General features: G+C 37.1%; 6 protein-coding genes and 2 long non-coding RNA genes across 15 annotated transcripts; 5 read left to right on the forward strand and 3 right to left on the reverse strand.

Moving 5' to 3' along the window:
• Window positions 1-5,145: 5,145 nt before the first annotated feature.
• LOC133745136 (transcription factor TCP18) lies at window positions 5,146-7,688 on the forward strand. Of its 3 annotated transcripts, none has more exons than XM_062173132.1 (3): window positions 5,146-5,553; window positions 5,684-7,302; window positions 7,455-7,688. In XM_062173132.1, exons 2-3 carry the CDS (start codon window positions 5,992-5,994, stop codon window positions 7,530-7,532), a joined length of 1,389 nt encoding a protein of 462 aa, XP_062029116.1. In that variant the 5' UTR covers window positions 5,146-5,553; window positions 5,684-5,991; the 3' UTR covers window positions 7,533-7,688. The 3 variants fall into 3 exon arrangements, with proteins under 3 accessions (XP_062029116.1, XP_062029115.1, XP_062029114.1); XM_062173131.1 differs by having other exon boundaries at window positions 5,146-5,547; XM_062173130.1 differs by having other exon boundaries at window positions 5,146-5,541.
• A 187-nt stretch (window positions 7,689-7,875) lies between these two features.
• On the reverse strand, window positions 7,876-15,885 carry LOC133745137 (uncharacterized). The gene is made up of 3 exons (XR_009863484.1): window positions 15,710-15,885; window positions 15,002-15,065; window positions 7,876-8,009 (listed from the first exon to the last, which is right to left on the reverse strand). It is a non-coding gene; the product is annotated as an uncharacterized LOC133745137 (long non-coding RNA).
• Window positions 15,886-19,918: 4,033 nt separating this feature from the next.
• Window positions 19,919-30,583, reverse strand: LOC133742950 (transcription initiation factor TFIID subunit 2). Of its 2 annotated transcripts, XM_062170675.1 has the most exons (25): window positions 30,328-30,583; window positions 29,881-30,226; window positions 29,447-29,592; window positions 29,288-29,354; window positions 27,318-27,517; window positions 27,063-27,216; window positions 26,778-26,862; window positions 26,562-26,653; window positions 26,018-26,143; window positions 25,866-25,919; window positions 25,591-25,659; window positions 25,387-25,484; window positions 24,937-25,284; window positions 24,776-24,863; window positions 24,497-24,622; window positions 24,354-24,410; window positions 24,124-24,203; window positions 23,983-24,025; window positions 23,384-23,470; window positions 22,963-23,052; window positions 22,545-22,603; window positions 22,381-22,471; window positions 22,129-22,294; window positions 21,825-22,008; window positions 19,919-21,644 (listed from the first exon to the last, which is right to left on the reverse strand). In XM_062170675.1, exons 1-25 carry the CDS (start codon window positions 30,441-30,443, stop codon window positions 20,195-20,197), a joined length of 4,422 nt encoding a protein of 1,473 aa, XP_062026659.1. In that variant the 5' UTR covers window positions 30,444-30,583; the 3' UTR covers window positions 19,919-20,194. The 2 variants fall into 2 exon arrangements, with proteins under 2 accessions (XP_062026659.1, XP_062026660.1); XM_062170676.1 differs by lacking the exon at window positions 30,328-30,583 and having other exon boundaries at window positions 29,447-29,608; window positions 29,881-30,017.
• Window positions 30,584-33,841: 3,258 nt separating this feature from the next.
• On the forward strand, window positions 33,842-37,610 carry LOC133742952 (uncharacterized). The gene is made up of 9 exons (XM_062170679.1): window positions 33,842-33,988; window positions 34,074-34,199; window positions 34,603-34,723; window positions 35,239-35,367; window positions 35,579-35,688; window positions 35,779-35,932; window positions 36,481-36,684; window positions 36,975-37,238; window positions 37,340-37,610. Exons 1-8 carry the CDS (start codon window positions 33,966-33,968, stop codon window positions 37,221-37,223), a joined length of 1,116 nt encoding a protein of 371 aa, XP_062026663.1. The 5' UTR covers window positions 33,842-33,965; the 3' UTR covers window positions 37,224-37,238; window positions 37,340-37,610.
• Window positions 37,611-37,862: 252 nt separating this feature from the next.
• Window positions 37,863-42,575, forward strand: LOC133742951 (uncharacterized). The gene is made up of 10 exons (XM_062170678.1): window positions 37,863-38,083; window positions 38,198-38,320; window positions 38,638-38,758; window positions 38,965-39,093; window positions 39,329-39,438; window positions 39,526-39,709; window positions 40,654-40,857; window positions 41,185-41,412; window positions 41,561-41,714; window positions 42,149-42,575. Exons 1-10 carry the CDS (start codon window positions 38,061-38,063, stop codon window positions 42,241-42,243), a joined length of 1,371 nt encoding a protein of 456 aa, XP_062026662.1. The 5' UTR covers window positions 37,863-38,060; the 3' UTR covers window positions 42,244-42,575.
• A 6,163-nt stretch (window positions 42,576-48,738) lies between these two features.
• LOC133745492 (uncharacterized) lies at window positions 48,739-52,373 on the forward strand. 5 transcript variants are annotated; one of them, XR_009863646.1, is made up of 9 exons: window positions 48,759-48,944; window positions 49,046-49,187; window positions 49,294-49,352; window positions 49,486-49,685; window positions 49,764-49,822; window positions 50,626-50,724; window positions 51,165-51,227; window positions 51,547-51,621; window positions 52,137-52,373. XR_009863646.1 is itself a non-coding variant. In XM_062173574.1 (3 exons), the coding sequence occupies exons 1-3, from the start codon at window positions 48,762-48,764 to the stop codon at window positions 49,323-49,325; spliced, it is 357 nt and encodes a 118-aa protein (XP_062029558.1). In that variant the 5' UTR covers window positions 48,739-48,761; the 3' UTR covers window positions 49,326-49,757. The 5 variants fall into 5 exon arrangements, 1 of the variants encoding a protein (XP_062029558.1); XR_009863648.1 differs by having other exon boundaries at window positions 48,790-48,944; window positions 49,644-49,685; XR_009863645.1 differs by having other exon boundaries at window positions 48,771-48,944; window positions 49,294-49,685.
• A 3,772-nt stretch (window positions 52,374-56,145) lies between these two features.
• Window positions 56,146-56,964, forward strand: LOC133745250 (uncharacterized). The gene has a single exon (XM_062173307.1). The coding sequence runs from the start codon at window positions 56,262-56,264 to the stop codon at window positions 56,721-56,723; it is 462 nt and encodes a 153-aa protein (XP_062029291.1). The 5' UTR covers window positions 56,146-56,261; the 3' UTR covers window positions 56,724-56,964.
• A 1,363-nt stretch (window positions 56,965-58,327) lies between these two features.
• Window positions 58,328-60,899, reverse strand: LOC133745251 (uncharacterized). Its single transcript, XR_009863529.1, has 3 exons — window positions 60,329-60,899; window positions 59,992-60,151; window positions 58,328-58,871 (listed from the first exon to the last, which is right to left on the reverse strand). It is a non-coding gene; the product is annotated as an uncharacterized LOC133745251 (long non-coding RNA).
• Between the last annotated feature and the right edge of the window lie 3,898 nt (window positions 60,900-64,797).

Here is a 64,797-nt window from a genome sequence, read left to right on the forward strand (position 1 = left end):
TAACATACACCAAAACCTGTTAATTACGTTCATCTAAAAAAAAAACCTATTAACTAGGAATAAAAAATAAAAAATATTTTTGTTAAAAATTACTAAAGATGCCACAAACCCCAAAAATACCTATTGAAGCTTCATGTTCCATATGTATGTATCGTTTGGTTAATTCCTGATTAAGAGGTATTTGTGTTTTGTTTCATGTTCAATAGGTATGTGTCGTTTGGTTAGTTCCTCTTCAAGAGGTATTTTGTGTTTTGGTTCTTGTTTAATAGGTATGTATAGTATGCGTTTGGTTAATTCATCCTCAAGCGGTATTTATGTTTTCTTTTTTAGGGTTTATGTTGTTGAACAAGTATAATTTTTCTTTTTTTCTTTTTTCTCAATAGATTCTACAAGTTCTCGATGGCTAAAAAGTACTCCCACCTAGATTTAAGGAAGATTTTTTTTCCCTCATAATTCAAATTTAAAAATGCTACATTTAATGAAGATTTTCTTTAATTAACATCCTATTTAATTACAATGGCAAAATAGTCAATAAAAAATCGTGAATTGATATACACCATATTTTTTTTTTTGAAGAATATCATGTTGATATATTAATAAACTCAGGCCAGAAAGGACCATTACATATCCTCCCTCTACCATCTCAGGGTAGATAAAGAGTTTGTGGTATATCACAGCGATACATAGATTAGATCCGATCATTTGACGGTACCCATGCTCACTTATTCAAGAAAGCCTATAAACTATGTTACCAAAGACAAGTAAATAGTCTAAGTACATAAAAATTTAAATGAGACCCGACCCTAGAAGGCTGACCCACTTCTCATGAGGCCCAAGACAAGGCCCAAAGACCTCATCCCAGCCCCAAAAGGAGTAAGCAAGCCCAAAAGGCCCAGCTAATCTCGGCGTCGTGCAGTCATGACCCAGCAGCCCCATGCCACGGACTGCCCCGCCACCGGCCGCTGCGATGACCACCATATCGAAAAGCTTCAAGTGCAACCACAGGGTCAGTTGCACCATTAGGACTCCCCAGCCCATGTCATGGAACGTTGAAACTGGTCGGAACCAGATCAACGAAAAGGTTGGAGGAGGAATCTGATCCGCCAAAACAGCAAACTCTGGCGCCGATAGCGTGACCCCTGCCGCCGCCGTATTCCTCCAGCTATGAGCACAGCCGCTCGTCACCAGAGCTACAGATCGCAGGCTGGCCTCTTCTTGCTTCACCGCCGGCAGCGCCCAAGCAAAGTCTCTCATCTGCACAGCCTCCATGGAGCCCAAATCTTTGGTCGACAGCGACGATTGCAAGCGGGCTCTATTTGGGTAAGAACATCTACCTCTCCTTGACGCCTCAGTCCACCACGACAAGGATCGATCCATAGTCCCCAGTGAAACACTTGGGGCTCCATAAGCAGATTGAGAGTGAAAGAACAAGGAGATAGGTGAAAAGCCTATCCTTGGCCTTGGTCTCTTGGAGGAGATAGCAGCAGGCACGCGCAATAGGTCCGATGAAAAGGAGATCGGAATAGATCTCCATCTGTGATGGAGGAGAGGCCAAGGGCGGCTGGAGCGCAACCCTAGCAGAGCCATTTTTACTCATCATTGATATACACCATATAAAGAAGGTTCAATTATGTGAATTGGGTGTGAATAAAAAAAAAAGTATGGATGAGTTTTTACTAATATAGACTTGATTTTTTCGGTTTATATCGAATTTTCTCTTGATAAAACTACAATTACAATCATTCGTGCACTCTTTGCTAATTGATGCTTGTTAATTAGAATACATAGATTTTGTGGAGAGTCCTGATATTATTTCAGGATGGTCTCTTTATGCTTATTGTAATATGGGGTTCAGGTTCTATGTCCTCCCCTTGTATTCTGCAATTTCATTAATCAAGGCTTGAGGGCAGCCGCACAAGTCAATTTAAAAAAAAAAAAAAAAAAAAAAAAAAACTACAATTACAATCATGATAGTCACTATCAAACGGCTCATCTCACCTAATTGTTTGAGGAATGAGGGAAATTATAACATGGTCCCGGACCATAGTATACATGGTGGTCCGGGTTAATGTTATTGGGCCATATGACTTGCAATTATTTCTTACTGGTCTGTTAATTTAATTTTTTTTTACCCCCGCATGATTTTCACTAAATTCGAGTGATATGATTGGCTTAGACTACCACATGGCAGTGCCACGTGGTACTCCGGGACCACATAATAATTCCTCGAGGAATGATTCTTCATATGATGGACTAGCTAGAAAGAATGGTTTCATAAGTGAAATATGTGCTGAAAATGGGAGATCCGGAAAAAAATCTCTTTGTTGATGTTCTCTTTAAATCCGGCATATATATAGAATACATGTTCGGTTCAAAATCATGTAGGAAAAAGAAACGTGGACTTTGAAATGCTTGCAACTTAATTTTCAATCCAAAGAACAAACTTCCAAAAAATGGAGAGCTAACAAACAAACTTAAATGGGGTGGGATACTTAGCAATACAAAATTGCCAAATAAAGCACTACATACGAATTCGTCCTTTACAAGTCGCCCAAAGTCCTTTGCTATTACAGGAAATTGGTTCATCCCCTAAAAAACCCATATCCAAATGAATCTGGGAAAAGGGTGATGAACAAAGAAATTAAACAGTGAACTCATGCATAGATGTGTGTGATGAAAGTTAACTATGTAGCTTGTGTTTTCAACCACAGAATTGAAGATGGTACAGACACACAGCTGCAGAGAACTCAGCCAAGGATATGAAAGCACTTAGACTGAGCACTTTTTAGGGTTTATTGTACACTTCACTATCACCCACTCTAAAAATGGTACACTCATCACTCTTTTTCTTTCATAGTTATCTCCTGCTTGAAAGCAACCCCAGAACAACCCATGCCATGAAATATTACAGTGCGATAATATACGCGCACACACACAGATACACACACACACACACACACACATAATGCATGTATCTGCACACACATACATATATCATGTGGTCCTTGTAATTATGCCAGTCTAAAGAGGTCAGGCTAAGCTCTAGAAAGAGAAAGAGAGAGAGGGACAGATGGTGGCATGTATGGTTTATCTAAGTGGGAGGGAAGAAGAACGGCGTGTATAAATGGAAAGAAGAACTTGAGGAAGAAAGAAAGCAGAAATGGAATAAAATCAAAGAGGGCTTTCAATTGGTAATAGACCAGAACTATTGCCATTTTCATGTGAGATGAGATAGGGTTTTGTTAGTGGCAAGTACAAGGATAAGCAACTATTAGTTAGAGGGAGAGAGAATGCTCTCAGTTTTTTTTTTTTTTTGAAGCAAATAAGAGGCATGCCCCTTACTTGAATTTAATAAAAGAGTAAGAAGAAAAGAAGGAACATAGGAGGGGGACCAAACCAAACCTCCCTACAAAAGCAACGAAAAGAAATAAACTATCGTAACCGAAATTTGGGAAAACCCAATTGGTCACTCTGACAATGCGATAAAAGAAAAGATGGTGGAGCATCCCACCACACCATATTAGGAGCAGTCGTACCATAATTCGCCAAAGCATCAGCTACCTTATTACCTTCACGAAAAATATGTGATACACGAAAAGTCATTTGAGAAATCTTGTACATGGGGGGAAAAAAAAGAATAACGCATGGGGGGGAAGTACATTCTTGCCTGAACTATTTTCTGCTCTTTTTTTTAATTTTTTTTTAAATATTTTTTAGTGGAGACACTCATTTACATAGTAGGAGAGATGAGTTTTCAACCTTTTTGGTGACAGTGACATAATTTAGATGCCCTCCCCAGTCAAAGGGCATTGCCCTATGACAGAGCAGTCCTCACAATTTTGCCTCTTCGTGTGAAATAATTGTCCTTCCCTCCTAGGGTTAGAGACTTAGAGTGATAGACACAGCCACGTGGAGGCATTGGTTATCATAACTTGGAGGAAAAACACAATAACTTGATGGATATTTTTTTAGGACAATTCGAAGTTTCAAACTCAAAATGGGGAATGCGACATAATAAATGCTAATATAATTTGTGAGCTAGTTGAGAAAACAATTGAATGAATTGATCATTTATACACACATTGTTATTTTAAAACCCTGAAGTAGTATATTATACATTAATTAATACTATATTGAAGAGAAGAAATTAATACTATATTGAAGAGAAGAAAAGAGGGCTTGCTCACCATAACTGAAATTTTTTACTTTTATATCCTTAAAATATTAAATAACTTTATATATATTTCTAATTGTCAAAAATAAAATATTCAAAACTCAAATAAACAATTAATTAAGAAAATATATTATCTTCGATCATAAACTAACTACCCACTTCTAGATGGGAAACCACCCACTTCTCCTACATCCATAGGATGTTTATAGTATATATTGATGAAACTGAAGCATTTTTTTAGACTCTAAGTCGGTTGTCTCTTCGAGTGCAACACTAAATGACTCTAAACAAATGTTTCAGTTTCATCAATATATAGCTAGACCTTAAAAATATATAGCTAGACTCTAAAGATAGCTATATATGAACAACTGAACCTTTATACACACATTGTCATTTTAAAGCCCTAAAGTAATATAGGAACCATACATTAATTAATACTATATTTAAGAGAAGAAGACTTGCTCACTATAACTGAATTTTTTTACTTTTATACCCTTAAAATATTAAATAACTTTATATATCTTTTTAATTGTCAGAAATAAAAAAGTCAAAACTCAAATAAACAATAAATATTAAATAAGAAAATATATTATTTTCGATCATAAACTAACTACTCACTTCTCCTACACCCATAGGGTGTGAATAGTTTCTAGTACATATTGATGAAACTGAAACATTTTTTTTTAGAGTCTAGCTATCTTTAGTGTTGCTGAAACTGAAACTGAAACTGAAACTGAAACATCTTTTCTTCCTCTCAAGACCGGCCGTGTGCAACACTATACGTACAAGCAATATAGTCGGAAGAAAGCAATGCGATCCGGCTGGAAACCTATTTTGAATCTTTTTAATATTTTTGAAGCATATTATTTATCAAGTATAAATAAAAAACAAGACAAAGCATGGAACCTACTTTTGAATATTTCAGAAACAAAATCATATACTGAAGTACTTTCACCAAGAGTAAACACAAATTAAGCCCCCCTCTTTGTGGAGTCCATGCAATTCAAGGTCGACTTCGTTGAGGGAGAGGGTGATTGCGAAAACCATCGATTTGGGAATATTTTAATTTAAAACTCTCTCCCACCGGGTAACCACGTGAAGTGGTACAATGCAAATACTAGGTGTTTTTTCCTATCCACCCACTTCCTACAATATCTCGTTATAAAGAGAAAACACCAACTTTATGAAGAAAAGATGAGGAAAAGGAAAGCTCCTGGTCTGCAATCAATGCCTCCTTAGTCCTTACTCACTGCTTCCTTCTTTACTCCTTCCTCCTCCTCCTTCCTCTATCTCTCTCTTCTCTCTCATTATATGCGCTGCATTCAACCCCCAATAACATGTCTCTCTCAGTCCTTCTGGTCTTCACGGTAAATGTACATGTACTCTCTCTCTCCTCTCTCTCTCTCTAGCTAACTCTCTGACGCACGCTTACACTCAATAAGACACGAAGTGTATACACACAGAAATTAGCTGCAGTAGTATTGACTGTCGTGTTATATATATGTGCAGGAGGAGGCAGCTGTCTTTCTCAAGCTAGCAGCAAGCTTTCTCTGCTGGTAAAAACAGCATTTGTTACAAAACACACATGGCTGTCTTTCTCAAAGCTAGTCCTTCTCGGGTCTTCACTGTTGAAGATAGCTAGTAAAATCCTCCCATACAATGGTGCACTTGTCCTTCTCAATTAGATCCATCAATTTCAAGCCAACCGAGTCGACCTAGCTCACTAGTTGGTACCAGTACTAGCAGCCAGCAGCTAACTAGGGTTGAGCTTCAACTTGAAAACCACAACCAGATATTAGCTATATACGTACATCACAATGTTTTCGTATAGCTCAAACGCTATTAGCACCGGTACTACTGGCAATTACTACGAACCTGCCGTGCCTTTTCCTCATGACCAATCCTTTTTGATCCACAGTAGGCCTTTTCTTAATTCTACTACCAATCCAAATTGCAATTCCGCTTCAGTTATTTCCAATTCCAAACAAGATCAAGATCTACAAGAAGACCCTCATCATCATATTCATCCTCCTTTGTCTTTCTTCTACTTCCCCTCTCCCTTTGAAGACGACGATGTTTTACTCCACCAACACCACCACCACCACCACCATGACCTGTCGTCGCTTCATGAAAATACCTTATTTGCCCATCATCATCATCATCAGACCGGTACTCCTCTCACTGCTACAATGGTGGAGGGGGATTCTAACAAAGATGATCAGGTGGTGATCGGTAAGGAAGGTGAGCAACAACAACAACAACAGAAACAGATCCCGATGACGAGAAGATCTTGCAAGAAGGACCGGCACAGCAAGATTAGCACCGCCCGAGGACTGAGGGACCGGAGAATGAGATTGTCCCTCGATGTTGCCAGAAAGTTCTTTGGTTTGCAAGACGTGCTCGGCTTTGACAAGGCCAGCAAGACGGTGGAGTGGTTGCTCAATCAGGCAGGAGCTGAAATCAAGAAAGTAACAAGAGAAATGAACGGTCAGAACGAAAACCAAAGCTCTAGCACTACTACCGCCGCAGGAGCAGGTGCCAGAGCCAGAACCACATCTTCCATATCCGAGTGTGAAGTTGTGTCCGGTACAGATGAGGTCGCGACTGATGATATTATTGATAAGGTAAGCCGGACATCCTCTTCTTCTTGTGCCAAAAATCGGATCAGAAGGACTGTCAGGCAACCAAAGAAGAGTGCATTGTTTAACCCTCTTGCAAAGGCGTCGAGGGAAATGGCAAGAGCTAGAGCAAGAGAAAGAACTAGAGAAAAGATGGGGAGACAGTCAAAGCCATGTGGTGATGTTGATCAGGCAAAGAAGATGAAGCCGGACCTGAGCCAATTAAGTTCATGGAGTACATTTGAAACCGGAGAAGAATCTGGAGCTACTCAAAGCCACAACAACAACATCAACAATCATTCTCCATTGGAAGCACTTGCTGAGGTTGAAGAGCCAATAAGCAGCTTCCAAGCAGCTGCGACTACGGTAGTAGTTCATCGTCATATTCATCAAGACTTGATTGAAATTGATGGTCATGATGCTGCAGCTAACTTGGTGACAATGGGAAAGTGGAGCCCCTCTTCCACTTTCAATTCTCTTCAAAATACTTCTGGATCAATTTCACAAGAGGTATGTAGTACTACTACTCAATTAATCTTTTGTGCTGTATAACAAACATGCATATATAATCAAACCTGTAATACTGGCATCCAACATAAGGTACAATTATATATTACATAATGCTGGTACTGATCGGTTCTGACAAACACCATAATTTGCAGCAACATCAGTTTGCAGACTTTCAATTCTACGGAAAACCATGGGAGGTCTACAACAGTAGTACTCATAACCTTTTTTAACACCGCGATGAATATCGATCAGAGAGTATATATGTACGTGTGTACTAATTGCCTTCTTCTTTCTGTTTGGAATAATGTAAGATATGTGGAAATTAATTAAGTAGCTTCTTAATGATTATTGTGGAGTTCCCTCTAAACTACCATGATGTATTATATAAAAATATTATGCTTCCCTTAATTTCTACCTAATTTCCACCTTTCTCATTACTTTTTCAAAGGCATACTTATTTCTGATAAAGAGTTAGGGTCACTTCTCTCATATCAATCATATAAACAGTATATATTCATGTTTGTGTGTTTACTTAACTGATGATCATCACCATCGATCAGGTTATCTCTTTAGATGTGACTGAGTAGACATGACTTGATCATCCACTTTTTAGCTTCATGTCATGCTGCTTCCAGAGAAGTGATCCATGCATCCACATACACAAATGATCCCCAACTTCACTTCCATGATGACATATATATTGCATTCTGATTATGTGAGAGAAATGAATCAGCTTAGTTTCATATGCATATATATGAGTTCGATAAGGAAAATAGGGACTCAGAATGTTTAATCCCCTCCTTAATTGTTAAATGTATAATTGTATTCCCAGCAATTATTATATATATATATATATATATATATATCTATATATATATATAATGGAAATAGGGCTGCACTTAGATTTTCTTGAAAGCATCAAAACACCTCTGGACTCTTATAGAACAGGACTTAAGAATCTTAGTTATAGATAGGACTATCTGATTTTATTACAGGACATTTAGGAAGAAGTTTGGTTCAAATTGATGGGAGCTCAGATCTCTAACCTGTGTTTGCTATATGTTTTTATGTATATTAATCGTTGTATAAAACTTCCATCATTGCTTTGAACTTCACCTATTAAGATCTTCTTTCTTTTCTATCTTCTTATTTTATGTGAAGGCTGTAGCTGTGCTGATGTATCATGATAATCATAAGCAACGATGAATTAGGGGGAGACTGTAAAATGAATTTAAGTTTAAAAGCAAATAATAGCTTTATAACAGTAGGGGAGACTGTATGAGACTGTATGTTTTCATAACATTTGAAAGTTATGATCAATATTATTTCGAGAGAGATTCTACTTAAGAGGGAAATAAGTTAATATTATCATGACCAAGAGGGGATAGAGAACCTTAATATGTCTGCATGGAGCTAATATGCAAACATATTCATTCACTTAGTTATAAACCTACCATCGTTTCAAGCATCCAGGCATATAAAAGTCTTTAGGGATAACTTGAGGAAAGAGTTAGGATTATGCTATATCAGATATTCAATTATAATTGTCGGTGAGCCGTGACCTGTTGGTTAGCTAGTCTGACTAACACCGTGGAGGTCACGGGTTCAAATATCATTGACATCAAAGATGGAGTTGGGTGAGGAGTTACATTGTCGTCCAGAATAAAAAATATATATTCAATTATAATTTCTATTATAACTAAAAAAATCCTAAAGTATGAAAACAAACACATACAAATACTGTTAAGTATAAACATAGCTACTATATAATGGTTTACATAGGGCTAATTAATTGCCTTGTCAAAAGCTATAGATTGGAAAGCAGAAAAGAATGTCTTCTTGGTTCACAGTGATTAATATAGTTTATTTGGATGGATAGTAATTTCCTGTGTTAACAAAAATATTGGTCAATCGAAGTAGCATGTGTATAAATAGTACTGTCTAAGTAGCTAGAAAGAATATATGAAACTCAGCTTTCGAATTATAAGACAGTAGAAAAGTTGCGGCTTGAATTATGTAGGTATCAATGATGGATATATATGATGGCAACATTTGAAACTTTTGGCCAGCTGTGGTTGAGCTGCCATATGCCATATATGTTATATCCAGTTCTAAAGTCTTTGCTAGCTTGATCGACCGAGGTGCATGTGGTGTTAAACAGTAGAGGGTGGCGACTGACTGCAATATGGATCAAATAATGGACAAATATATGGAGGTGATGTAGAGAATAAAATTAAATCCATTTGATACGGACCAAGTTAGACTTGCTACCAAGCTTAATCGGTTAATATATGTGTGTGTATTATGTATATATTATCGTGAGGCTTTGTCCTTTACTCTTTCTAGCTTTTGATCATTTGCTACATATATGTGTTAATTGGTCCATATCATCCATTCAAAGCTGGATAATTTCTGCCAAGCTAATACTAAATGAAACTATACAAAGAACGAGTCCAAAGCTCGATAGAAATTTATATATACCAGGAAAAAAAAGAGGATGGAATCAAGCACAACTAGTGTATTATGGTTCATTTCCAGATGGTTATATATATATATATATATATATATATATAGAGAGAGAGAGAGAGAGAGTACTAAAGGAAAATGTTGGTAGTAAAATGGAAAAGCTATATAGATTTTCTTAAGAAAATTACAGGTGAGATGAGCTCAAGAGAGGTGCAAATAGAGTTAATAGCAAAAGACAGATCCGATGTTGAACTCAGCAACAAAAGTATTAGAAAAGAGAATATACAAGAAAATTAAAGAAACCAATGAAATATATCTGTACTGTAATGGATAAAGGACTACAGATGCATTGCACAGACATGTAATTGATTGGATTGGAAAGAACAGCAGACCCATTTGGATTTTAACGCACGTCACCTATAGAATTTCATGAAAATATGAATGAGTGCATAATTGGTTGATAATAGTCAGTGGTTAATAACATATGGCTGGTACAGACTACAGACAGATTTAAGAGGAAAGCCTTCATTTTATTGTATTTTAGAGTACGTGATGTTTCGAATTTTTCCCGTCAAATCAATAAAAAAAGTGTAATAGTTAAAAAATTCAGAGCATCGCAAGTTTCCGAAACATTTTTTTTTATTGTTCAATCACACGGTGTCCTCCAAGGCTAGCCTAGAGACTAATCCGTGCTCGGGGGATCTTGTCAGAACGCTTCCTCCCCCCTGACAACCAAGAATATATTGGGATTTAACTCCAATAAGCGTAGGCGGGATTCGAACCCGGGTATGGGGGTATGGAGCCTCTTACCAACTCGACCACCTGTGGTGGTTACAAGTTTCCGAAACATAGTAAAATGTTCACCTTGTCGTATCCAGTTCTGCCATGAATATTGTTTCTTGAGGAGTAGACGGCATAAAGAAAAGCGCGGCCATTAAGTTGGTTCTGAGATGGCTATAAGAACCTTTTAAAAAATAATTTATTTTACAGTGTGTTTTGATGAGAAAATTATTAAATTCGTAGAAATTTATAAATGATGGAATCTACAACTTCATCAATTAAAATTAAAATTATATTGTTTGGTTATATCTATCTAAATGTGTAATAAATAAAGAAAGTTTAAAACAAATAAAAAAAATAAATGCAAAAAAATGTTGTTTTGGAAACAAATAAAGAACTAAAAATTGAATACCATGAAGAAATTCAAAATTACACCTATTTTGGTAGAAGTTGAAGTGAGGATTCAGACAATGAATTCATTCTTTTTTCTTCCACAAAGAATTTTAAAATTTTCAATCCAAGAATGTCAAACGAGGGAATTGACTTGTAAAAATTATGAAATCCTCATTTTCAATTAAATAATATCATCTTTTCCATCACCCAAACACACTTTTAATGCAAATATTATACATTAGATCACAATAATGTAATATCTGAAATCATGTTTCAGTTGAATTAGAAAAATAGGTGATTTTATAGTCGTTTTATAATGAATATTTTAGTCCATTCCTATTTAATAGTGCAAATGAATTTAAAAAGTATAAAAATATTTTTATATGTAAAATATAAATATTTCTCCATTTTTGATGATGTGTCTCTATTTCACAAAGAAAACAAAGATGATCTAGAAAACTATCAAGTCCTAAGAAGGCCTGGGTTTAAAGGTGAGGATGGAGATGGTGCTGGTAGACCCATCTTTGACCAACGATGACATGTTCTCTAATTCAAATGCATCGAAACGTGTGTTTTGGACGCTTTAACCCTGTTGTTTCTCTTGTTTTTGGTCTGAATTAAGTCTATTTCTTTTCAACCTACCACGGCATTTTGTCTTCCCTAATTCTAGTCATTTGGTCTGTCATATATACTTCAGTACCTCTTCATCTCAGCTTATGAAATTCCACAAATTTTACTGCGTTTCACAGAACACTTGAGCCTGTAAATCCCGTAAAGCTCTTCATAATTAGTGTAAAGTTTTGGCCTTACAACAATTAGCCATGGTTTGAAATTTGAATTCTCTAATGGCATAAGCCCAACCCAGAAAATACTGTCAGAACTAAGATTATTGCATCCCAAGGGTTCACTTTGCTCAAATCAAATGCCCTTTACTTTTTCGTTTTGCTGCAGCCAAAGAACATATCAACATTCGCCAAAAAAAAAAAAAAAAAAGAACATATCAACACTTAAGAAAAAAAATAATAAAATAATACCTATTGGCTTTTTTTAATTAATTAATTAATTAATTTTTATTTTTTAAGTAAAACTCCTATTGATCAGTTATTTGAATCCTTCTTTTACTTTTCTAATTTCTAGGTAGTCCTTGTTAGCTTTCTGGAAAAAAGTTACCCAACCTGGAAACCTTGAGAGCAGATCTCAATGACTACCAGCTTTTCACCAAACAAAACATGATAAGGATAGATCAAACCCACAGATCCAGATCTTTGCAGTGAGAGATAAAAGGAGACAAATAAAATTAATGTGTACCCTAACTAATTAAAGCTGTTGATTGCAATTCTATAATAATAATCATCACCATCATCATCTCCATGGAAAAAAGAAGAAGAAGAAGCAAATCAAACCCTAAGATTCATCATCTTTGCAATTTAAAACATACGGAATGTAAAAAAAAAAAAACTAATTATACAAGAAAACTAATAGGAAGCAGAGAAACGTAAACATGAACTATTTCTCTTGATTTTTTTGCACCAACTCTTACCTTCTGGGTTTTCTGTTGATGTTGATGCAGAGCAAGATCGAAGAGAATAAAATCTTAGAAAATTCAGATCCTATGAAGAAAAGCTAAGATCTAAAACCTTTAAAAAAGTACAATATGATTGTATTAGAAATTAATTCCTTTTCCAATATCTGCAGAGAGATCCAAGGGCAAGAAAAAGTTCATCCAACCCAGTAAGTGACAAACCCTAATAATCAAGCTGAGAAACCCTAAGAGAGATAAAGCTGAAAAAAAACCTAGTGGTGATGATGGGAATTGATCAATCACAGCTTTGTTTTTGAGTGGTTGGAAAAATCGTAGAAGTGGGAAGCACCCAGCCAATGAGGTTTTCTGAAGAAGGGCACTTGTGAACTGAGAAGTGACCACTACTTTTGGGGCGGTCTAATATTCTACTCTAACGCATTAATTATTTAGTGCAAGAAATAATTGCTACGGCTCTTTTCCTTTTCTTCTTTGTCTTTATCTCAAACCGCATGAGCCAGGCCTTGAACTCGCTTCAGTCAACAAATATCTAATTTTTTTCACCCAAATTTTTGGTTGATGAAACAAGTTTTAGAGGCAGAGGAATATAAAGCCACAACTCTTCCTTTAGAAAGTAGATACCTAGCGCACAAGTAAAAGATTTGTTGACTATAGGACCGCTAAAGCCTGAGAAGTTACAGTGGGAAAATTGGACAAGCTTTTTCATATTGGGGTCTTGTACACTAGAATGTCGGAACGGACTAAATGAACATTACTGTTACGAGCAAGTTAGATCCCTTGGAAAAAACAGCTGGGGACTAGGGAGAGAAGGTTCAAAAGTGACCAATTTGTTATTTGAGATGCTCAAAATAAGCTGGCAAGCGGTATAGGCGTGCCAAATAGCTACAGAATATTACGAAAAGAGGGTGGAATTTCCGGACTCTAAGGAGAGCAAGAATATAAGTAATCAAGCTGCGGAAATCTGTATATGCTTTGGAAATATTGATTAGTGGTCACTTGTCAGCTAGAAAAAAAAAAATTCTTATGAATTTCTTGCTTCTGTCTGAGAATAACAAACTATATTAGTAAAGTACCTAATCCTTGTTTCAAATTTAAACCAAGTATAAAAGAAAGAAGGATGTCACTCTTATAGTAGTTGGGTAAAACATTATATCCAGGCATGTCTAAAACTGAAACTAAACTAGCAAAATTTACACTAAACACCCAAAGTATACCCTAATTAATCAGTATAATATACACTGAAAAACAGATTTAGTTCATTTGTAGGGTATGAAAATCTCAAATTGCAATTTAAGTCTTGCCAATATAATTTGGTATACTCAACATACTAATTGACATGGCTAAGCAAGCAACTGATTAATCACATGGCATGCCCAATTTGGCCATATACGTTGCCTAGCTAGTATTATAACATGTTTGATTCAACTTTGTCACAACTCACAAGTGACCAATGAGATTAAGAATAAGAAGAAATTCACACATCATCGGTTATCTTGCGTTAGATAGTACTTCTACATTGACAACATAAAAATTTCATTTATTCAAACTCTCTACATTGTCTAACATCATTACTTCTCGAGTGCAACCACAAGATAGATGGTGTTGAGAATATAAAATCTCACATTGTCATCGTGGATGAACCAAGCTTAGCTTGAAATCTTTAACTTGAGTATTAGTTAAAACTAACTTTCTAGTAACAAAAACCATGTCAATAAATTTTAAAGGGTTCAAAATATAAAAGTCCCTGATAAGTTTTCAAAATTAGTGTGGCCATGTTCCGTTTGTTGGCTCTATCTGAATCTCATTTGCCTCATTTGTCAAATGTCAAAAGCTATTAATAGTTTAGAAGATCATGGTAGTTCCATACATTTAGCTCAAATCAACAAACTAACTAAGCTAATAATATATGTACTTGTAAAGAAGTTATTGTCTCTCCTGTATCAAGTTTTCAATATATAGTATGTATTCTAGTATTCTACTGAAAAACTATATATCAGCCTTCATCTCAACAAGAATGTACTGAGTGCCTAATTAGTAAAAACCAAAACAAGCAGGTTACATTTAGTATGCCTAGAAGTTTATCAGAAGCTAGGCTAAGGTATCGTATATGTTGTTCTGTTATGTTTTGGTGAAATGAATAGATACACCTCAGTTAGCCAGTTGTAAAATGAGAAGCTAAGTTAAGCTAACCAAGTCTAAAACTCTTGTACTGTCTTACCTGTAATTAAGTTTTATCCAGCAATAATCATCATTTAACTTAGGTACACTAGTACTGGTTCTGAGGCTGAATGGTTATAACTAACAAAACAAATGCAGGTGGTGTTTCTAAAGCATCATAACCTAAGAAATTCTGTTTGCTCAAGCACTAAGAATAAGATATCATAACAATTGAAAAGGAACGATCACCACCGTAACCATGATTAGGAGATGAATTTCTTATAATCAGGAGTCAAATCCTTGCAATTAATTAATAAAATGAAACTAGAAGTGAAGGAAACAAATGAAAAGGAAGGTGAGTACCTTCAAGGCTCAAAGTAGCTCGGAGTAATCTTCATGAATCACATTAACCAATTCTGGAGATCAACTGAGAAAATCATGGCTTGATCAGTAAACATTATTAGTAGTTGTAGCCAGAACTTCTTAAAATCCTTTACATATCTTCTGTCCATAATCAGCATATACTTTTTTTCTACATTCATGTTTTCAAACATTTGTAGGACACGCTGTTCAACTTCAAGAACAAACATGACTGCATGAGTATGATCATTCTAATTGAAATGCCATTTCCTGCTCATACACTAAACTTTTATACCCTCAGAACTGAAAATTTTCTTTTGAAACTGTAAGTGCAATTTTTTTTTTGGTCTGATAAAAAAATGTAATTGCATGTACAGAGCCACAGAGATGTTCAGAGAAACTATACACAGAGATATCAGTACCCAATATGTTAATCTCTAACTAATTACTTGAATTTCAAAAATTAAATCCATGTCATCAGCCATTAAATTCAATGTGAGGAATAGAGAATGAGACTGCAAACTAGCAATTGTAGATGAAACTTAAAACTCATCGAATTTGTAAATGTTAAAGCTTAGAGTTTATCTAGCTTTGGTCCTAGCATATGCATAGAGATAGACGCAGTCTGATACAGGAGATTAATGCGTGTTTAAGTTGGATTATTGCATTAATCACACAGCAATAAATACGTTAAATATATGTACTACGTACGTAAGTACCCTCTTCCATCAGTAAACAATGTCGTCTGAACTCTTTGATTCTTTTCCAATAGAAGCGAGCTGCATGATGCACAATACTGTCGACGCCTCAACCACGGAGGTACAATTCCTCTGCTTCCCTGAACTAACAAACCTGCGCTTCATCTCCTCCACGATCGTTTTTCAAAGGTTTTGAAATCGTTCTTTTAGGTTTCTGCATTGTCTGCTGGTCTAGATTCTGTTCTTTGGGCCTGGCCTTGTTCTTTTTGTTTACCCATTTTGGGCTTTCTTTGGTAACAGAAAAGAGTTAAAACCCAAGCCCAGAAATTCAAATAATACGATCGAGGCTTTTTTTACTTAGCGGACCATTTTAGGTTTTTCTTCTTGAAAATGTTAGTATTAGTGCAATGGCTTTATGAACTTATTTAATGTGGTATAGAAAATTTGCCAGTGTTGCCTTTCTGCTATCTTAATAAATGGGAAAACGGCCGTTGACCAAATGGAAATGCCCTCCACAGGGTAGGTTGAAAATAAATGTAGATGGAGCTTTCAAAGTTGACAGTGGTGTTGGGGGTATTGGGGTGGTGATCAGAGATGATTTGGACACGGGTATTGCCGCTATTGCTAGGCCCTTAATATGGAGGCTAGCTGAGGCGTTCAGAGCTGGTCTTCTACTTGGTCTTCACCAAGGCTGGACGGAAATAGTTATTGAGAGCGACTCTGCCATGTTGATTGCCGCACTCAAGAGTGAGGAGGAAAATTTCTCGGAGGTAAGTCGGGTTTTTAATGATTGTAAGGATTATATGACTGCTTTTCAATCAGTAGAAATTCGACATGCTTAATGGTGTTGCGCATAGGCTTGCACACCTTGCTAGTTTTGATTGGCTTGATGATGTTTGGTTAGATGAGACTCCTGCTATTATTCAGGATGTGCTCTACGAAGATTATTGTAATTATTCTATTGTAGCACGGGATTCAGGTTTTATGTCCCCCCGTTGCAAAATTCTACTATTAATATAATAAATGAAACCGAGCGTGGGGCTGAACCTCCCAGCTAAGCTGGGTTCCAAATTCCTTGCAAAAAAATAAATAATAAAATAAATAAGTGTTAAAATTGGTGAACTATTTCAGAAATTAATTCTATTGTAATTTGTTTAGATACGAATCTTGTTGCAACTTGTGTGTTAGAAGCTTAGATACCTAAATAACGATGCACAATACATCAATGGTGTCCCTTCCACCGCGAATGTTGCATATCATGACTTCATTCTTAATTTTTAGTTCAGAGTTAGTAAATGTATGATAACTTTTGTGTGGAGTTGCTCAGTACTCAATAGACCACCAAATGTTCTCGGGGTTATGAAGTGAATAAGGGCATATAATCAGCAGCAAGGGTATCAAGAGAGGAAAGTGGAGAGAGTTTTAAAGCTTTTCTTTACAATGAAAGGCAGAACTAAAGCAATGAGGGCGTTATATAGTCCTCTACTCTGATAATTATAACACAATTATCACACCAAATCCAAAAACATACATAGGTTGCTTGAGCTGTACCTGGCATGAAAAAAAGCTTCGAAGTTCGAACGACAACCTTCTTGAGTTGAGTTTTAAATTGATCGATGAACAAGATATTTCTGGTAATGAAGCAAATGATCGAATACGTAATGATATATATATATATATATATCAAATTAATTAATATCAGTTGGCAGAAACTCACCTTATAGAATTGCAAGTAATGGTTGGCGCTGCCGCCTTAACTGAAGAGCTAGCTTGATTTTGTGAGACTCGATCGAGGAAAGGGAAAATGCCAACTTCAAAGCAGACTCATATATGTCCTGGATATATAGACAGAAAGAGATAGAAAGAGAGCGCGAAGAGAGACCCTGATATACACGCTAACGGCTAGCTACTGTAATCTAGCTAGTTTGCAACTTTGCAACCGGCTCGATTGTTTTGAAAGTTCCATCTAGCTTCATAACCACAACCTAGCTCGATCATTTCAGAGTTTTTTTCCTTCTTTTTTTTTTTTTTTTGGGTAAAAAGTAAACGTGCTTTTTCTGCTCATAACAAGAAAAAGTATAATTATTAAAAATTTACTAAATCATCTGCAAGAGCTGGAGCAAAACTGCATGTATGTACTCGATTTTATTTATTTATTAATTTTTATCTTCGAGGTGATAACAGTACAGTAATCATTTGTAGCAGGTTGCACTACTGTTTGAAAACAGAAACGACAAGATCGCAAGGGAAACCGAAAGCTACAAATCTGTAAAAGGAGTATGCAGCAATAAATGCAGTAGCTAACTTGGATTTCCATCCACAAACAGAACCACATGGATACATGTGTATGGACGTACGTGTCTATATATGTATTATAAATCAATACACACACACACATATATAGAGAGATAAGAGAGAGAGGCTATAGCTAAGCTGCAATTCTGAACTGGCCGGTGCCTGTAAAGAAAAGGAAGGCGTACGTACAATGTTTAGCTGGGAACGTAAAGGACTAAAGGTAGTGCGCAGAATAGTATCACTGACAGAGCTAGTCATGACTTTGCTTTAGCTTCAGCTTCAGCTTCAGCTTCGAATATAAACCTGCAATTCATTGATTGACGACGATGCGTGGTTGTTAATTACTCTCTACAGTAGTCTATTATTACGGCTACTCATATATTGCAGAGCCTGCAGGCTAAGGTTGGGTACAAGCTAGCTAGGTTATATATGAAGGCCAGTCTGGACAGAGCTGTCTGACACGCTCAGCAGTCTCATTCCTCTTACACGGTAAGTTTAATTATATGAGGTCGTTCAGTTCTTAAGCCGAAAGATCAACAAGAATAATAGGCGTTGCAAACTTGCACTTCCACCCTATATATACATACACTGCAACTAACAAAAAGGTGAAAAAGTTGGAGCAAATAATAAGGGCGTATATATGATATCACAAATTAAAAACTTTAGTAACTAGGTAAAGAAATAATGAAATATGCCAACAATATATATCAAACCTCAATCGATAAGATTACCACAAGTGCTCCAAACACGTTCAAATCTCTAGTGGTTCCTAGGTCATTCAAGTAATTCAGTTTTATGTGTAATCTACATATAAGGAGGGTTTTGTCACCACCAATACCTTACTAGATAGTTAGGTAAACAACTCCATCAAGTGGTTGACTAGTTTCATACAATGATGCAATAACAATAATAGCTAGCCAGATCAAGCACTACATGAAGTTCTCATCGGTCTACCACTACAGCAAAAGGGTTTGAAGTTTGAACTTTATGTTTATTGATAATTAGGTTAAATTGACTATACATAGGCTGATGCCATGGACCATTGCTGCATGCAATGAAGGCTTTTATTTATGGTAGCAGGTCTAGTGACTTAAAGTCTATGTTTGAGACATGCAGAGTCCTTTGTTATTAATTGCAAGCAACAGACCCTCTTTCCAAACCAGATCCTAATTTTCAGTATAAAAGCAGCAGCTGAGAATTAAGCCACGGTAGGGCAGCACCTGCTACTAGCGTCGTGAACCAAACAGTAGTTTCCGTACAATTGGGGAGTGCTTCTATAATCTCGTGAAATCCAATAAAAAAATCTTGTGCAGAATCCAGTTGAAGTTGAAAGAAAATCTTCTAGGCCTAATACGGAAAAACTTGGGTCAGAATCAGAGTCCCCTTACGTGGCAGTTCGATTGGAATTCAGATGGTGAAGCTTCCGTTCCGTGGTTATTCTGCCCAGAAAATAAAAGCACAGTAAAGAGACAGTTCCTCGTGTCCCTGTTTGTGCTGCTCTAGTCATAGCTAGCTACACTCATGGTCTGTCCAATCCTCTCATAGTGACGTGGAATTCTCCTTTTTTTTTTTTTTTTTTTTTTTGGGAACAAATATCAGAATGAGCAAATTGCAGTCACCTTTTTTTTTTTGGTGCAAAATTGCAGTCACCTTTTGGCAGAATAGAGTTTAGGGTTGGCAGTCGCCAGGTCGTTTTCGGTCATTTCATTTGCTTGGTTCCTCCGAATTCTAAAGTTGATGATATCCACAAGGACAACTTAATCTAATCTTTTATACCGAAGGCATAGGAATTCTAAAATTGATGAGATCCACAGAATCTAAATCTTTCAGCCTTAATCTATTGCGATTCTTGGAACCACCTATACTAGCCATTTTTTTTAGAATCTGTCATATTTGTTTACAACCTTATGTATCCATGTCAAACAAGTTAAAATGCAGTACACCAATATGCATTGCACACTTTCAAGTAATATTTCTATGCAAACTGACTGGGGTGATAACTCTATGCCGGGAAAATTTTTCAAAGGTTACAAAAGAACCGATATGGTTGCCAATGGCGTTTACAATTGAGAGCAGTTATCTCGAACAATTGTCCCCAGGCTATAGCGACAATTCATTTGGTGGTAGCTATTGGCAATCATGAATCACGTAACCACAAAACTCTAACCCTCCCCCCAGCAAATGCATCATTACATCCATGAGCCTATGATTTGTCCAGAGTTCGAAATTTGGTTTTAATACGAATCTTGGGGGTGATGGTTTTAGTTCCTGATGCTCCTGATGCCTCGGGCCTGGTCGCTTCAACAGTTGTGAGGACTAATTTGTTTGATCTACTGGGCTCAACTGGTTTCAGTTGCAAAGTTGCAGACTTCATTCCAAGTACATCCTTACTTGGTACGTCCAGGGAAGGTACTTTGGCACTGTCACTCAACAACTTCGACAGCTCCTTCTCTTTCTGCCTTTTCTCCTTCTTTAATCGTTTTCGCTCAATATACTCGGGATCATCTCGATGGCCTTTATCCCGCTTCCTTTTCTTGTCCTTGTCTTTCTTTTTCTCCTTTTCCTTCCCGCGAGGCAGTATATCCACTGTGCCAAAAGAACCACCATTAAGATCATTCCTCGGAGCTGAAAGAGCCTGAAGGCTTGCGTACTTCTGCACATCTGCATCTTGGTTATCTTGCATGAAGCTAGGTGATGAAATATCGGGTCGAGGCTGTACAGAAACTTTGCTTGAATCAGCAGTGCACTGCAATTCCCTTCCTATATTATCATCAGCATCACTTGCAAATTTTGCACTACCGATGCTAGCAGTCATCCGGGATCCACGATCATGACAAGAGTTAACTTCCTCAAAGTTTTGGTTGCTAAGGCTCACAACTTCTCGGAAATTTCTGTTAGGTGCATCCACAGAAACTGAACTGCTAGCATGCCCACCTTGAGATCTCTCAACAGTTTGATTATCGCCTTCTTCTGCTCTGCTATTAGTAGCAGATTTTTTTACCCTGATCTTAACAACTGGCAACTTCCGTCTGTGACTGTTGGAAATGGTATCTGCTTCCTTGGAAGGTTCACGAACTGCCAAGTTATCCATGGAACGATCAGGAACTATCAAGATATCCTTGGAAGGTTCAGGAACTATCAAGATATCCTTGGGAGGTTCCGGAACTGCTGCCATGACATCCTTGGAAGTTTCCACAGCACCCAAACCACCAGTGGAAGGATCTACCACTGTAACCAAATCATCACTGAAAGGTTCTAAAGGACCCAAACCAATGAAAGCATCATTGGGAGGTTCCGAAGCACCAAAATCTTCCTTGGAAGCTTCTGGAAAGGCCAACCCATCTCTAAGAGCTTCTGGAGATGGAACTGACAACCCATCCATGGATGCTTCTGGAGCTGCAATGGACAATCCATCTCTAAAAGCTCCTGGGGCTGGAGCGGACAACCCATCCATGGTAGCTTCTGGGGCACCCAAAACATCTCTGGAAGTTTCGGGAACAGACACACCATCATGTGCATGGTCAGAAGGAGGTTCCTGAGATTTACTTTCTGGAATGAAAGCAGCAAAAATGTTCTTCTGCACGTGTAAGCCTTCTGCATCACCTAGAAGCAATGGTCGATGATCTCTTGGCACTCCATATAAGGTTGGGGGCCTGAAAATGGAACTCAGTGTAAATTAACTACAAAATAAATGGACAAGATTGGTTTTTATTGAGAACAAATGTACTCCTGATAGCATGAACAAGACAGAATGTCTTTCATCTTTAAGTGTCAGCAGTGTAGTGTTACTTCTTTAATATGTAAAAATATACATACAAAAAGAGTGTTCCAACCTTCCTGCAAGGATTTGTAGGATGCAGAATACGTGGTGACGAAGAAAGATATTATTAAATGCCATCTGGCCTTCAAGTAGGCGAAGTAAAGCCACAAGAGTCTGGCTCTGAACTTCATCCTCACAATCAGATCCACCCCTTACCTTGCATAACCTCATAGCATGCACAGCCAACTTCACCTGACCTGTAATCAAGGAATATATACAATAATGAATATACACATAGAAAGTTAAACAAAGGGATTCTAATATTCACGTGGTGTAAAAATCCAGAAAGTTTTTCCACTGAAGATAGTGACAAGCACCTCTGAAGGATGGCTCTTCATCTAAATATCTCATAAATAATGCCAAAGCTGCATCAATGCCTTTGCAGTGGAATTCAAGATCAAGGAGTGCTCTGCTTGCTTCAACCCTAACTTGCCATATGGCCTTGATATCGCGAAAAGGTTTTACAAGTTCAAACACACGATCCTGCCGCAAGTCACAATCATAAGAACACTACATTCAAGTACAAGAACTTTGAAATAGCAATCTCACTAGGTGATATAATTACTCACAAGAGGAACAAATCCCATAAGTTTCAAGGCAATATGTGTCAGGGACCTGATACAGCTGACTGACAAGACACCATTGTAGCTAGGCATCAACCTGGTACATTCATTTCCAAAGAAAACATAAATTAAAGGAATTACTCGATGCAGTACGAAATAAGTAAACATACCTGTCAAATTGCAAAAGCCGATCAATACGCTTAAGAAGAGATGATAAAAGGACAATACTCTGCATGGAGTGAAGAAACAACCAGAACACTGTAAGCGGTCAAACAAATATAGCATAGAAGCAAAATGAGCCTTTTAGTTTTCATGTTGACGAAGTAGACACTGGATTGAAAGTAATATCAACTGCTATCCAGGGTGAAATCAGTGTTCATTTAAATAAATTTAATATAAATTACAGAAACACACACACACACACACATCCAGTGTTCATTTAAATGAATTTAATATAAATTATAGAAAAACGCGCGCGCGCGCACACATATATGTGTGCCTGTGTAGAGCAACATAATGTTCATACAGAACTGCAAGACGAGGTATGGCAGCCACAATAGAATCAACGATATTTTGTATAAAACAAACCTGTTGCCCAAATTCAAGTTCTCCGACAGACTGAATTAATGAAGAAAGCCAGAACACATCAGAATAAGAGTTCCCATTGTTGTCATTGTACTGTCATACAAAACAAAAACAGAGTTAGAAACAGACTAAACCTTTAGAAATTAATGGCGGAGGAAATGAAATAATATATAGAAGCAAGACAAGGAAATGAAATAATATAATGAAGTGAGTGTTTCACTGTCAAAGAAAGGCCGTGCATAGTACAGAAGCAAGACAAGGAATAAGTTCACAAAATTTTACTTGGTTATTAAGTTTGGAAAGAACTTTTCTGAGACCAATTATAGGCTTGTATGACCATATAGGCCAAGTGAAGGTTCTGTTTTTGGTAACCATATATATCCCTGGCTCATGCAGGTATGATAACTACCCAAAACGTAATTACCTTCAACAGTTGTAGGACAAACTCAACAGCCTCTCTTGGGCTTTTCTGGTCAGCAGCTCTAACCATAGCTACAGCATGTGGAATTGCCTGCAAGTTATAAAAACAACTATTATATCTAGAGGGTCCTTGACAGCTTCACATGCATAATTTAACATTTCTTAGATATGATGATAGCGATGTATATCCCACAAGTCGAACCGTCATATAGACGAGTAAGACACATTTTTGAAATGAATCTTCAGCGCACTTAATCCATATTTTTAGGGTTGTGGACTTGTGTTAGGTCCATATCAGTTGAGAACTGAGCACGAGTAATGAAATGCTACGGTATTTCTAATAACAGAAGAATGTCCAAGTATTTTACGGCAAACTGTTCAAACAGGTGCTATACAAGTACAAATGGTATGGTCCTGCTTGCTCTTTGTTTCTCTGATATAGACTCTAGTTCACTTCTTGCATCATACTTTTTGAGTTTTTGATGAATATAAGTTGTATGACATGAGACATTTCAATATTTCATATACACTGCAAATCATACAAACCAGCCAACCATGGCACATGACGAACAACTTATTACATATCCTACCTCATTGCATTACCTCAAGAACTAAGTATTCGGGAATATCATGGAAGTCATTTGGCCTGGCAACATTAACAAGAAACAAAATTGTTAATTGTTATTTTCTGGAGTAAGATCACCACAATTTGCAGTTCAAATAACACATGAGTAAAGAACATACTTGGGGAGTCCAATGTTTGCATCAAACCTTCGACTTTTATAGAATGTCACCAAATGGAGTAGACCAGCCCAATCGGTATCCTGAAGAAAATAGCACAGTGCACAGGTCAATGTAAAAGTTGATCTGTGACAGGTACAGTAAGTAAACAACAACAAAAACTAATATCAGAACTCAAGTGAATCAAGGATTTTAAGTATCTAACAGTCCGAGGCAATTAACAATAGTAGTACCTCAGATGCTGTATTAGCCAATGCAAAGGCGGCCTCAATTCGAACTCTCCAGAAGGCCTTGGGATCAAAGAACAAAACTTCATAAAATTACTCTCCTGGTGATACATGATTCCACAGCAGTATAACTATGAATTTGAAAATACCTTGGAGTCAATGAGGAAGTTATTAAGAGCATTAACAACAGAAAATGGAAGCTGAGGTAAGGATTCAAGCATTGCAATTGCTTGTGCCTGAGCAACAACATCTTTGTCCTTCTCCAACTGATTAATCTGATATGGCAACCACCATAAAAATAGTCAATGACCAATAGACTTATCTAACATGGGAGAGAAATAATTGATTGAGCATAAGCAACACATTGATTAACCCACATGTTTATAACTCCATAAAAGCATGTAGAATCACCACAATCTCATACGTACCCACATCTGTACAGGTTGATTAAAATGAATTTCAGCAAGGTATTCCATTTCTGGGTCTGCCCTCATCCACAGCAACGGAGATTCCATACTGCCAAAAGAAAATTTTCAACATGCTGAATATTTTATTCAATAACTGCTAAAGCATTAAGTTTATAATATACCTGGAGCGTATATCTAGGGCAGGAGTTGCATCTCCATTATCATCTGCTCCATCAAGCTTTGAACCCTTTTTAGGCTTCTGAAAGCGTCTAGCAGCAAGTTTTGAATGACATTGTATTTCCAGCAGCTGGACTGTTTCTCCAGCCATTGGCAGAACCGGATGGTCAAACGTACCATCAAGTTCATGAACTCTGATGCTCATCATTCCAGGCCATCCACTATCACTGTCACGCTTTTCAGATTCTGAATTAGCATTAACAGTTGAAGCACTTGAATCCGACATTTCTGTGCACCCACGTAAAACTGCAACTTCAACCATATTCTTTCGTTTGTTGTAGGAGAAGCCCATCCTTCAAATTTTAGTACCAGTGAACAAAAGCATATAAGTAAATGAATCTGGAAAAGAGATCCAGGCATGAAAGAAAAGAGCATATGTAGCACATGTATGATACCTCAGCACTGGACAACCACACAGTTCTACCCAGCGAGGAAAGAATTCTTTGAGAAAAGGACGCTCAAGATTACCAACTTTATTAGCAAAATGCCTAAACTGCAAAACACAATTTATGGCATAAAAAAATTTGAGGACAAAACTATAACTGTAACTGCTAAAACATCATATTAAACGATATTTCAAAAAGTGATGTTGATGTTACCTCCTTAGTACTGAGAGATCTCAGAGAACGCGTCTTATCTTGAGCCCTCGAAACTATTGTTTGCAAAATCTGTACATGAAAGAATGCCATATAGTGGAGAGTCAGGATGGACCAAAATAATAAGAAAAAAATAATGTAAGAAGTATACAAGTGACTGCATTGCAAAATCCTTATGTGAGAGTGTGATGAAACAGAAGAAACCACTAAAAGCAACAAACTAACTCAGATGAGCCAGGGCAATTCATAAAAGAGCAAAAAGTTTCAAGGATTCTTACTTTACGGAAAGACTCGGGTCCCATCTGCTTTTCCAACATTTGAAGTATAGCCACCTTTTTAAGAGGTTCAATTAGTTAATTGGTAAAGGTGGAAAAAAGTTAGAGCATATTAAGGTAATAAAATAATGAAAAAATAATCCTCATGAACTCACAGATTTCCATGATCTAATCTTGCTGTATATTCCAATGCACTGAGTGCCAAACAAATCCTTACAAGAAGCAGTGGAGCTTAGAGCAGTTGCACCACTATCATCTGCTCTACAAACGGCACAATTTGCCTGCAGATACAGAAGCAAAACATTAGCGGCATGAATTAGAGTTTAAAAAAGAAGAAAAATGAACAGTATAAACAACTCTCATGCTAGAGCTCTCTCTTTCTTTCTTTCAAGTGGACAAAGACACAGCAAATTGAAGGGAAGTAGGAAAGTGCAAAATCGGTGTTAAAGAAACGAGAAATCTAGGAGAGAAGAGATGTGACTTATTTACATAGCATGAGATAATTAGAATGGGGCATGCTATAGCTTTTTCTTTCTTCCTTCCAGGTGGACAAAGACACAAACTGAAGGGAAGTAGGAAGTGCAGAATCGGTGTTAAAGAAACAAGAAATACTTTCTAGGAGAGATGAAATGTGACTTATTTACAAAGCATAAGATTATTAGAATGTGGTAAATGCAAGTTTATGAGAAGAAAGCAAACCTTGTATCTCCGATAGCGGGCTTCATTATTTCCTAAATACTTTTTTATAAATAAATCTGTCAAAAACCCAGCTAGACCATCCAGCAGCCACTCTGACAATACGAGTTAAGCAATGATGTTAAAGCCAGAATTCTCAAAACATTTAAAGACTCAAGTGATTACCAATTACTTAAGTACCAACTAAACAGTACATACACTCAGATACTACTAGCTTACCATCATTCGGTGCATCAGGAGTGATATAAACACCAAACCATTGTCTTGCAAGGGCAAATGCAAGTTTAATCCTCGTGTCAATAGTCTGCGTGAAACATTTTATACCCATCAGCTCGATAGGACGCATGCTATGAGGGACATAGTTTCCACATGGTGACCCGAAGGAAGTGAATAGAGTAGGTATTTTGTCAATATATGCCAAAAACAAGACCTACACTATTGTGCTGACAGTGCTGTTATTTGAAAACTTCAATAAAAGAATCTTATCCTTCATCAGTAACATACCTGATCAATAATCTTCTCATCAAATAAAACTTGAGAACTGATAATGCTCATGGATGCCCCTGAACTCAAGGAGGATACCGCCATCTCAGGCTCTATAAAAACTTGTTTGTATGACCCAAAAGGAAAGTTTACCGCTAGATAATCCTTGTAACAGCTGTGAAAATAAGAATATAACATTAATGGAATGACGTAAAATGAAAGAAAAAAAAACATTTTAAATTTAAACGGACAGAGTCATAGACTTGGAAGACGAACCTAAATGCACCGTGGAAAAATTCTACAGTGTTGCGAAGCTTTGACAGATTTGCTGGCAAGCACATGTGAGATATTAGACCAGATTGGTGGTCCGGAAGGATTTCAAAGGGTGCAACCACCAAAGATATCCACCGAGCACTAACTGGAACATCTAGTCTATAGACATATGTTTTGCGAGGCGGATCATCCTTGCTCAGAACCTGCATAGAAAAGTTGTCATACATATTTACAAAATTAACAAATTAAACACAAATCTGATACAATTAACAACAAACTGCACAGAGAATCTTTGTGAGCTACTTAAATATCAAGACAGGATTGAAAATCTAAGTGTCAATAATCGACATTCTATGTGCAACTATCTGTTGGTATTGCAACCCTTATCCCACCTATGACACATCTCACTAAGAGTTTAATAATACAGTCTCCAAGAGATACTCAAGATGATAACACTATGCTTCCTTTTATAATTAACAGTTTTGTTCCCTACAAATAGAAATAGAAAAGCAGGATTCTGAAACAAGAAACTCAAACTCAAAAGTACAAAAATAAGCAATAGAAAACATAAAATAAACAAATGCCACAGGTGTTCAAAAAGGCTGCAGAGGTGGACTTTACAATAGAAACTTAACCAAATCCAAGATCTTAAAATCATTGGGTATCAAGGAGCACGATGAAACTTCCTTTAGGTGCTTGTCATGGTACCATTTATGTCCGCGGGAACTTTACAGAGTAAAATGACTATTACAACTAGCCCAGGTGTTCAAATGCCACAGGTGTTCAAAAAGGCTGCAGAGGTGGACTTTACAATAGAAACTTAACCAAATCCAAGATCTTAAAATCATTGGGCATCAAGGAGCACGATGAAACTTCCTTTAGGTGCTTGTCATGGTACCATATATGTCCCGGAACTTTACAGAGAGTAAAATGACTATCACAACTAGCCCAAGGGCAGGGGTTTTTGAAGAGTGATATCTAGTAGAAATACAATTACTGAAGTTATTACTGAGGGCCTTATGGTCATGTAAATAACAATTGAAAAAGGACTAAAATTGTGGATTTCAACTAGTATTTAAATGATCAAGATTAAAGGTGAAGGAACACAAGAGTAGAGGTTTATCTTCCCTTTTATGAGGAAGGCAGCAATTCCAATTGCCTCTATGCTGCATTTTTTTATGGGAACAATTCCTGGTATCCAGGAACAAGGTTCTAACCTACGCTTTCTGTTTGGCAACAAGCTACTAGCTGAGGCTATATCAACCTAGAAATGTGGCCCATCTTCCATGGTTGCATTTAACTAAGAATTTGCAGTAATGGATAAAATAGTATCCAGATGATGGTGAATGTTGTGTGTTCACTCAAAAGCAAGATGTACTTTGCACCTGAAAGTAATTGACCCAAAAGAATATTGTTTGTTCAACCACCCAATTGAAACTTCCACTCAACAGAGGGTCAATCCAGTAGATGCCTGCGGTGAGCGTGGATCGAACACGCGACCTCAGATTCAGTCTGAGGCTCTCCCGACTGAGCTATCCCCGCAAATAATGCACCAACAAGGAATGGAATCCCAGTTATATTGTGGCAAGGCATTGTCTACAAATTGGTAAGAACTAGCTTTGGTACTCTCCTTTCAATTTTCCTTTTTTGGTTATATATTGTACGGAAAATTAACTGTTCCTCACAATCTTTTTCTATTTTATCCTAATCAATATTTTGAAGGGACTGTCAACAAGAAAATGATTAGAACACACAAATTTGTACTCCAACAAAATACCAAGTACTCAACCAACAAACAACAAAACCTGACCAAATTTTTTGGATTTATTCTGTTATTTCTTCCTCTCTTGTGTAATTACATTTTGCACACTGGTTACTGTATTCATTGGAAAGTATGTGCATTTCTTTGAAGGAAAATACAAAATATGCTGGCATTAAACTTGCAAGTGTCAGGTGTTCTATGTTCAACTCACCTGGTAGAGTAAGCTTCCATTGCTAACAGCCACAAGATTCCGTGCCACAGTAAACTCCAGATCATAGCTGAACATGCAACATTTAACCACCATGAATATACCAATGATTGTTAATTATACCAAATTACTATAATAAGGGCTGTGTTACACAATTATTACCAGCAGCTCTGTGAACAGTCATCCATACAAGGGAACCAGCACCTTGCACGCCGCATTTGGTTATCGGTGTGTAGCACATTATTACAGAAGTAAATCCCTGTCTCCGCTTTCTCTACCCAATAATCAATCCGAACCAACCTCAAATTCTGCACCAACATCAACCTACATAAGAACCACAGAAAAAGATAAACCCAATCTCAACACACTGTGCTAATTGAACCCTCAAGAAGATGTCCCATTTCTTGTACATGTCATTCCTGGAAGCTAGTGGGATTAAAGCAACATTTCCCCTGAACCCTCATTTTGAAAACTCGAAACAAGAGTATGGCAGCAAACCCTCAATCACATGCAACTATAGATAATGCACAACTATCCAAGCCGAAATTACAATCTTTCATATCTCAAAACCACAACTACAAAAATTAAACCATAACCTGCTTGGCTTCTTCAGACGACTGTTGCGCCGCCTCGTTCTCCACCACCACCTGCTCCTGTACTTCACTTCCAGCCTTGAAAGCCTTACAGCAATTAATCAGTAAATTCGGCACCAATTCTCTCTCAAGAGCCGACAAATAACTCGAACCGGCCGCGTCAGCAGCAGAGCTCGGTGACGTCACCGAGCTCCAGTCCCTCTCGCTCTCCGAATCCCTATGGTTACTGTGAGGATAGTACTCAAACTCCGTCGGCTCGCCGTCGACGGAAACACTCTCAATCCCCAAATTCTCCGCGTGTAACCCTACAATCCCTATCTCCGGCACCGTAATCTTCAGCTCAGTGTACCTAAAATCGCAACAGCAAGCTAAGCTAAATTGGAACCAGAAATTTCGAAAACCTAAATCCGAATCAGCTTAGGGTTTAGATAGTGAGGAGGTGAGACGAACCCGTAAATGCGACGGTTGGCGAGGTCGATGGAGAGGCAGAGCTTCTGGTGGCGGACGACGGGTCCGGAATTGTCGGGCTTGGCGTCGTCGTTCCTGGGCTTGCGAGGCTTCGCCATGGTTGGAAGGAGAGGGAGGCGAGATCGAGCTCGCTCTCAGTAGGTGTGTGTGTGTGTATCTATTTTTCGCTGGGAGATGAAATGAGACAGAAATATAAAGATTATGAACGAAATCAGGGTTTTATTTATAGACGCACTCCATGGGCTCCCTCTGGTTTTGTTTATAACCCGACGGTGACGTTATCCTTCTCATCACGGCCGTCGGCTTATCTTTTTCGGTAAATAAATTACAATGGACTACAAAATAGTATTTTGGGTTTTTTTATTTTTTATTTTTTTTTATTTTGTTTCATAAAACATTTGGGTAAAGTTTACAAATAGTACACCAAAAATGGTTTACAAGATTTAAAAAATAATTAAAAAAATATTAAGTCAAGATTTTTAAGTTCCGTCAATTTTAAAATTACTTAAAAGTCATAATTTAGAGGTATGATAGTTATAGTGAGAAATTAAGAATATGTAATTTTGGCTAAAAAATTATGTGCTGTAAATCCACAATTTTTTGTGGAAAATCATGATTTCGACCAATTTTTTTTTTTTTTAAGTTTGGTTTGTTGGTTCTCATATGATTGAAAAAGTATACAACATCTTTCAATGTGCTTGACCTTGCTCGGGGAGGCACCGTTAGCCTCACTTGCATGGCCAAATGACTTTACAATTCTATAGTCCACAATTTTGAGGACTATTTGGCTCTTCAATGGTATGATATTGTTATCAATGTGCCGATCAATAATCTTTATATGTGGTTTGTTACTATGTCTTAGTGTAAAGAAAAAATACAGTCTTCATCATCGTTAATTATGATAATCTAATGAGATTCTCAAAATTATCTATTTTCACGGTACAATCTAATATAATTTGATCTTTCAATGTGCTTAATCTCGATCGATGAGGCACCATTAGTCTCACTTGCATGGCCAAATGACCTTAGAGTTCTATAATCCACAATTTTGAGAATTATCTGGCTCTTCAATAGTATGTTGTATGCTATTGTTAGACCTGTAAATGGATCGGATCGACCTAAATCCAAATCCGTTTACTTAAAAAAAAATTCGATCCAAACCCACTCCGTTAACCCGGTGGATCATTGATAGCTCGATCCAAATCCGTATCCGCCGGATTAACGGATACCCGATCCGCTAATCCGACCCGTTTATAATTTTAAATATTTTAAAATTTTAAATAGTAATATTAAATTTATATTATGATACCTCATAAGATATTAATAAAATATTAAAACAACATGAAAAGTATCACCAAAAGTAGAATTACATTATCAAAATTCTTAATGTTTCTTGGAATGTTGGGTGATGGACTATTCCTTATATTTCTGCAAAAAATTTGTATTAGAAATATAAAATGTTTTATATTATATATATATTTTTTAAAATAATATATTAATAAAAAATAATATTTTATTATTACGAAAACGAGCCGGATCATTAACGGATCGGATCGACCTAAATTCGTATTTGATCCGTTAAATAAACGGGTTAACGGATTCGGATCATTAATGGATCAACGGATCAAAATTTTTGATCCAAACCCGTCTAATAGCCACGGATCTGGAGCGGGTCCGGATCAAAATCAGGTTCATTTACAGATCTAGCTATTGTTGTCAATGTGCCGATAAAGAATCTTTACATGTGGTTTCATACCATGTCTTAGTGCCAAGAAACAATAGTTTTTGTTATGATGATCTAACGAAACTCTCTAAATATCTGTCTCATAATACGATTTAATATAATTACCACCTCAAACTAGGCTTGGGCACGGGCCGAGCCCGTTTCGTATTTCACTGGGCCCGGGACCGAGCCCGAATAGTTCGGGCCGGGCCCATATTAAGTTTTCAACATCCTGGGACCTGGAAGGCCCGGACCGTTAACAAACGGGCCGGTCCTTCAGGTTTTTCGGGCCCAACTATGAAATTCTGGAAAAACTATGAGTTTCTGGAAAAAAAAAGCCTGAAACTATGAATTTCTGGAATGGAGAACTTGTTAAGATGTTAAATCAAATCACAAAGCAGTAAAAACTTCCAGAAAAAGCCATAAATAATCAAATATAAGCCATCATAAGACATCACCATCACAATCACATTCAACTTAACAAATCACACTGCCCAAGTGCCCATTCAAACATTCAACTTAACAAATCACACTGCCCATTCAACTTAAACTCAACTTAACAAATCACACCGCCACCAGTCGCCGCACCGCCCTCAGTGGATGGATTCGCCGGCACCAACTGATTCCCAGAAGTAGCCATTTCGAACAAGAACGAACCTTGAGAACTCAACACATAACGAAGCAACCTTGTCCTATTATTGATCACCTCCACTGAGCTTAGCTTCCCCGGACCTCAGACGATGCTACAAGATGTCGGATAACCAACCCAATGAGCTGAGCTTCCCCGGACCTCAGACGATGCTCCAAGATGTCGGATAAGAGCCCAGAAGCATAGAACGACCAGCTGAGCTTCCCCGGACCTCAAACGATGCTCCAAGATGTCGGATAAGAGCCCAGAAGCATAGAACGACCAGAAGCTTCAGTAGGATTGGAAATCTGAAATTGAAATTGGGATTGGAAATCTGAAATTAGGGTTCTAAGAAAAGAGAGGCAGAGAGTGAGAGAGATGAGGGTTCTTCCAAGAAAAGAATTTCCAGAGAGTGAGAGAGATGAGGCGTTTAGCTAAGTGGGGGGTTTTTCTCGTTTTAGGGTTCGAAGAAAATAGAGGCAGAGAGTGAGAAAGATGAGGGTTCGAGGCGGAGAGTGCGAGAGATGAGGAGTGAGGGTTGTGATCACCTGTGGTCAATTTCACGGTATACTCAAATAAATGACCTATCACAGAGGGACATATGGCAGTAATGGGACTAGGGGCTTATACGGGCTGTAATCCGGGCTTTTACGCATTAGAGATACCAGGCCCGGGACCGGCCCGTTTTATTCATAAACGGTCCGGGCCTCAAATTTTCATCTTTTTTTTTTTCTCAAAGCCCGGCCCGAACCCGGCGGTCCGGACCGGTTCGATCCGGTTTTTCGGGTCAAAACGCCCAGCCCTACCTCAAACTATATCGGTAACTTTTTACTCTTTTTTGGCCAATATCAGTGATATGGTAACTTTTACTTTTTTTTTTTTTTGAGAAAATATAATAATAAGCCAAAATTATAAAAAAAAAAAATTCGTGTTTTTTATTTTTTTATTGTTTAATCACACGGTATCCGCTTTTTAGGTCCAGGTCCAGAGACTAATCCGTGAATATATTAGGATTTAACTCCAATAAGTGTCGGCGGGATTCAAACCCGGATATGGGGGTTCCACATCTGGAGGCTCTCACCACGTGTGTTGGTTAAAATTCCTTGAGCATATGATAAAATTCTCGTTAAAATTTCACCGGCAAAACCCGGAGCGTATAAAAGGCTGGCAGTTTCATAAACATAACAGAATCCCCCACCTCTCTCTCTGGCCGGAACGGAAGTAAACACGAAAGTGACCGACTACGTAAAACCATTGAAGAGCAAAACAATGAGCATCGAGGTTTTCAACAGGTACCCCCTTCTTCAATTCCAAGGGTTTCTCCACCGGTTTTGTTTTCTGCTTCTACATTTGTTGCGTTTTTAATCGGTTCTTCAGGTTTGTGAGGCTTGCGGCCAGAGCGTTCTACGATGACGTCACGCCGGAAAGTGATAATAAGCAGCCCAAGACTGGCCGGAGCGACAATAAGGGAATCGCCGTCGTGGTGCTCGACGCGCTATCGAGGTTTGGGAAGTTAAATTCTATTGCTTTGGAATATTGGAACCGTTTTGTGTTTTTGTAAATGGATTTGGTTTCTAAAACCCTGGAAGTTGAAGTTGAAGACAGTTATTAGTCATGGAGAATGATGTGAATTAGGTCTGTTCAATTTGGCATATGAGTGTGGGTTTATGAGCAACTGCTTTGGTTAAGAATTTGTTTTTCGTTTCATTAACTTAATCCGATTACTGTATTATGTAGCTAAATGATCCATCCATATATTTATGTACAGATATTTCTGGTTGTGTTTTTCACTATATGTGTTTCGTGGGGAATTCCGTGTTTGTGTTTGCGGGAGAACGCGTGCAAGCTCGTTTGCTTCCATCATTTGCTACTGCTTTTAAGTGATATATGGATATTTTGATGCCAGGCGACAATGGGTGAGAGAAGAAGATCTGGCGAAGGACTTGAAACTGCACCCCAAGCAACTTCGTCGTGTTTTGCAAATGTTGATGGAGGAAAAGTTGGTGATCAGAGAACATAGGAAAGAGGTTATTTTGTTGATTTTAGTTCTGTTGTTTTCTAGCTCTTCTTTATATCCTTCTGATGGATTTGTTTGTTGTTAATAATGTCCAGTTAGGCATTTCAAGTTTTCAAAAAGTAACACACCTAAAGTGTTAAAGACTGGGAAGAATATATACAAAAATCAGAATTGATAAATCCTAGGTATATGTATTGATTGCAGTGCTCAATATCCCTAAGAATGGAATAAACCATGTTTGGCTAAAGTGATGCTGGAGGTTCGAGGCCACTCAGCTCTCGTTGCACTATGAGTTGATAGGTCTAAGTTTTAATAAAATAGATTGCTACTACCTATTGTAAACTGTACGGTCTTAGGTTCACCACCAAACAATATGATAATGTAAAGCATGAACTCTAGTAATTTGTTCAAACTAAAACCTGCTCCTCTGCTTATTTTAGATAGGCATTAACAAGCTGCATGATTGGATGATCTGAATCCTTCATGTATATCTATTCCTTACATCACTTGATCTTTTTTTTGCAGACAGCTAAGGGTGTGAAGATTTTCAGTGCTGCGGTTGCTGCCACAGCCAATGGGCAACAACACAGAAAAGAAGGCGAAGAGAAAATTAAGCTGCAGACTCACTCTTACTGCTGTCTGGACTATGCTCAGGTTGATATGCAATATTTGCATTTTTATAATTTAGGCCTGAATTTAGCTTCCTAATTTATGTAGCATGATACTGGGTTAAGTTGCTCTTGTTTATTTCATTACAGGAAAGGCAAAACAACTCGTTGTTATTTTCCTTGTGTAACTTGATTTTTCTATTCTCATATGCTGATCAAGGATTGGCTAGAAGGCCTAAAACATTCTTGTTTTTCAGATATATGATGTAGTAAGGTACAGACTGCACCTTTTGAAGAAAGAACTGAAAGATGAACTGGAGGGGAAGCACGCAGTGGAGGAATATGTATGCCATAACTGCAGGAAAAGGTTTTTTAACAGTTTCTGTTTCTTCTGTGTGTTTATGTCTATGTTCCACGTTTTGATACTGGAATTATGAATACAAGCACAAATCTTTAGATACAACGCATTGGATGCACTGCAACTGGTTTCTATGGAGGATGAGCACTTCCACTGCGAAAGTTGCAATGGGATACTTGTGGCCGAGAGTGACAAGCTAGATTCTCAAAACACAGCAGGCCGAGACTGCAAAGCAATGCTTCAAAATATGGAGGTTTGTTGGTTTCTGCTTTTCACCTTATTTTTCTTGTCCCTGTTTTTCATAATAAGTATCTTATAAGCTTATCCTACACATTCGTTTTCTTGATTGTAATGTGAATCTGCTATCACCTACTTTTTGGATATGAGAATGCAAGGGAATACCTAACCGGGTTAATGTTCTGAATACTTCATGGCCAAGGGTATTCTGCATGGTTTTGTTTACAGTATCTTCGTTGGGTCTTTTAATCAACTTGTTGATGATCCTTTTAATGGCAAGCGATACCCATGCTCATGGTAGTGCTTCTAAAGCAGTCCTCCAATACCTTATTGTCATCTCTTATAAAGTAGGGTGTCATTGCTTACAGTGTGTAAGAAATGATGATTTCGCTGGGGTTAAACTCGGCAATGATTATTACTGCTAATAGTTTACTTAGCATTATCATCACTTTTTTTTTTGTCCTTTTAGTTGCTGCATGCTGTTGTCATTTAAGCTGATGTCTCACATGAACTATATTCCACTGCTATCATTCTTTTAAAGTTGATAAAATGAATTGGATGCAGGTACAGCTGAAGCCTTTAATGGAACAAATTAATAGAGTTAAAGATTTACCTTTTCCTGAATTTGGAAGTCTCCAAGCTTGGGAAGCCAGAGCAAGTGCTCCACGACTTGCAGAGAATAGTGAATCTAGTGCCATTGATCCCTCCATATCTTCTCATGGGCTGGGTTATGGTGGGACGCCCATGCCTTACGTTGGAGATACAAAGGTGATTCTTTTCCCCCTCCCTCCGGACTCTCAGTTTTATGTATCACCCTTCCGGTGAGATTAGGATTCTAACTACAGTTTTTTTGGTGTTGATATAGTGCAAGTACTTAAATATCATTTGGTGGGTATCTTGGGTTTTTATGGTCTTGGTTTCATGCTTTGCCTTTCTACATATAGTACTTTATGCATTTTCAGCTTTCTAAACGACGCTTTGCAGTTTTGACTTGATGAGGACAAGTCAAAACCGAAATAAACTTTGACTGTTGTTATAAACGTACTGGATCTTGGCAGGTTGAAGTTGTGTTTTCTAAGAATGTGGACAAGGGTAAGGATATAAAATCTCAAGCTGATAATACAGACCTAAAAGTTGTACCACCTTGGATGATCAAGCAAGAGATGACTCTTACAAGGGAACAGTGTGGAGAGGTCAGGCAAATGGAATCCTCACAAATGCACGTCTCTAGTCATCAGGTTCGTTGTGTTGGCATGAAGTCAGAACGGGATGAGGATGAAGGAGATGATAATGTTGACTGGGAATAAGTGGCATCAGTGCAGGTAAACATCACTGTGCACAATCAGTGTTCTATTCCTGATTTATCAACCTCTTTCATTGAGATCTTGATACGATGTTCATTAACTCTGTCTTCTTGGCACAGGTAATGCAAATGAAAATTACAAGGTCAATGACTTGAATGGCGAAGCAGATGCTACCGCAGAGGATAAGGGATGATCTAGACTGAAAGGAAGGTTGAAGAGCAAAGCTTTTTTGTCCTCTGATGTTTCTAAACTTCGCATTTATGGTCGATGATGACGTTGATATGTAGAAAGTTTAGCAAGTTATAATGTGAGGGCTGAAGGCTTTGTGAATGATATACATGGAAATGGTAAAAAAATCTAATTTTATTTTTTAGGATCATTTTCGCTACATCTCTCAGTGTTTGAACTCTAACTAGGGGTTCAAGTGTTCAACATTATTATATTTTGTTACCTTTAATAATCGGTAACTGATGGCTGACGCCGTAACGTAAAGTATGGCTGGTTAAGTAGGTAGAAAAATAAAGGGTTTGGGGACTAAACCCAACAACAGAAGGGCCGGCCATTCAGACCCAAAAGACCATAGCAAAAGGCCCAAAGAAACCAGAAAAGCAAAACAGTAGCCAAAAAATGTACGACCTTCCACTTGTAGCAAAATTCCAGTGCCATAATAATAGCTGAAAGCTCCCCTGGCAAATGCCGTAGGGCCTTAAACCTAACAGAGAGACTCCGATCTCGTCTCTCTCCTAGCCTGAGAAAATCCCCGAACCTAAAAACCCGAGTGCGAAGAACAGCGCTATCCAAAAAAACCGAAAGCAATTTCACAATTGAAATCCCTAGACCATGAGTATCGAGCCTTTCAATAGGTACCGATGGTTTTTCTAAATTCCTTTCATCAATTTCCCTCCAAATTCAACACCGAACGATTATGAATTTGATTTCTGGTTTCTCTGCTTGTTTGTGTTTTCAATTCGCTTCAGGTTGGTGAAGCTCGCGGCGAGGGCGTTCTACGATGACATAACCACGAAAGGGGATAATCAGCCCAAGACTGGCCGGAGCGACAATCGGGGAATTGCCGTGGTTGTGCTCGACGCGCTCTCAAGGTAGGTTCGTCAAGTTCATTTTGATTGGTTTGGAATTGTGGAGTTTCGAAAATTGTTTCGAGTTGAAACTAGGAAAACACACTGAATGCTAGCCTTGATCACTAAAAGATTTAAATTAGGGTCGATCGTCTGGAGCTATGAGCTTAGAGAAGGATGTTTAACTATCCGTAGGCATTGCAAATGAGTTGTTTGTGCATCTGTTTTATGTGAGGTGACTGTGTTTGTGCTTGAGAAATTGAGGAAGAATTTGCGAGCTGTTTGTTCCGTAACTTGCTTTGGTTGCAATTGTGAGTAATGCCTTGATGTTTTGGTGCTAGGCGACAATGGGTGAGAGAAGAGGATTTGGCAAAGGACTTGAAACTGCACTCGAAGCAACTTCGTCGTACTTTGCGATTTTTTGAGGAGGAGAAACTGGTCACTCGAGACCATAGGAAGGAGGTGATTTTGATAGAACTTCGTTATTTTCTTTGGTGCTTTTTTGTTTCTGATTGGTTCAATGCATCTGCGATTGCTGTTTATATAATTCTGATTCAATTTGTTGTTATTAGTATACATAATGCGATCAGCATGCTTGAAGTGTTAAAGACCGGGCAGCATATTAAGTAGTAACAGCATCTGTAACTATATATTATCGATTTTTGCAGACAGCTAAGGGTGCAAAGATATTTAGTGCTGCAGTTGCGGCAACAGCTGACGGTCAACAACATACAAAAGAAGGGGAAGAGAAAATTAAGTTGCACACTCACTCTTACTGCTGTCTGGACTATGCTCAGGTTAATTTCCTATGTTTGCATGTTTATATTTATGTTGTAGTTTAGTTTGACAACTGTTAACATATAAAGCATTTGCCTGATAACTGGATGATAATTGAATTGGTTAGTGTAGGCAAGATTTTTTAATATTTTTCCTTCTTTACCAGAAATGCAAGTTAACTTAATTATTTAATTTATCTGATCTTTATCAAGATTTGCCGTCTTTGGAAAAGGCCTTACACAAAATTTGTTTCAGATATATGATGTAGTAAGGTACAGACTGCACCGTATGAGGAAAAAACTGAAAGATGAATTGGAGGACAAGAACACAGTTCAGGAATATGTATGCCCTAACTGTGGGAAAAGGTTTCAGCTGTCTTTTTTGTTTATTTATTTTCGTAGTGTGTTTCTCTTTTTCATGCTGGAATTATAAATGCAAGCCCATATCTATAGATACAACGCTTTGGATGCACTGCAACTCATTTCTTTGGAGGATGAGTACTTCCACTGCGAGAGTTGCAATGGGGAGCTTGTGGCTGAGAGTGACAAGCTAGCTTCTCAAGATGTAGGAGATGGAGATAGCAATGCAAGGAGGCAAAGGCGTGAAAAACTGAAAGACATGCTTCAAAATATGGAGGTTTGTTTGGGTTTCGTTTTTTTACCTTTTGTTCATGTTTTTTTTTTATAATTATGATCTTATAAGTTTTCTGTTGACATTTTGTTTTCTTAATTTGCTAAAACATACCTCTGTGGGTATCAAGATGCAAGGGAACACTTAAAAGGGTTTAACAATCTGAATGTTTCCATGTGAAAATAACTTCATTTTATTAAATTTTTATGGATTGAACTAACCACAAGAATCATAATATTACATCCATTTTGGAAGGCGGAGAGGTTTTGAATTTTGACCATGTACAATGAGAGAATACAAGTTTTAAGAGTATCATGTAGGACTCGACCATCAAGTGAAAAAGTGAGTGGCTATCAATCTTGTGCAAGATCCATGTGGTCCTAGTAAATGACTAGGTTCACTATTACAACACGATCATTGAGCAAAGCCCCATCACACGGGGTACAAACATCATTATGACTACTGATTGGGTTGAAGTTTAGAATTGATCTCCTGGAAGTTGTGCAAGGTTTCCTGAAATAACCTGAGCATTTCATACGGGATCATGTATTTTGCATCTTGCTCCCCTAAATAGATCTGTTAAGATGGCCCTGTTGAGCACAATAGTACATAAGGTGTTTTCCATTACACTTGCAATGGATTATGCTGGTTCTCAGGAGTCATGTTTTGATTTAAGTTTGAAATTGATTTCCTGGAACGTGTATTATACGGTCTTTATGATCCATCTTAGAATTTGTAAGACCATCTCTTGACAGTCGAGGGTGTTGTCCATTACAAACAGTACTGGATTTACACTCGTCAATGATGATAGTAGCATTAGCATTTTTTGGTGTTTGTTGTTGCTGCTGTTGTCATTCAAGTTGATTTGTCACACAAATTGTTGCTTGTTATTGTTCTTTCAATTCTACTGCTGCCGTTCTGTCTGAGCTGATAGAATGATGGGGATGCAGGTACAGCTGAAGCCTTTAATGGAACAAATTAATAGGGTGAAAGACTTACCTGCTCCTGAATTTGGAACTCTCCAAGCTTGGGAAGCACGAGCACATGCTCAACGACGTGCAGAGAATGGAGAATCTAGTGCCATGGATCCCTCCAAATCTTCACATGGGCTAGGGTACGGTGGAACGCCCATGCCTTTTCTTGGAGATACAAAAGTAATTCTTGTCTCCCTCCCTCCAAGATTCAAGTTTTTGTTTTCTTTTAAAATTGTAGTTTTGTGCCTTATTAATTATATGGTGATGAAATCAAATGCAATTAATTTAATATCCTTGATCAGCACCTCAGGTTTACACTGTCTTAATTTCATGGTACGACTTCTTGTTTAGATGCTAATGAATGAAGTTGCACAATTAATTGTAGAGTGAGGGATATTTTTTTCTTCACCAGTTTGATTGCAGTTCTGATTTTTAACATGTCTGAAGTGTATTATCAAAGGACTGGTTGGTTATGCAGTTCCTTATGATTGAACTGGATCTTGGCAGGTTGAAGTTGATTTTGGGAATGAAGGCAAGGGTAACGATGTCAAATCAGAAGCTGATATTACAGGCCAGAAAATTTTGCCACCTTGGATGATAAAGCAAGGGATGAACCTTACAAAGGAACAGCGTGGAGAGGTAAAGCAGGAGGCAAAGATGGATGGCACTTTAGCAGCTCCAGAGTATTCAGATGACAAAAAGTCAAATGCTGAAGATAATGAGAAGGCTTTCCAGGTTTGTGCAAGCTTCTTTTTCTACCTTGATGTTACACCTCCCCCACCCCTTCACAAAAAAAAAGAAAAAAAAAAGGAAAGAATGTCGCTCATATTATGCTTCAATAAGGTATAAAACATCACTCATTTGTTTCTTCATTGTTCTATAGGATGAGTATTTCAAAGCCTATTACGCTGCTTTAATAAAAAGACAAGAAGAAGAAGCAGCAAAGAGTCGTCAGGTTGGCATGAAGTCAAAACGTGATCCGAATGAAGGAGATGAAGGAGAAGATAATGTTGACTGGCAAGAGGCTCCAGTTGCAGGTACAGGTCATTATTTGACAATCTATGTTCAATTCCACTTGATGTTTGATTTGAATTCTCAACCTCCTTTGGTCAAAGAACAATGAAAATGGCCTGTTGATATATACTTTCTTATTTAAAATTTCATGTCTAGGATAAAAATTCATTGACGATTCTTCTTTGATGTAAAATGTGATGGATTCTTCTTTAATGTGCTTGAATATTTCTGTGTTGCACAATGGTCTTATTGGCATCATTTTTTTTTTTTTTTGGGATTTTTTCCCCTACTCATTTGACAAGGCCTCCTTTCTAATACACACCCCATAAACATTGGTATCTTGCTGGTCGTTCGATGAGTTGAATTGAAGGAATTTATTTTGTGACTTGAATCAGTCATTGCCAGAGTTTGTCTCAGTTTGTTTCACTAACTTTGTCTTTTCTGTAAACCACTGCAGGTGATGCCAATGGAAATTACAAGGTCAATGACTTAAACGTCGAAGCCGATGCTACTGCAGAGGATGAAGATGACATAGACTGGGAGGAAAGTTGAATAGCCAAAGGCTTTTCCATTCTTATCCTTCTTTACAGCTGACTACGATCTAGGTCCCTCCTATTGTTGAAGTTGCATTATCTCTCAATTCTTAGATATTTCTTCCAATTGATGTATCAAGCACTGCCGATGTATAGCCTTGCCTTCATTTGCAACTCCTTGTGGTCGATCTCTGCTTGCAGATGTTTTAGTGAGGGAAATGCAACAGTGTGAAATAGTGCCATTATCCATTGAAGATTCAAGATTGTAAGGAGCTGCTTTGTTGGTTTTGTTAGGAATGACTGTAATTACTGATAATGTCATAGCAGTACAAGGAAAACATTCACAAAATACGTAACTTTGTTTTTTTTTTTTTTTTTTTTTTTTTCGTGTTTTTTTCATTTTTCAACACCGAGTTTCATACCCTTGAAAATACTAATCAATGGTGAAGAAAGCTTTTGGTAGAGTTATTATCAATTGCGCAAGAATTGTTGTACATTTTCATCACTTAGTCTTGTATTTTGGTGGGTGTTTCTGTGGTTGAAAGGGAGTAGTACATTAGTGGGTGGTTCACCTTTGAATCTTTTTAAGCTGGTAACCATCCTCATCTTCCAATCTTTGAGAACTGTTCCTTTTTTTTTTTAATGCTTTCTAACTATGTGCTTTAAACTTTTAAAGGTTAAGGGATTCCTAAAATGGAAGGTCAATATCATCGAAGTCGACAAAGTAGATGAGAAAAAAAAAAAAAAAAGGGATCCAAATCACTATTCCACGTGTCAAATATTGGTCAGATGAGTACGAGTATAGTGCCTAGCTGCCCCGTCTCCATGTATGAAATGGTCTACCGGTCTACCCGACAAGAGCCTCTCATTGTGCAAAAGGGAATTCAAAGTCCATCCCCTCTCCCGGAAGATATGCCTTTGGAGCTAGCTTGGTGTTTCATTTGCACACACAACCATAATGGATCTTTGTGTTTGGTAAATTGGTATTGGTGTTTATCAGTTGCACTAAAATGGGAAAAGGGGGTTTGCAAAGTACTTCACTTTTCAATTCAAAACTTTCACTTCAAAAGGTGGATCACGTTATACATTACTCATAGGCTGTGTTTGTTTACCAGAATCTGGGTATTGGGATTTGGGACATCCCAGGAAGGGAAACTGGTTCCCAAAGGAAAGGAAAAAGAGGAGGAAATTGGTTCCTCCCCTCCCCCCTCAGGAACCACTTTCCCAAAGGAAAGGAAATTGATTGCCAAATGTTGCAATAATGCTTTAATTTACAGTGTTCAGCAAGCAGTTACTAACACTATAAAGTAACTCGATAATCACTCACTAAACACTATAAAAAGTGTTTGGTAACAACTATTGATATTACCGAAATTCTAATTTCAGGAGTAAAATAAGAATTGGAATGGAAATTAGAGTTCATCCTCTTTTAGAATTTTCCTTAGCTGGGTTAGGTTGAGATTCAAACTTAGGAAACCAATAAAAAGAAAAGAGGAAGAGTAAAAGAAAAGGAATTGTTTTCTCCCATGTAACGTAGCGTGTAGTGACATATTTATAACATATATGTAGGCATGCAGTATATATAGCCAAGGGTGTGAATAAACAGTTGTTTTCATCATTGACTCAATATTAATCCAATCTGAAATTGAAAAATGGGAGCTGGAAGACAGCTTCAAGCCTCTGTTTCCAAGCATGAATATCGAACTTTTATAAAGTCAAACAAGCTAGCTACCACCCCAAATATATATATATATATATATATATATATATATATATATATATATATATATATATATATATAAGAGAAGAAAAGGAGTGAGTCAATTAAGATCATAGTCGGTATTAAGGAAATAGGGAAATGGAAGTAGGAATTGTCCATAGCTATTGTTTGTGTGTGCTCAAAGCTAAACCAGACTGGCTGGGAAATCCAGAAACCAGGGACCCTCCCACATTATATTGTCTTGCGGTCTGTCTTGCTTCAAATCTATTTGCAAGCAAACACCTCAGTGTTTTCATGGAGCTCCTGCCAATGTTCTCTCTGAATTAGAACTATGTATTTCTTTATATATGGAATCGGAATTAGGTCGACCTCATCCGGAGTTTGCAGGTTGATGAACGAAGAAGTAATTAACTCTCATCAAATAAAGTATATATCAATTGCCGGAATAGTCAACTGCACTTGTGTATTCAGGGATTGACTTTCGGATAGTATAGTAGACTACACATGCTAACTTCACGTAATTGTAGATTAACTCCCTAGCAATATAAAGTTTTCTATTACGGATAGTTATCTCCCGGTACAAACACGTCAACTTCATGTAGTTGTAGACTAACTCTATAGGTATGAAATTTGTTACAATGACAGTCTATCTCTTGACAAATATAATCATAATTGTACTATCTTTCTAAATTCTAACGATATTGAGTTTTTTAATTTCCACCACTATATTTGGGAAAATTCATCGCTGACATATATATTACCTCATCATTACGTCAAGTTTCATTTTTACAAACCCAAAATTCCTAATGCCACTTAGCTAACCCAGTAAGTCATGATGTGTATAACAGTAATGTCACAGAATCACTGCCCCTGATATAAACTCACAATATACAATTGCTCAAAGGTTTGACCATCCAAAATTCCCCATAAATTGAAAAACTTGCCCTAATTAATTTATTGGTTGCTTGAACGCAAAGGGAGCTTTCATTGGAAGAAGAATGGTCGACAATGCTGCCCCCCCTCTCCGCATCAACTGGCCTTTGCCTTCACAATTCTCATCATAAAATAAAAATCATCATCAACCTCTTCTCTGAATCTCTGAAATCTCTCTCATACTTGAAGCAAGCACAAGCCATTATAGCCAGCCCATGTCAACCTCTTCTCTTCTCCTCCATTAACATTTCTTGTGCTCCATCACATTTAAGCTGTCAAACTTCCAGAACCCTCCACCCCCCATTCTATTGATCATCATCTCCAAAAGTATATACACAAACAAAAACCCCACTACATTTCATCAATCAAATTCTTTCTTTCTGTTCTAGCTCCATGCACTGCCACTCTCTTCCCCACCATGCCTTCCAAGCTTTCTCATCTTTTTAATCTCATTCTCTACCTATCTTTGCTCTTCTTGTTCCTTCATGGCTGGTTCCATTTCTCTAATCCCAAGCACAGCACCATCCCCATTAACACGAGCAACCGGAAGATATTGAATACTACCAAATTCAACTTCACGCCATTTGTCCACCGGCGTCAACAACGCCAGCATCACCAGCACAGACATTCCCCGCCGCAGCCGGAGCCGGGCAGAAGCGAGCTCGACCCTCGTTATGGCGTCGAACAGCGCCTTGTACCCACTGGTCCAAACCCATTGCACCATTGATGATGAGGTTCTTTCATTTTTTGCTTTCATAAGCTTTTTGTGTGTTCATGCTATTGTAATATTCATCAACTTCTTTATTTCTTCTTCCTCTTCTTCTTCTTCACCAAAAAGGGGAAAAGAAATCACATAATATATGTCTAGTGATCGAAATGTTCATGAAATTAATCCAGATTTATTATATACTCCTCATTTGGATTCAATGTGAATATAAGTCTAATGTTATGTGAATGAGTGCATAAATTTGATTTTTAAAACTATTTTCTGTGCCAACCTTTACCTTATCTTTGGTACTTTAATTATTTAATTTTTCAATGTTTGAAAATTTCCATTGAACTACGGCCATTTCACTATACGTGCAACATGTTGATGGATCTATCATTGAAAATCTTGACCAGAAATAAAGGAAATCTCACTGCATTATATACTTGTTCTTGCCGTCATATAGTTAATTAATATTGCTAGCTAGGAAAGCAACTAGAGTGGTTGTGACGGCACGTTATGCCATGGGAATCGGAGTATGAGCAACACTAGAGAATAATAATATATGCTATAACAGTACTTCATATTCATGTAGAGAAAGTCCTTTCGTTTGTATATATTAAGGTCTATATCCGTATGCATGAATAAAAAAAATTTATTTTCTTTTAAAATAAGAATTATGACCTAATTTTTTTTCGAAATAGACGTGCGTAAAGCAAGAACCTGGATAATGAAAGAGCACACTGAAATCTTGAATATGATAAGAGGCTTTGAAATTCATGTATTAGGTTTTTACTTTTCTATTAACATGATGCAAGGCATTTCTAGAAAGGGTTGACTTGAGACACAAAATTAGATTTAAAAGGGAAAATTTTCTCACAAACACATGCTGAGCAGTAATGGGATATTTTCTCAAGACTTCTAGGATTCTTCTGGGTTTTTGTGAGTCTAATAGCTTTCCAAAATGGGGGTTGGTATTTCAGAGAAAGAAAAGTCAGAGTATGTTGAACCTCCATGTTAGACTTTGAATTGCCATATAATTTGCTGGTAATCTGAAGCTAACACGTGAGCTAACATCATTGGAGATAATTAGACATCCAATGGAAATCCTCTGATTATTTGCAGTGTGAATGTGTCATTCTCCAAATCGGAAATTGGAAGAGGATTGGATTTTGAATTTGTTCATGCATGGTTGACTTTCTATCAAAGGACTGAATATATCAACTGCAGCATTTTTTTTTTGCTCTGTGTAGCATCTTAAAATTAGATAGAAAAGAGAGAGAGAAAAAAAATTTATAGAACTCCTTTAATATTTTAAGAAGTATTATTCCTCTTTTCATCGGAGAAATAAAATTATGTATAGTGACACAATCGACACTAACTAAAGAGTACGAAATTCGCACCCCTCATCAAGAATGATTGCGGTGTTTGCACCGGACCATCAACAGTTGCGGCGGTTCGGAGACTCCACGTAAAGGTTTGGCGCGAAAGGCTAGGGCTGGGAGTGGCAGCCTTCAAATGGATTAACCTATAACCTATTAACGAAAAAAGGATCAACCGACAACAGCTAGAGCAATGAAATTTAGGCCCAAGTAAAGCCCCACCAGGAACAGACTAGTCCACTGACCCTAATATTTATTATTACATTTTTTTATTTTATTTTAAAGGAGACCCTAATATTTAATGAGGGTACAAATATGCAAAAGTTCTACTTCTACACTACACCCTCCCGATGTTCCATAATATATGACATCATTTTAACTATTCCTGTCATTCTAAAACTCTAATTATTTTAACTTGTTATCTAAGCTCTAATGAGTAATTCATAACATTAATAATCTTATACTAATATTAGGGTTCCTCTTTCCCAATTACCAGCCATGTTAAGATTAAATAAGAAAATGAAAATTATTGAGTAATATCAATTAATGAACAAAATGAAATATTTGAAGCAACTCCATTTGGGCTTACATTTTCAGTCAATTGGGTATAGGCCCAAGTTACTTCACTGGGCTAAGAGATAGATAGCCACAGTGATAATTAATGATTATAGACATATAGCCCAAGTTACTCCACTGGGCTATGAGATAGCTTACCCGAGTGATATTCTATGATTATAGATATATAGCCCAACTTACTCACAAACGCTCCCATTTGATTATGGAGAGTGTGGATTTCACTCTTCTCATTTTACAATTCAAACTCATTTTTCTATTTTTTGTTGTAGTTCTTATAAAGATACAAAAGTTAAGCTACTAAAGATAATTAAAGTTACCAGAAAATGAAACATGGAGTGTGGATTGTAAAATGTAGTGTAAATTTCAATCTCTTTGATTATTAAGCTTCTATTACTTGGTTATTAGTTTTAGGGAGAATATCACAAATTGTAACTCAACTTTTACCTATTAGACACTTTGGTCACTCACTTTTTAAATATATCACTTTGGTCACTCAACTATTACTCTGTCAATCACTTTAGTCACTTCGTTAAATTTTTTCATTAAAAAAAATTATTTACCACAATATTAATGATATTTTCGTCCAACCAATTATGAAAAATTGAGAAATCTATATTAGAATGATTGAGAGAAGTGATTAAAGTGAGAGAAAATGCTCATTGGGTGACTAAAGTGATTAACAGAGTAATAATTGAGTGACTAAAGTGATATATTTGAAAGTTGAGTGACCAAAGTGTCGGTGAGTCATAGTTGAGTGACCATTTGTGGAATTTTCCCTTTTATTTATTTTTTTTGGCAAGAACAGTAACTTATACCAATTGAAACAGCAAAGTTTATACAAAAGGAGGACCCAACTGGTCCATCCAATACAAAAAGAAAAAAAAGTTAAAAAACAAAGGCACCGAAGAACAACAAAGCAAACTGAATGTGCTCAAACTAGGCAAGTCCATAACTTAAACCACCAAAAACAGCAATCCAGATACCAGTGACTCAGTGAGAAGAACGCATGCAGAAGTATCATCGACGCCATCGTGATAATAGTTGCTAACAGCATCACGATTCACGAGGCGGCAACATCGAGAGAACTTGAGAAGGATTGATGACACTTTCGATCAAAACACACCCACCCTTCATTATTTCATAAATTATACTATATATTAAAGCTGGGTTTCCGGTTACTGTTACTAAGCCGTTTTTTATCGGCTCGAGCCGAGCCGGTCATGGACGAAAAGACGATTTTGCCCCTGCGTGCTGTTTCTTCCTGGGTTGTTGCTCAGTGCGTGTTTGTTTCTTGCTCCGACACCTGGGGTGTTGGTCAGTGCTGTGGTGTCTACATTACTTCACTCCACAGAGAGTTAGATAGTGAAGGAAGTGGTGCTGAGAATTGCGCAACCGATTTGCGGGTAATCAAAAATGGTGTAATTGCTGGGTCATAGGTTCTGCATGTTGTCATTCCGTTCGTTTCTGTTCGATTGTGAAAGATTGTTGGGTGTTTTTGTGACAGATTCCTGGGTGCGTGATTGATTTGGGCGAGGAGAGGGAAGGCGATTCTGGAGGAAACGGGAGAGAGAGAGAGAGAGATCGCTCGCGAAAGGAATATATATCGGCCTTAACCAAAGACTCCGCTGCTTCACCAGAGTGTCAAGGTTGGTTTTTGATAGCTTTAATTTTCAGTTTGAGTCTTTTATGTGTTTGAGTTCGAAATGACTTTGGGTTTTAGCTGATTGAATTGAATTTTTGTCCTTGGTTTAGGCACGGAACCAGAACTTGAAAAAGAAGAATAATCACCAGGACACTCGGATCGTTTTGAGGTATGTGTTTTTCTCTGCTTTGCTTCCTTTTGTGGAATTGGATCCTTCTGCCGAGCCGGTTGGTGGAAATCACGTTTTCGTCCTTATTTTGTGATAAGGACGACACCGACGTCGTCTAACTCGACTCTTCCAGACTATCATCATCTGCACTCCTTTTTTCGCTCTCCCAAACCTGATACACCAGAATTGATATCATCCCAAACAATTATCATCCCAAAATCTTTTTCAAATCCATCAATCGTATCTTACCGGACCAACAAAATTAACTCTCCCCAAATCTCTGTCCTCAAGATCAAAAATAAAGGAGCTTCAAATTCTTTGCTGATTCATAAGGTTAGTAATTCAATTTCATTTGTTTCCCATAATTGGAAGAGCTGGAGTCATCTGATTGGTAATATATCAAATTGACAGGGCAAGAACGTAGATAGCTCAGAGAAAAGGAAGAGGGGGACGGGAAGCAGTCAAAATCGGTAATTTTTTTTTCCTTTGAGGTTTTGGGTTTCCTGTGTTTGCATGCTTTTGGGGATCATTGAATCCTTTGAGTTTTTGGGATGATTGATTGTATGATCACACTATTGGTCATTACAGAGTGGATCTTTGTTTAATTTCCTGCATACCTACGACTAATGTTCCATTTAGTTTGGCTCTTCTCAATTGAGTTCTTGCACTTTTCCACTATTGATTTTGTATTTTAAGTCGATTAGGGATAATACTGGTAATGATTTTGTTCATATTCGAATTCTGATTTTCTTAGCTGGAACTTTTAAGATTATATTTGTTTCGTAGAGAGGTCGTGATTTGGATTCCAAATCAGCTCAAACTTGAAAAATTGGTGGATGATACTGAATTTTTTCATTTGTTGACAGCATAGTAGTTTTAGTCTTTAGGTTAATCTAGAATTTTGATTGCATAGACTTTAAATAATTGCAAATTTGAATGAGTGAACACGCAAGCACATAACAAGGATCAATTATTTGGATCGCTTTTCTTGAAAAGATTGTGGGAACTGATCATAGTTTTTCTGCTTTTATAGTTATCATGCTCTGAACCATATTTAGCACAGAGGATTCTGAGTTGTGAATTCTTCGAAGCTCTTTTATATAAGGATCCTGTGGTACTATGTCTTTATGGATTCTGTATTAGACTAACTTGGGATCACTTTTCTTGGAAAGATTGTGGGAACTGATCATAGTTTGGTTAGACTAACTTTCTGTTAAAGTTAGTTTTCGAAGCTTTATGATTAATTTTCAAATTTCATTGCTATTTTGTTTAGGTTTTCTAAGTTCTATACAAAGAAGTGTGTGCATTATTCTTCTGCCGCTGTTCCTGTGTACATTGTTTGGCATTATCTCAGTTTCTTATTCCTATTCAGGTATGTGCTTCATATAGAACTGATATGTTTATATTCGTATTCACTGTTGGTCATGATGCAGATTAATTAATATTATGAAGATCAGTTGTTAATTTACTTATCATGTTAGTTACTGTAGAAGAAATAAACTGCAATGCATTGTTTTCAGTTTGAACTTGATAATTTTTTGGAATAAAGTTAAGAGTCATAGAAATGTATCGTCTCATGATTGATTCTAAAGATGTCAAAAATGATTGAAATCAGATAAAAAGTTATACTATAGTGAAATGAATTTTAAAGGGAGTAATACTTTGTTTAGGAATTATCTTTTTAAATACTAAAGTTTTCCATCAGTCACTCATTTTATTTATATTCATTATTTTGTTTTGTATATTGTTTCGAAAATGCAATATATTGGAAATCCTCTTTTGACTAATATTGGAAATGGTTTCATTCTGCAGATATTCAGGACAGCGTGCTGTCAACTTCTTTAGCTGTTTTGGGTTCAAATATAAATTTTTCAGGTTATTTGTTTATAGTTATTAAAAATTTCTCTAATTTTTTTTTTTAAATGCCTGCTTTTCAAATGCCTTACAACTCTTAAACTGTCCTGCCTTTTGTTGTGATCTTTAGTTACTGGTAGTTTGAATCAAATAAATATGCTGATTAACTGCAAGCTAAGAAAGTCTGAATGGAAAATTAATAAATTATATATCTATTATTTTAAGTAACCTTTAAATATAAAGAGTAGAATGATATGGCCACAACATTATCTAAGTTTTCAAAAAATTTAGTTCAAATAAGTGTTAAACTTAACCATGTGTGACTTTGGTTTTCTTTCAGCAATTATCGGTGAGAACAACAAAAAAGGAGCATATCTTCTCACTTTTGCTACTGCTCATCCAACTCAATTAGCAAGTGAGTGGCTTTACTACATATTTATATCTGTATATAACTATATTTAAATTGATTATTTTCTTAGTCATTTTTTGTTGATCAACACTAAAACTTTCTTCCGTGTAAACAGTCCATAAATTTCACTTTAGATTCCTAATCCCCTTCAAGTTATTTTCTAGGAAACTATTTTGGTGCTTTGTTTTTAAAATTGTCATGCTATTGTTTTATTCCCATGTTCAGTCTTTCATTAGCTAAAGATTATTGATAACTGATACTATAGAAGTAGGTTATGACATGAGTAAACTTAATGTTAGATCTCAATGCTTTGGTTTTGCCACCTTAGGCTGAAATTTTGTCAAATATATGAAATCGGTTAAGTGGTACATATGAAATCTACCTGCTCTAGAAGCACAACAATACTGCGAAAATTAAAATCAATCATCAAAATTTTGACCACAATTGATTTTGATTGAGATTGAGATTTTATTGATTTCGATAGGTCATTAAAAGGGTTTCCATGTTTTTGTTTTTTGCAGCCAATGGAAGAGATGAGTTTTGCAGGCAATGGAAGTCTCGCTTTATATATAAACATGAAACCCAAACCAACAACCAAGGCCTCTCCATTTCCAGCTTATAAGGCTTTTGATTTTGCTGCGGTGACATGCTGTGATAGTTACTTTTCCATTTGCCCATTTGTTGATAACATCCCATGTATTTCAACTAATTATCGTCTTACAATTTTGCTTCAATTCACAGCCTCTATCTTCCATTCATTTCGGCACAGTTTAGTTATTTTTGTTAACCAAACTACACTCAAACTACATCAATCTTTAAATAATGAACAAAAAATACAACTTTTTCTCCCGCAGCATCGCGCGGGCTACCTTTCCTAGTATAAATAAGAACCTGGTTATCGAGTCATTTAATTCATCAATATATATATATATATATATATCTAACATAGATAACCAGGATAGATTGATAGAGAATGAGCCATGCATGTTTTCAAAAAAGTTGAAACTGCAAACGTACGTACCGCAAGTGTGTATGTATATAGGTATTATAAAGTCTGAGGCGCCACTAATGAGTTATGAAGTTTGAATTCAACCTATAAACTATAAAGAGCCACTTCTCATGCATATCTATCATGTATATCAAATTTTTTAAGGCACTCTAGCAAAGACATTCAATAGGACTTGAAAGCTGGAATGAAGCTCTACCACTCACTGGAGCAAATGTCTTTACTTTTATTTTTCATTGTATAAATTATATTAGAGGTTTTAAGTTATAATTTTTTATCTTATCGAGAAAAAAAAAAGGCAATGCATGCGCCATTATTAAAGCCAAAGGAGCATAGCTCACCCGGCATCTCCAACTTCTGTAACATCAAATTAATTCAACACTATATTTTAAACCATAAGTACGTTGATCACTGAAAATTCTTGATAATATTCCATCTCCTAATTATAAATCCAAGTCTTTCAACCACGCACTCTTCCTTTTCCAGTCAACTTTGCCGCCAAATAATTAAAATTATATGATCAGAGACCTCTGTATAAAACAATTATGATGACATTGATATACACGTATAAGTTAAAAGCTTGTCACAAGTGGAAGTAGAAATAGAATCTTGTGAGAGCGAGTGAATAATAGCTAGCTAGTTTACCTGACCAAATATATATACCAACTATTGGAAGCTAATCTGTCCATTCAAATTAATCAAATCGACCAAATCGATCTGCCCTAATACTCTAATAGTCCTCTCACCGGCCACATTATCATCAAAAGTTCAAAACTCCAACGTTGGGAGTTTTAGTGGCTTAACATTGTTTTCTTCATAAAGTAAACAAGGTACAAGATTTAGTACGTGATTGCCTTTAGGCCCTTAATTTGGAAGATGACGTGTGATGATGACTAGATAAGGTTAAGCTAAATTAGGGCGGTGGTCCATATATAGGCGATTAGAAGTCTCTATTAGGTTGGAAGTTTTGTGCACAATCATGAGTAAACCGATATTTGAGACTTAATGAATTAGTGATAGTGGATTTCATCCCAATTAGGGCTCAACAAGTTGTTCAAACGTGTTGTGCAGGTGGCCAAACCAGAGCAATGATTATTGATTAATGCTCGGTGACCTATTTTGAAAAGCTAGATGGGAATGAAACTACGTTTCAGAATCCATGTAACGCTAATTAGTTAGTATTATATATAGTGGTCTTCGAGGTTTAGACTCTCGAATTTTTTGCATCATTAAAAAAAAATATAACAACACATTTCGATCAATCTAATAAAACATGAATATTTCACGATCATACATAATTCTAATTAAAGCAAAGTTTGTGATCTCTTTATAAACTCGCAAATTGTTGCACCATTTGAATGATGTAAAAGCATTGTTCCAACACCGGTACCATTGTTTTTGTAACTAAATTCATAAGTCCATCCCTCATATACGTACATATACATATACATATACATAATATAGATAGCCCTTCTAGTGAGGATCCTTTTTTTGAGTCTTTTTTAGGGATATGGAATTAGACTAACTTTTCGATCATATTTTGGCATCCTAACCGTTGAGTTTTTAGGTTCTAATGTATAGATCACTTCTGCAAAGTTTCAATCAAATTAATTATCGTTATTCGTTAAGGCATTCAAAACGGCGACTTAAGATTATAAGTATAAACAGTTCAAGTTTGACAGATTTGGTTCGTCTATTGATTTAATCTAATTTGATACCTTAACAATCACCGATTTGGCTGAAAGTTTGCAGAAATAATCTACACATTATGACCTAAAAACTGAACGGTTGAGATGCAGAAATGTGATCGAAAAGTTGGTCTAATGCCCTATCCCTAAAAAGGACAAAAAACGAAATTCCTTAGTGGAAGGGCGCTATACACACATATCTGCATACGTATACGAATATACGATGGCATGGTCCATGAACATTAAACTATTAAACAGACGAAAGATCATGAATTGGGACAGTTACGAAAAGTCTATAGGAGCATGGGAAGGGGGAGTGGAAGACCGAGTCAATATTTGATATCTGGGTCCTCGATGAATGAGATACACAAGTTCTCCGGTTGAAATTCCCGAGTCCAACGTCAGACCTCAGCACCATTCTGACCCCAGTTAGCTAAAATCCTAAAACCGAAGACTTGGCCATTCATCTCTATTCTATCATCAAAAGCTCTACTTTGCAGACATCGTTAAGTACCTCAGTGAAACAAGTTGCGGGTTGACTCAGCCACCACAATTTAGTTGCATTCCAAGATAGTAAGGTCTTCGATCTCTCTTTGTTTAATTTATTATATTTTGAAATTTGAAGATAGTATTAGCCATAACTATTCTCAGCCCACCATGCATTATATTATTACACATAGAGCAATAAGCACGCTTTAATGATTTGAAATTTGATAATCAAATGCCTCATTTTTATTTGACTAAAATAGTGCTTTTTCAGGTTATCAGGTACCCAAAACGTTGATTCATCCAGAAGATAAATTACTAAATTAATCTTGTTTATCAATTTAAGAAAGTTTGTAAATACATTTTAAACCATTAAGGAAAACAATTTCAAGTTCAACATTATAGGTTTTTCTTTCTTATATTAAGGAAAAAATTAATCTTGTTAATTAAATCACGAAAGTTTGTAAATTCATTTTTAATCATTAAGGAAAACAATTTCAAGTTCCACAAAATTGGTCTTTCTTTCAAATTCATTAGTATAAATTAAGGAAAAAATTAATCTTGTTTATCAATTTAAGAAAGTTTGTAAATTCATTTTTAACCATTAAGGAAAACAATTTCAAGTTCAACAAAATAAGTTTTTCTTTCTTTTTCATTAGTATAAATTAAGGAAAAAATTAATCTTGTTTATCAAATTAAGTAAGTTTGTAAATTCATTTTTAACCATTAAGGAAAACAATTTGAAGTTCAACAAAATAAGTTTTTCTTTCTTATTCATTAGTATAAATTAAGGAAAAAATTAGTCTGTTTATCAAATTACGAAAGTTTGTAAATTCATTTTTAACCATTAAGGAAAACAATTTCAAGTTCAACAAAATAGGTTTTTCTTTCTTATTCATTACTATAAATTAAGGGAAAAAATCCAACCAAATTGATAAGAATAATGACAGTTCCAAATACATGCAACTTTTGGGGATTACTTAACAGAGTTTTTGGGGATAGAACTTACCAACCAACTTAGTGGTTTGTGCTTATCAAGAAAGTGCAGGACACCAATCCCTTAATTAGGTGGTGAGTGAGTTGTGATTAGGATTACCAACATTTTCATCCAACCCTATAATGCTCTCTGCTTCTTCTTCTTCTAGGATTACCAATAAGCATCCATCATTTTCATCCAAACCCTATTATATATCTCCCTTCTAGTCCTATAATACAGAAATGACCAAGGCAGAGGAAGTCAACCCTAGAAGCTAGTCACCAGTCCACCCCCTTTAACCCTAAATTCTCTAACCAGAACAGCAAAACCAGCCACCGGCTATACCCGGTCACCTGCACGCACCCCCTTCTCTTCTCTTATATATGATCACCCTAGAAGCCAAGTCTTCTCTGCCAACTGAAAACTCACATTTCGTTTCCATTACAAAAACACAAAACACCACCCGTTCTTCCATCCTCCTCAATAAAACATGGTCCGTCGGCTCCGAACAAACTCCGAAGCCGACTCGGACAGCTATCCGATACGGCTGAGCTCGAAGGCGAGGTTGCTCGCCTCCGTCTCGGCCCTCATGGACATAGCCAGCCGCCTAACCCATAAGCTCAAGGCCAAGCCTATGATCAAGACTTCGTCGTTGAACAGGCCCAAGCAGCTGATGGCGACCATAAGCAACAAGGCCATCACGTTCATGCACCGGAAGAAGGTGGCCGGCGGTGGTGCGGGACCCAAGGGTGGTGGGGCCCTTGAGGAGGAGGAGTGGGGAGACGGCGGGGTGTGGCAGCGGTCGATTCTGATGGGGGACAAGTGCGAGCCGTTGGATTTCTCGGGCGTAATATATTATGATAGTAAGGGGCAGCAGCAGAACGGGGCTCCTCTCAGGTCGCCACGTGCGAGTCCCTTGCCTGGGTACCTGGAGAGGGCTCAGAAAATCTGAGCGGAGGTCTCAGTGATTTCTTCACCCGAGGGTGCTGTTGGTTTTTTCGTAGGTCACAGTCGATTTTCAATTTGGAATTTTGGAATTGGAGGTTAGGAGATTTTAACATTTTGTTACCAAATATGGTTTCCTACTCTTCAAAAAGAAGAATTTTCTTGGCTTCACCCCTATTATATTGTGGCATAAGCAATTAGTGGGTACAGTGTTATTATATGGAAACATTTTGTATTTGGGATGGCAAGCATGTGATTTTTTTTTTGTCGCAACTATTTAAAATTGAAGAAAAGAAAAATTCACTTTTCTTTTCTTGATTAAAGGAGTTAACTTGATGTGATAGAGCTCATGAGTTATTCCGAACCAATTTTTAAAGTATTAATGAACTAAATTATCATTATTTCATCGAAAATAATTCAGTTAATTCTGCTATTCTGCTGGACTTTCACTAGCAGTTTAACCACCATTTGATTAACGCTAGTTTCGTACCTATATTGTCTATAATTTTCATAACTAAAGCCTAGTCTAAATATAAACTAGGAGGGAGAAATTTACCTCAAAAAGTTTCCAGCCAAAATTTTCCAATTATGCTTTCTCCCTCCAAATACCTATTTATTGTGCATGGTTAGCAGCGTTTGAAACGCAAGGAAGAGAGGAACACAACCCAAGTGATGGCGGAACTCGGGGTGACCGGAGGAGGAAGAACCCAGTTACAAATCATTTTAGGTGTCCGGCCTCTTTGATACGCCACCGTGGGCGATTAGCCGATTATGGAGGGTGGTGGAACTGGGACAGTGACTAGACGGGACCGGGCGGTTCTTTTGGGCTCGGTTCCATGGCTCGAGATGGAGATAAGTCAGATAACTCGTTTTGGTGGTAGCTTACCCACCAATGAACGTCCACCGTTGGTGGACCGAATACGCTGTGCTCTTTCACGTGTATATAGCTGAAATATTCTTTTTACCAGAGACTAATGAAAACCCAAGCTTTATTCTCTTCTAAAAATAATTGCTACTGGGATACATATTCAATAGTCAAAGGCACTTTTTATTGAGTTGATGCAAGCGCGCCTCTTACCTTCCTTTTTCCTTCACCTCTTCGATTATTCCCAGTACAATGAAATCCCCGTCGACGAGGAGGGGCAAACTAAGTAAATTGTAAGATTTTTTTTTAGAAGGGAAGAAAATTACAATACACAATTGAGATAGTTACAATAGATATAAGTATATGAGAAAAATCATTGTGGTTAAAATGCAGGAAACAAAAGCGCGATCCTAACTAAAACATGTGTTGCCTAATTACATTTCTAAGAGGTAACATGTAAAGAAGAAGTGAAAATAAAGTCCTCGCTTCCTCTATCAATGTGCTTTCCACTGCACAAAATAGGTTTCACACCATATAACAGATCAAATAATTATTCTGTAATGAAGTTAACATCCCTGACTATTGAAAATCGTTGTTGGGATATCTGTATCAAATAAAAAAGATAAGAAATCCGACAAAACCACTGTTTCTGGGCAAGCGATTTTCTACCATGACGAGTTAAGTGATTATTCTATTCTAAAGAGCAATCCATTAATTATTTCATTCCCATAATGACCAAATTAATACGTTCAGAAAAACAATCACATTTTAACAATGTAACTACCCGTCTGACATAGAACAACTTCAAGACAACAAAAAGCATGAGATACAAATTTGGTTGCGCAAGTTTTGAGTACTCCTATGCTCAGACGTGCCCCAAGATGAAAGGTAAATCATCATTCATCAGCACCCAATGGAATAAAATGAACTGCAGCACGTTGCTCGATAAAAATCCTATTCTCCGGGGTAACTCCAGGAACCATACGAACCTCACCATTCCAATCCCAAGGCCCCTTCCTAAATTCCAAAAACATCTCAAAATCCACACCTCTCCAACATGATCACATCTTGATAGTCCAAATTATTTGCAGTTGCTTGTACTTGACCTGCAAGCCTGTTATATTCCTCTATCCTCTCATCTCCCTCATATGCAGATGTAAGTGACGCAATTGGTGCAAGTTAAAACATGTTCTAATGCGAGGATTATCGTAAACATCCCGACTTGCATTCTCAAAGTTTCTAAAAGCTACTGCAAAGAATCGTAGTCTCTCCAAAGATGCCATCGCCATCCTGTTGAGGAGACACAAATTAGAGTTTTATGCAAACAATTTCACAACTTCACAAGATTACAAGAGAAACTAGCATGCTAATCAATTGTGTTCAATAACCTAATTATTTAAGGCAAACATGTTTATCAATCATGAAAACATGTATTTCCCTTGAACATTTCTGTGTACTACATCTGCCTACAGAATTCCTACCTGCTTAATTCTTACGTCTTACTTTCAAATCTAAATATGAGACGGAGGGAGACTATAGTTGATATTTGGGGTCGGTACTCAACAGATTACATATAAAAACCAGTTAATTTGAAATAATTTGATAAGCCAAGCGATCCTATTCTCCCAAAACTAAACATCCACATACTAAACCATTTTGCATATGAAAACCATATAATTTCATATGAATTGATATGCCAGAGCAGTCCCATTTTCCCCAAATTACAGATCCCTATACAAATACAACAAGAACCAGGAAACCTTATTCTTTACTTATAAGTTATAAAAATGAAATGAGGCCAAACAATTAGCATAAGACAAGAACTATCACATGATGGAAGGGATAATGTAAGCCTTACTAGACAAGAAACAATGAGTCATGCCAAGCAATTTGACTGTTTTATCCAAGAGAATTTTGCATGAAATTGTACTGATGAATTTGCATCAGGTCATTACCCTCTAGAGTACAACAACTGTGTGACACAGTGAATAACATGATACCCACAACCCAGCAAGAACCCCAATTTTGGGTTAGAAAGACCAAAAAGAGAGAAACCCTCTCTTGAAATCCATATACAGTCCATTTCTAAGTAGCACCCACCTCATTTTCTAGTTCTCTTCACAATACCCAAACAGCCCACAACACAAAATCCCTTCAAATACGAACTTCATAAAGTGACCAATATACACTTGTCTGTTTCCTTTCAGTCAATATAGAAATGATGCAAAATATAAGGAGGAAATGAACTCCATGTATACAGTAACAAACAATAGACATGAACCTGATGTATGATACAAAAAATGAGAAGCACAAGATTACAAGGAAAGGAACAAACAATTTTCATAAAAGAAATGAACACACAATTTTCATAAAGCCAGAATCTTGATACCCAAAGAAGAAGAAGAAGTACCTGATGATAGCAGAGAAGAAGACACAGAGCAATGGCTGCAAGGGTTGGCTTGATGGCCTCCTATTAGAATTCGGAGCTCAACCTCAACTTTGGTGCCCCAACCCTATAAAACGACTGAAATCTCCATAATGCCAAGTCATAATACAATTGTTTTGGACTTCTGCAAATTACAATGATTTGTAGTTAAGTGTTTGGAAATAGAGTTGATAAGCTCTGAAAAACCTTGTAATAAAATGTGAATTTTCTTTGTTTACGTAGTAAACTAAAGTAACTATCTTCTCAAAAAAAAAAAAAAAAAAAAAGTGAGAGATTAAAGCTATTTTCTTTTAGATCTTACCGAATTAAAATTCGAATTGGGCCTGCCTGAGTGCAGATCGGTAGTACAAGGAAAGCCCAAACTGGGTTCTCCATTCGGCCCAGTCAGAACACCCTCTTCTAGTCTTCTTCTTCTTTCTTTCTTTCTTTTTTTTTTTTTTTTTTTTTTTTTGCCCTTTGGCCAGAGACCACCTCTTCCTTCAACTCTTGTTTCCGGGCTGACCTTGAATCTGAAGACTTGGTTGAGCCCCATCCTTGAATCTTCTGAGGACTTGAAGGGCCTCCCTAAGCCCTAGGCCATAGTTTCTCCTAGGCCATGGTTTCTGGAAAGAAACAACTCAACCTCTGCCTGGCGTGCATCTGCCGAGATCGATCTCATGGTTGAAGCCTTTTCTGCCCTAGAGGCCATGGTTGATGCCAAAACTCTTGCTGGTATTGAATGTTGGTGCATGCAGCTTCTGAGATCTGAAGAGCCTTTCTTGGCCATAGTTGCGTACTTGCGTTGGGTGAGAGAGAGAGAGAGAAAGAGAGAGATAGAGTATGAACTTTTCTATAAGTGCGATCTGGTTAAAGCAAACTATTTCTGTCTTCTTGCCTAAATACAGGAGAGATATAATTCTGTGTAAATGTGCGGCTGACGTCGTCTTAGTTATTAGGTTAGGTTTTGGTATGCCAAAATTGTCTAATTTACTTGTTGGGCCTTGACTTCTGCGTTTCTTTCGGACCGGGATCGTGACTCGAGCCCATTTACTTCTCGAGTGAGCATCCAAGATAAAATTGAGAGCATTAACGTCTCCAAAGTGGGGCCTTGACGTCTAACTTTTTTTTTTTTTTTGAAGGAAGAGTTCATTAAAAATTAGCAATAGAAATCACTCAACAGCATCCAATATAAAATTGAGACCATGGCCTACTCCAAAGTGGGCTTAACCCTAGAGCTAAATAGGCCTCATCAAAAAACCCGCGGATCAAAAAACCCGCCAAAAGCCCGCAAAACCCGGCCCGGCCCGTAAAAGCCTGTAAAATATTATATATATATATACAGATCCCATCCAGAGCGGAGCTCCGCTTTGAAATTAACGTGTGAAGTTCGAGTTTTTGGTCACTTTTCGGTCGCATATCCACATCTCGACCGTTCAGTTTTTAGGTAATAGTGTATAGATCGTCTCTGCAAATTTTCAGCCAGATTGATGATCGTTGAGGTATCTAACTCGCTTAAACCAATGGACGGACTGAATCTGTCAACCTGAACCGTACTAGCTTGAAGGCAGTTATCAATGCCTTAGCGATCATCATTTTGGCTGAAAATTTGCAGAGACGATCTATACACTAGTACCTAAAAACTGAACGGTCGAGATGTGGATATGCGACCGAAAAGTGACCCAAAACTCGAACTTCACACTTTAATTTTCAAAGCGGAGCTCCGCTCTGGATAGGATCTGTATATATATATATATATATATATATATATATATATATATATATATATATATATATATATATATTGTGTGTGTGTGTGTGTGTGTGTGGAAGTTTTTATACTTCTATATAGAATATGTGTATTAGTGCATATATATATATATATTCTACATATCGGATTCGAAAATATGGTGAAATTAGCTAAATTTTTTTACCACACTCATAATTTATTGTAATAAACTCATCTAACGGTCGGTTTTTTCATTTTCTTTGAATTGATAGGGGTTGCTCTTTGGAGTGTATGATATATAAATATAGGTTTATAAGAGTAACTAAGTTTGACCTAGTGGATCGAATTCGAAACGAGAACCAAATTGGCTGAATTTTCTACAACCACCATAAAACATTACAATCTCTCCATCGAGCGGTTGGTTTCTCCGAATTCATTTTCCACTTCATGGTTGCTTTAGAATAAACCTCAACAATTTAAATGTAATGTATAAGTCATACAACTTTAGGATGAAAATTGTATAGGCCAATGTGTTTGTAATTAAAATTAATTTTTTTTAATCTCATGTCCACACACATCCATCGATGGAATATTTACAAACATGATGTGAAAAAATAAGCACGTTTCTCGGTCGTCATGTCATCGGTCAACCAAGAAAACATACAAGTGACGACGGTTGACCAATTCGATCGGATTCGAAAATATGGTGAAATTGGCTAAATTTTTTACCACACTCATAATTTATTGTAATAATCTCATCCAACGGTCCATTTTTCCATTTTCTTTGAATTGATAGGGGTTGCTCTTTGGAGTGTATGATATATAGATATAGGTTTATAAGAGTAATTAAATTTGACCTAGTTGATCGAATTCGAAACGAGAACCAAATTAGCTGAATTTTTTACAATCACCATAAAACATTACAATCTCTCAATCGCGCGGGTGATTTCTCTAAATTCATTTTCCACTTCATGGTTGCTTTAGAATGAACCTCAACAATTTAAATGCAATATACAAGTCATACAACTTTAGGAGGCAAATTAATATAGGCCAACATCTTTGTAATTAAAATTGAAATTTTTATCTTATGTCCACGCACATCCATCGATGAAATATTTACAGACATGATGTGAAAAAATAAGCACGTTTCGCGGTCGTCATGCCATCGGTCAACCAAGAAAACATACAAGTGACAACGGTTGACCAATTCGATCGAATTCGAAAATATGGTGAAATTGGCTAAATTTTTTACCACACATAATTTATTGTAATAATCTCATCCAACGGTCCATTTTTCAATTTTCTTTGAATTGATAGGGGTTGCTCTTTGGAGTGTATGATATATAGATGTATGTTTATAAGAGTAACTAAATTTGACATAATTGATCGAATTCGAAACGAGAATCAAATTAGCTGAATTTTTTACAATCACCATAAAACATTACAATCTCTCAATCGAGCGGTTGATTTCTCTAAATTCATTTTCCACTTCATGGTTGCTGTAGAATGAACCTCAACAATTTAAATGCAATATGCAAGTCATACGACTTTAGGAGGCAAATTGATATAGGCCAACATCTTTGCAATTAAGATTGAAATTTTTATCTTATGTCCACGCACATCCATCGATGGAATATTTACAGACATGATGTGAAAAAATAAGCACGTTTTGCGGTCGTCATGCCATCGGTCAACCAAGAAAACATACAAATAACGACGGTTCACCAATTCGATCGGATTCGAAAATATGGTGAAATTGGCTAAATTTTTTACCACACTCATAATTTATTATAATAATCTCATCCAACGGTCGGTTTTCCCAATTTATTTAAGTTGATAGAGGTTTCTCTTTGGAGTGTATGATATATAAATATAAGTTTATAAAAAATATTATCTTTAAAGATTTATTTGTAAATAAAGCCCGCAAGGCCCGCCCCGAAAAAGCCCGCAAGGCTTAGCCCGGCTCGGCCCGAAAAAGCCCGCGAGGCCCGCATTAAATGGATGAGCTTGGATCCTTCAATTTACAATAAAGCCCTTCCCGGCCCGGCTCGTTGATGAGGCCTAGAGCTAAATTAGAACAAATCAAAATGTGTTATTTTATAATAGAACACCGCTCTGATACACTTATAGAGAAATTAGCACAAATCAAATTAAAACAGAACAAAATGTGTCATTTTATAATAGAATATCGCTCTAAAACACTTATAGAGAAACTAACAAAAATTAAAGCTAAATTCTCAGCCTTCTTAAGATAATTATTATCAGTAATAGAACCATTGTCACTATATTGAGATTTGTAGATCAAAGTATCAAACCATCAACATCTGCAATCTAAGCATATAAGAAACTGACAGATCAATCAAACTATACTCGTCCCTACCTAAAACATTGCTCGCCAAGGAATACAATTGTAGTACTCACAGCACTTGAACTCTTTATAAATTGTTAAAATGATCAATCTATATGAAAGTACAAGTAGCACACTCAAAAAAATAATAGTACAAAATGTCAAGCAAAATATCTTCGGGTCCCAAACCCAAATCCTTAGAGAAGTCAAGCCCAACAACTAGACTCTACTTTCCTAGTTGCAAAAAAAAAAAAAAAAAAAACTAAGCTCCACTTTAGTCCCAAGAACAGCCCAACCACATTGCCCACCAGTCTGATACGAACACCCAAAACCCGTCTAATCTACACACCAAGGCCTCCCGCAAGTCCGGCGTCAACCGCAACACTACCATCATCCATGGCCACACCGGCCCACACCTGCAACTCCGGTATCAACCGCATCAAGGCTAGCTTGCGAGCCACCACAGGACCCAGCCGCGTCGCTGCCCTACAACACCGCAACCATCAGTAACAGGCAGGGGCGGAACTAAGTGGCGGGCTATATGGGCTAGGGGTGGGTTCGGTACGGTACCGGACCTTGAAGCCCAATACCACCTACCGTACCAAACTAAGTTGGTACACAAAATAGCCTACCATTACCGGCCACAGAAGTCGGTATACCAACTTCTCGGTATACCGAGATCTCGGTTGGTTGGGCCTCGTACCGAGTTTAAGAATAG

The sequence above is a fragment of the Rosa rugosa genome, chromosome 4, assembly GCF_958449725.1.
Source record: "Rosa rugosa chromosome 4, drRosRugo1.1, whole genome shotgun sequence".
NCBI classification, from domain to species: Eukaryota; Viridiplantae; Streptophyta; class Magnoliopsida; order Rosales; family Rosaceae; genus Rosa; species Rosa rugosa.

What these genes read in the sequence shown, in the direction of transcription:
- LOC133742950 (XM_062170675.1), bottom strand. Translation starts at nt 30,443, where the DNA reads ATGGCGAAGCCTCGCAAGCCCAGGAACGACGACGCCAAGCCCGACAAT. An exon ending in GCCAACCGTCGCATTTACGG is followed by an intron (nt 30,227 to 30,327) that starts GTTCGTCTCACC and finishes TTGCGATTTTAG; the next exon opens with GTACACTGAGCTGAAGATTA. An exon ending in TTATGGGATTTGTTCCTCTT is followed by an intron (nt 22,295 to 22,380) that starts GTGAGTAATTAT and finishes GACTTGCGGCAG; the next exon opens with GATCGTGTGTTTGAACTTGT.
- LOC133742951 (XM_062170678.1), top strand. Translation starts at nt 38,061, where the DNA reads ATGAGTATCGAGCCTTTCAATAG. An exon ending in ATAATGAGAAGGCTTTCCAG is followed by an intron (nt 41,413 to 41,560) that starts GTTTGTGCAAGC and finishes ATTGTTCTATAG; the next exon opens with GATGAGTATTTCAAAGCCTA. An exon ending in GCAAGAGGCTCCAGTTGCAG is followed by an intron (nt 41,715 to 42,148) that starts GTACAGGTCATT and finishes AAACCACTGCAG; the next exon opens with GTGATGCCAATGGAAATTAC.
- LOC133745250 (XM_062173307.1), top strand. Translation starts at nt 56,262, where the DNA reads ATGGTCCGTCGGCTCCGAACAAACTCCGAAGCCGACTCGGACAGCTAT.
- LOC133742952 (XM_062170679.1), top strand. Translation starts at nt 33,966, where the DNA reads ATGAGCATCGAGGTTTTCAACAG. An exon ending in AGCATCGAGGTTTTCAACAG is followed by an intron (nt 33,989 to 34,073) that starts GTACCCCCTTCT and finishes TCGGTTCTTCAG; the next exon opens with GTTTGTGAGGCTTGCGGCCA. An exon ending in TGCCATAACTGCAGGAAAAG is followed by an intron (nt 35,689 to 35,778) that starts GTTTTTTAACAG and finishes ACAAATCTTTAG; the next exon opens with ATACAACGCATTGGATGCAC.
- LOC133745492 (XM_062173574.1), top strand. Translation starts at nt 48,762, where the DNA reads ATGGACGAAAAGACGATTTTGCCCCTGCGTGCTGTTTCTTCCTGGGTT. An exon ending in ATTGCGCAACCGATTTGCGG is followed by an intron (nt 48,945 to 49,045) that starts GTAATCAAAAAT and finishes TTTTTGTGACAG; the next exon opens with ATTCCTGGGTGCGTGATTGA. An exon ending in TGCTTCACCAGAGTGTCAAG is followed by an intron (nt 49,188 to 49,293) that starts GTTGGTTTTTGA and finishes TCCTTGGTTTAG; the next exon opens with GCACGGAACCAGAACTTGAA.
- LOC133745136 (XM_062173132.1), top strand. Translation starts at nt 5,992, where the DNA reads ATGTTTTCGTATAGCTCAAACGCTATTAGCACCGGTACTACTGGCAAT. An exon ending in CTGGATCAATTTCACAAGAG is followed by an intron (nt 7,303 to 7,454) that starts GTATGTAGTACT and finishes CATAATTTGCAG; the next exon opens with CAACATCAGTTTGCAGACTT.